Here is a 71,033-nt window from a genome sequence, read left to right as displayed (position 1 = left end):
ACCAAGATAAGGGTGCTGATATGAATCTGTTATCTGTCATCCCAGGCTTAGTGAAAGAGGATCTTCTACCCGAGGCAACCTGGGCTACAAATCAGACTCCTGTCTCAACGCCCAAAACAAAAGAAAAAAACTCACCCATGAAACCCAAGGCCAAGAGACACTGAGGTCTCACCTCCCCGTCCCGTGTTGACCTCGTCCGCTTTGCACTGACCCTTGAACTTTGCCCAGGAGTGTCGTGTGTAGGTCCCTAAGAGGCCCAGCTTCCTTCTCCTGACACCCATCCATAACCACACACAGGACAATTTCCAAATGTGACTGTAGCTCTGTCCCCAAGAGCTGCTTTCTGCCATTGCCCGGAGGAGAGAGATTCCAAGCACTCAAGCTTATTAAGTCAGAAACAAAACCCCCACTGACATAGTATAAAATTATTTCAGAGTGAAAACATTTGAGCCACACTACATGCACAAAGAAACTGAATCAGAGTTTCTCTTATCTGAGGAAAGCAGCCACCATAAACCTGAGGGGAGGTTGTTTCTATCAGAGAAATTTTCTTCTAGGGTACCCTAGAGAGTGCTGTGTTGGGGGTGTGGCTTAATGGTAGCTGGTCTAGTAAGCGCAGGGTCCTGGGTTTGGTCTCTAAGCATGCGGAAGGGGCCTTGGGAGTCGTCAACAGCTACTAATAAACTTTCATGGCCAGCTGTGTGGAGCGCTGGTCTGCTGAGGTGGTGACCTAAGCTGGAAGTGTGCTTCTCACCTGCTGTCCACACGTGCAGGAGGCAAAGAGAGAGCTTAGCCCCAGGACAATGGCAGCCTGTGACCTGATGTTTACATTCACCCTAGAGTGAATAGAGGAACCAAGGTGGAATCAACAGCCATCTGCTACTCTTCTAGAAACCTCTCTATCACCCACACCCCGCCTTCTCTCTCCCCTGCCTCCTCTCTGGTGCCCTAAGGGCCTAAGTGACCACCATCAACTGGCCACCCAGCAGATGTTTCCCTAAGACCAACTGTCACAGCTCTGTTCTCCTCCCCCAGCCATCTCTCTGTTTCCCCAGTATCTCACCAATCTGCTCTGCTGGGCTGACGCTTCAGTTTCGCTGACATCCCACCCCCACCCCATCCCTCCGGAGCCATATTGTGATGGAAATGAAGGACAGGATACTGGACTGAACGGCAAAGATTTATGGTTTACAGAGGGGCTCCATAAAATCCCTGACAACCGGTTATTTATGAGAAAACTGGCTGCAATGGGAGCTAACAGGCCAATGTCTGGCGAGGCTGGCCTTTCAGGAGGGCTGACAGGAACAAGCAAGGTGAGCAGGCGAGCTGCCCTGCTGTGGGCCAAAGCAGGTTTCAAGAGTCAGGCATACATACCCGCAGGCCAGAGAGCAATGGCCGAGAAAACCTTTGTGCTGGGTAAGCCAGAGACCGGAAAACCAGCTGGGCATAGTGTCACAGACCTGTAAAGCTAACAACCCGGAGTCAGAAGCAGAAGTGGGAATCCAATAGCTTGGATTTTATAGAAAAGTCTAGGCCAGCCTAGGCAACAAAGGAGATCCTGACTCAAAAACAAAAATATAAAGAACAAAACAAAACAGAGCAGATGTGGGTTTTCTAGACCTGTATTCCCAGCCCTCAGAATGGAGAGGCAGAAGTGTTGGAAGTTGGAGGCCACCCTGGGCTGCATAGTGAGTTCTAGGCCAGCCTGAATCACAGAGAGAGGCCCTGTCTCAAAAAATAGGTTGATCCATTGCACTCCAAACGGATAAGCCTGTGGTTCCCCCAAATGTGGGAAATTCCACTGCAGGTAGTGGGGGAGGGCATGGCATGAGTAAAGTAAAAATACATTAGTGAATAAATAAATAAATAACAGGGAAAGGGAAATGAAACGAAAGAAGAGGAGGGAGTCAGGGGGAGGAAGGAGACAAGGAAAGGAGGCTGGAGATGTAGCTCAATTGGTAGAGTGCTTGTCTAGCAAGCATGAAATCCTGGGTTCGATTCCCCAGCACCTCTTAACAGGGTGTTGTGGTGCACACCTATAATCGCAGTGCTCAGTAAGTAGAGGCAGAGGACTCAGAAAGTCAAAGTCATCCTCAGCTATATCGTTAGTTCAAGACCGACCTGCCTGGAGACTAAGACCCTGCCTCGAAAGAAAGAGAGAGAGAGAGATAAACAAAGAACTCACTCACTCATTTAGTAAGGGGCTCTGCAGGCCTAGGTGTGAGAGGTTGAAGCAGAGTGTTGAGGATCTTCTCAGCTGTCAAAATATTTGGACTGGGACCCCACCTGAGAACTCCAAATAAGCGATGAGTGTACATGGGTGTGTGTGTGAGAGAGAACAAGGTCCCGGACCCAGGCTGTTATTTTCACTGTTGCTTTTCTTCCTAAGGCCCCCACCCGACTCAATAAACACAGTGAAGACCCTCAGAAGTTTCATTTGCTCAGCAACTGACATACAGGCTCTTCCCCAGGCTTAGGATCTTTCCAAGTAGTTAATTAGAAAAAAAGATCTTTATTCTGATCCCCAAATCAGAGTCCATCCTGACAGCTCATTCTTCCCGGGATGATCAAAATAAAGCCAAAGATGGATTTGCGGTAGGCCGTGGGGAAGAGGCAAAGGGTGCTGAGGAGGTAAAACTTTGCATACCACAGATGTATTTTTCTTTAAGTCTGTCATTCATGTGGGGATGTTGTAGAAATGTACACACATAACTGGGCTGAGACAATATCTCAGTCCATAAAGTCCCCACCGCACAAACATAAGTTCAGATCCCCCAACACCCATGTCAGAAAGCCAGGCATGGTAGTATGTATGTTCCTATCGTTCTAATACCAGAAAGGTAGAGTCAGGAAGATCGCCGATGCTTGCTTGGATAGCTAGTCTTGTCTGATTGCTGAGTTTCAGATTCAGTAAGAGATGCTACCTCAATGAATAGGGTGGGCTGTGGCGGCGGAGAGCTTTGTTGACATGGGTTTTCTCCTCATACGGAGATGAGCCCAACTTGGTCCTGATCATACACATTAGTTACTTTTCTGTTGTGGTGGTAAAACATCATGATTGGGAAAACTTAAAGGAGAAAGAGTTTATTTGATCTGACAGTTAGAGAGTCCATGCTGGCAGAGTGAAGGCAGTTGGCAGGGCTACTGCAGGAACAGCTAAGAGCTCACATCTTGTTCCAAAAGCAAGAAGCAGAGAGAACAAACCAGAAACGGTGTGAGTCTTTAAACTTTCCAAACCTGCTGTAGGCGGGCTTTTCTTTCCTGCCAGCCAGTTCCCAAATAACCAACATATAAATTATAAATGCTTGGCTGATAGCTCAGGCTTATTACTAACTAGCTCTTACAACTTAACTTAACCCATTCCTATTCATCTATGTATTGCCATGTGACTCATGGCTTTACCTGTCCTCCAGCATATCTTGCTCTCTCTGCATCTCCTGGTGACCTCTCTGACTCTGCCCTTCTTCTTCCCAGTGTCCTTAGTCTGGTTTTTCCACCTAACCTTACTTATCCTGTCCAGCTATTGGCCAGTCAGCTCCTTTATTAAACCAATCACAGCGTAATTTACACAGTGTACAGAAGAATTATCCATAGCAGCCTGCTTCCAGTGACATATTTCCTCCAATATGACCACACTTGCTGAACCTTTCAAATAGTGCTATCAGTTGGGAATCAAGCGTTCAAACGCCTGAGACTATGGGAGCATTCTCATTCAAGCCATCGTATCATGGGAACACTAACGGCTATAAGATAGCCCAATGCTAGCTACCTTTGCTACCTACCAGCATGTGCTGGAATTGTCTTAGACACTGTGTCTATAACCTGGAAACTAGACTGTGTCCCTTTGGAGGTAAATACAGGTTAAAAAATAATAATGAAGTAGAGATGGGCTGAAAAGTTTAAAGCGCTTGCTGTACAAACTTGAAGATCAGAGTTCTGATCCCCAGAAGCCCACTTAAATAATATGTAAGTGTGGATGCTTGTCTGTAATTCCTACCCCAGAGGGTAGAGACAGGGATTACCCGGAACAAACTGACTAGCAAGGTTAACCATATCGGTGAGCTCTGGGTTTGACTGAGAGACCTTGCCTCAGTGAAAAAGGTGGTGAAAGAGCAATCATGGATGATTCTTTTTTCTTTTTTCTTTTTTTTTCAAGACAGAGTTTCTTTGTGTAGTCCTGGCTGTCCTAGAACTCGCTCTGTATACCAGGCTGGCCTCAAACTCAAAACAGAGATCCACTTGCCTCTGCCTCCTGAGTGCTGGGAGTAAAGACATGCACCACCACTGCCCAGCATGATTTTTAAAAGGTGGTGGCAGCGGCAGCAGCGGCGGCGGCGGCGGCGGCGGCGGCGGCGGCGGCGGCGGCGGCGGCGGCGGCGGCGGCGCACGCCTTTAATCCCAGCCTCATGAGGCAGAGCCAGGAGTATCTCTGAGTTCAAGGCCAGCCTGGGCTACAGAGTGAGTTCCAGGACAGGCACCAAAACTACACAGAGAAACCTTGTCTCAAAAAAAAAAAAAAACAAAACAAAAACCAACAACAACAAAAAAAAATGTAGTATTTGTCTTTCTTTTTTATTTTATTTTCATTTTTATGTACATTGGTGTTTTGCCATGAGTTTTGGGTCCCCCAGCTCTGGAGTTATAGACAGTTGTGAACTGCCATGAGGGTGCTGGGAATTGAACCTGGTCCTCTGGAAGAGCAGTCAGTGCTCTCAACCACTGAGCCATCTCTCCAGACTAATGAATGATTCTTGATATCAGATTCGAACCTCCACATGTGTTTGCACACACATCTACACAAGTGCACATACACACACAATTCATATACAGAACCCACACACACACTTTAAAAGAGAGAGGGAGGGGAGAGAGAGAGAGAGAAAGAGAGAGAGACAGAGGGAGGGAGGGAGAGAGAGGGGGAGGGCAAGAAAATAAGGTGGAGTGGAGCTGGAGAGATATCTCAGAGGTAAAGAGTACTGGCTGCTCTTCTAGAGGTCCTGAGTCCTGAGTTCAATTCCCAGCAACTATGTGGTGGCTCACAACCATCTATAATGAGATTTGGTGCCCTCTTCTGACCTGCAGGGATACATACAGGTAGGACACTGTAATAATATGTAATAAATGAATGAATGAATGAATAAATAAATAGAAAAATAAATACATAAGAGATTAAAAAAGTAAGGTGGAGTGTGATGAGGAAGACACCCACCTCTGTATTCCATATGTACATGTACACATTTGGGTGTGCATGCAGATGGCATGCATACCACATGCACATACATAGAGAGAAATGTGTGCAACCACAGAATTAGGATTCTTGCTAAATCGTAAGAGTTCTTAAAGATACATCCCCCACCTCCAATTTATTTTCAGATAAGGAAACAAGGTCTAGAGAATAGGATGACCATCTCTGGCCTTAGACGTATCCCCCCCCCCCCCCCCCCCCGACCATTCCTCCACTTGTTCTCACACGTGATGTCAGTGAAGCAGAAATAGAAACTGCAGTCCCTCCTCTTTCGAGTTCCTGGATTTCACTATGGCTGGGGGTTGCTGACAGACAGAGGCCCTGCGGATGGGTCTGCACGACGCAGCTCCCAAGCCCTTATCCCCTGTCTTCATCTTCATTTACCTGTGGTGACATTTTGTTTGTGATCTAACAAATAAAGCTCCACTGAAGATCAGGGTGTGGAGCTAAGCCACCCGTTAGCCATAGAGGTCAGGCAGTGATGGCGCACACCTTTAATCCCAGCACTCGGGAGGCATAAGCAGACGGATCTCTGTGAGTTCAAGGCCACCCTGGGCTCCACAAGATTGATCCAGTCTAAAAGAGAAAGAGCCAGGCAGTGGTGGCACACACCTTGGGATCTCACGCCTTTAATCCCAGCACTAGGGAGGTGGAGACAGGAAGTGATGTGGCTGGGCAGAGAGAGGAATGTAAGGTGGGAGGAGACAGGAGCTTGGGGGTCCTTTCATACTGAGGATTCGGTAGAGGTAAAAAGTCTTCCTAGTGGCTGGCTGCTCTGCTTCCCTGATCTTTCAGCATGTACCCTGATATCTGGCTCCAAGTTTTATTAACATTTTTTTTTCCTAGAAAAGGCTGTTCATGGCTGTTTTTCAGGCCTCCTTGTCTTGGTGTGAAAGGTTCCCTGAAACAAAGAAATGTGTTCCACAGAATCACCTGCACCACAAGGGAGAGAGTTGGCATATTCCTTTATTTTTTCTTTTGCTTTTTTGAGACAGGGCCTTGCTGTGTAGTCCACAATGGCTTCACACTTGAGACAGACCTTCTAAGCCGCCTAAGTACTGTGATTATAAGCATGAGCTACAAGCCCAGCATCCCCTTTCTTCCCCCAGCACTGGGGACAAAACCCAAGGCCTCAGGAGTGCTAGGAAACCACTGAGCCACATCCCCAGGCCAGATCTATTCCATGAGCCTTCCTATATGGCACAGGCACACACACAACCATCTACCAACACTCCATGGAATAAAACGTCGATATGCAAAGCTGTCTTTTTATATTTTTGTCAAAGTGCTCGGAGCATCCATTTCTCATTAACACTTATGGGAGGGGGTAAGGCAGGGTGTAGGATTTCATATAGCCCAGGCTGGCCTCAAACTTGCTATGTAGCTGAGGGTTACCCTGTACTTTTTATCCTCTTACCTCAAGCTCCCAAATCCTTGGATAGTTGGTGTGACCCATAACATCTCTAGTTTATTTAATGAAAAATTTGACTATCCCAAGTTTCAAAACCACCAGTTTGTAAAGTAGAATGTTTGGCACATGTGTAGGTTAAAAACCAGTGGTATCAGCTGGGCATGGTGGTGCACGCCTTTAGTCCCAGCACTCGGGAGGCAGAGGCAGGTGGATCTCTGTGAGTTCGAGGCCAGCCTGGTCTACAAAGCAAGCAGGACAGCCGGGACAGTTACATAGAGAAACCCTGCCTTAAAAAACAAACAAACAAAACAGTGAGAATCAGCAGTCTCTTTCCTCCCACTGATCATCCAGTCCCCTTCTTTTTCAAACCCGGGCATGGAAATGATCTGTACCCTGTGAAGTCTATGTAATCCCAGAGACAGGAAACTGAATGTAGGGAGAAGAATCCCTCCTCACCCTCTTTTCCCAAGGAATTGAAAGTCCAAAAGCCCGAGTCTTTTCAGATGGGAAGGGCCAGGCGGAGCAGGGCTGGAGTGAGGGTGGAGGAGAAGGTTGTCCATTGGTACAAGACAACTATTATGAGCAAGGATGCTCCTACACTTGCCTCTTGTTCCTCCCCCTTCCAGTCGTCCACATCGGTTCACCCAGACGCAATCACCTGTCTAGCCAAGACAGCGGCCACTGACCTCTGCCTATTTCAATTTAAATTACATAAAAATTTGTTTCCTCTGGGCTAGCATGACGGCTCATCATGTAACAATGCTCGCTGCTAAAGCCTGATGACCTGGTTTTGAACCCCAGAACCCATACAAAGGGAAAGCGAAGAACCAATTCCACAAAGCTCTCCAAGGCTTCTTTAGGAAAACACTAAATAACAGGTAACCCTAGTGAAGCTGGAGGGCCACCATGACTGGGGGCCCCAGGTTGGGGTGGAGGTGGGGGGCATCCTTGAAGGCATCCTGTCACCAAAGATCAAGTTCCCAGAAGAGATCTACCTGTACTCCTTGCCATCAAGAAGTCTGAGATAGCCGGGCGGTGGTGGCGAATGCCTTTAATCCCAGCAGGCCAGCCTGGGCTACAGAGTGAGTTCCAGGAAAGGCTCCAAAGCCACACAGAAACACCCTGTCTAAAAAACAAAAACAAAAACCCGAGATAATTGATTTTTTTTTCCCTGGGTTGCATACCTTAAGGTTGAAGTTTTGAAAAATCATGATAGTAGAAAGCAGACCTGGCTAGTGGACCAGGTTCAAGGTTTTTGTTTTTGTTTTTGTTTTTGTTTTTTTGTCGCTACTACTGGGGACTAAAATAGTCACATTGGTTTAGGCATTAAGTGCTCTAAGGAGGTAGCCATTGGCCAGCCTAGGGCCCATCATCTTGCCAAGCTTTCCACTGTTTTAGTGTGAAGAGGCTGTTAGGAGAACAAGATCGGAAAGTCCTATGCTGTCCCATGTGAGGTGACAGACCACTGCCCAGGCTGCATTGGCACCAGGGCCACCTTTGATGCCATCTCCAAGACCTACAGCTATCTGACCCCTGACCTGTGTAAAGAGAATCTGTTCACTAAGTCTCCCATGATGTGAAAACACACAGGAGAGCCTCCGGGCAGAGGACCCAGGCTCCAGCTGTGACTATCACATAGGGTTTTTATACATGAAAAATAAAAGCGAAGGGCTGGAGGAACGGCTGAGCAGTTAAGGGCAGATATTGCTCTTGCAGAGGACCCAAGTTCAGTTCCTAACACCTACATCAGGTGGCTTACCACTGCCTGTTAGCGCTAGGGCATCTGATGCCTCCTCTGACCTACATACATATATACATATATACAATGTGTGTGTGTGTGTGTGTGTGTGTGTGTGTGTGTGTGTGTGTGTGTGTGTGTAAAATAAATATATATTTTAAATGTAGGGAGCAGAGGAATCCCTAAGTGAGTAAAGCCCTGAGTGAATGTATATTGTTGTCACGGGCATTGCTATAACAAAGATCTTGATGCCTCAGCCCCATGGGAGTGGCAAGACCTCCTCTTGGCCCTTCAGAGGGATGGCAAAGGCTTCCTGGGGGTCCAAGAGAGAAAGATTGATGAAGGTGAACACAAACTAGCAACTACAGCTTCTACCTCTCAGATGTTTACAGACTTAGTCTGCTCACCCACTGATTCCTCCTACATAGACTCGCTAACTCCTGCCTCTGTGCTGAACATAATAAACACTCTGAGGTTCTGGGTTGTTACTGGCGGGACGCCATCAGTGTTCACACAACCCACCTGACCCCAGCTTTTCTGTACACGGCCTGTGCGTCTGTCCTTTCTTCATTGTTTCACTGCCTCTGGTCAGGGTTCCGAGACAGAGTCACGTGGGATATGGCAGAAAAGAAAAAGAGCATGAATTAAGCCTCTTATTTGACTTGTGTGTGAGGGTTTTACTCATGTATATTGTCAGTGCAGTACTTGCATGCTTGGTCACCGAGGAGGCCAAAAGAGGGTGTCAAGGAAGTAAGAAGAAGACACCCACTGGAACTGGAGTTACAGATGGTGGTCAGTTACCATGTGAGTGCTGGGAATCAGACCCAGGTTCTCTGCAAGAACAGCAAGTACTCAAGTGCTCAGCCATCCTCCAGCCTCACGCTTTGTTTTTATTTTTGTTCTGAAGCAAGGTCTCCCTATGTAATTCTGGCCCAGAAATCACTATGTAGTCCAGGCTACCTCAAACTTTCAAAGAGCCTTTTGCCTCTGACTCTGTCTTGAAATTATAGGCATGTATGATCCTGACTGGCAAGTCTTCCTTGCCTTTTTTTTTTTTTTTTTTTTGTCGGGAGTGGGATATTGAAACAGGGACTCTCTACCTAGCCCTGGCTGGCCTCGTACACGCAGACATCTGCCTGCCTCTGCCTCCCAAGTGCTAGGACTAAAGGCGTGCGCCACCATACTCAGCATTTTTCTTTCTTTTTTAAAGACTTTTTATTTAATATATATAGTGTTCTTCCTGCATGTATTCCTGCACACCAGAAGAGGGCGCCAGATCTCATTACAGATGGTTGTGAGCCACCTTGCATTTGCTGAGAATTGAACTCAGGACCTCTGGTAGAGGAGCCAGTGCTCTTAACCTCTGAGACATCTCTCCAGCCCTGCTCCGCACTTTTTTTGGTCTTAATAAATTTGGCAACCTTTTGCCTGACTGTGGGTAGAAAGTCCTTAATTTTCTCAATTTTTCCATTAAAACATTAAAATGTGTTTATTGTTATGATTGTGTGCGTGGGTGTGCATGATGCGGGAAGGGTGTGTGTGTGCATTTGCACGACTGCACACATGCAGATCAGCTACTTTGCAATGTTAGTTTGCTTTCTTCTAACTCTACTTGGGCTCCCGGAGAGAATTCAGGATTGCGCAGCAAGCGATTCTCCTAGGAAGCCATTTTACCAATCTGACTTTCAGATGTTACAGAAGGCATTCAGAGGGTGTGAACGAGAGCACCTTAGATGTTCCTAGAAGGCAGAATTAGAATGTTTCTTCCCCCGTCTGGAATCGAAGACTGCTTCAGAAGCATAAATGTCCTGGTCATGTGTGACCCAGAACATTTTCTTCCAGATTCAAACTGTTGGAACGCCTTTGAGAAGGGACACTTCTAAACTTAACCTCCCATAGGCAGCATGCACCTAGTATCTTCTGGGTAATTAAAAAAAAAAAAGTAGCAGCTATTGTGGTAGTTCACACCTGTAAGACTGCATTTGAGAGGCTGAGGCAGGAGGACTGCCCTGAGTTCAGGGCTATAATGAGATAATGGCACAGTGAGACCCTGTTAAAAAGGTTAAGAAGACTTTAGTCAAGACTGAAAGGGAGAGAGATTCATGCTCAATCTGTAACTACGGTAAAGACTGTGAGAATGCATAACCAACAGGCTGCGTGAAGAAGTCCATGGGTGATAGCACAGACTATCTTAGGACAAGGGGGATCTGGACTACTAGGCTAACCTTAGCTACATATCAAGTTCAAGGCTATCCTAAAAGAAGTCCTGACTCAAAAACACGACAAACGGGTTAACGAGTTGTGGCATGGACCACGTGGCAACCATTGCTGCTTGACGAAGTTCCAGAATTTCAACTTTTCGGATCACAGTTCTCAGCACCCTTTTACTTTCATTTTGAATGATTTTCACTATATGTTGTGCGAGTTTCTTTATGTCTTTTCCTTTGGGAAATTTTGTTCCGGCTTTGAAGGATGAGAATGCATAAAATAGCAGCCTCTTTAAACAAAAGAATTCATTGGGAAAAATTCCTGCCACTGTGGAACCATACAGTGTGATAACTCTGCCTACTGTTAGAATTCCTGGCCACTCCCCCAGCTACATGACCGTGCGTGCGCTGTCCAGTAGCCAGGCGAGATGCTTAGTCATCCCAGGGCCTTACTCCTACGTAATCCGTGTGCTGCATGATCACGTAATCTGTGTGCAGCATGGTCACTCAATCTATGTGCATGCGTGACGTAGCTATGTAAGCCCATATGTACATGTGAGGGGGTGAGGGGACCTATAAAAGTGGGTTCTACCTATTCCTTCCCTCTCTTCTGGCACAGTCATTCCATAGGCCTATGCACACCCGTTCTATTCCCTTCCTTTAATAAACTCTTATAGTAGGTTTTGTTGTGCCTCATGGCTTCTCTTGCATGGTAAATAGTGCCACTTAATAAATAACATTGTGCTGCCCAATTAATAACATTGGTGCCGAGACAAAGCGGGCCCTCCTGGCACTCTGTGCCCAGGACCCTGTACCGAGGTTTGCTCTACCTACAACTGCCCATTTTTCCATTTGCCCAGCCACTGGACCGCTTCACACAACACCGTCTGCTTCGATTGGTGAGCTTTCCCTTTATCAGCCAGCTTAAACAGTTCCCTGGACCAATGGGAATGACCATAGATTGTCCAGTGTCCCTCTGGTGTCCTGGGGATTGGGGGAACCCTCGTTCATAGCCTTCATTGGCTATGGTCGGCCCCCATCACAGGCTTAAATCTCCAGCCATTTACCATGACTACAGTCTAAGATATCGTTCTCACTGTTGGACCCTCGTCCTCAGGCTGCCTACACCCCACCCTCGTTTTCTCGCTTACCGAAGCACTGAATGACTTTGCCAGCCTCTGTCAGATATTCATCCTCAGGCTAGGTACACTCTGGCCCTCATTCTCTGGCTTGATGAAGGATTGAATGACTTGTGCCAATTGCTGATCCTCACTTGATCTCGGGGACGCCTGAGATTGTAGTCTTGGATTATGTTTGTTTTTCTTATTTTTTTTTTTAATTTTATTTTTTTCTCTCTGCCACAGCCATGGGAAATAAGGCTTCCAACCCTATTAGTACCCCCTCTCCTCTGGGATGTCTTCTAAAAACTCTTAATGCCTTACTTAAAAACCTCTAAGCTTGTCTGGCTGTGCACTAAAAAGTGGCCTAAATATCCCTTAGATAACAATAAAAATGGCTACCTAATGGCTCACTGGACCCTGATATTCTATGGGAATTATCTAACTCCTGCCAGCAAACGCGCCAAAGGAAAGTTACCTTACATCCAAGCTTTTTTTTTTTAACCTCAGCTCTAAACCCTCCCCTCTCGATTCCTCTCTCTGCCCACATGCTCCCAGATGTGCAACCCGAACCTGAGGAACCTCTGACTACCGCTCTGGACCCGCCAAGGAACCTCCACTATCCGACCTCCTGCTCCTGCTCCCCGGGCGTCTGCCCCTTGGGCTCCTCCTCTAGCCCCTCCTCCTCTCCGATATCAGGCGACTCGAACCGTCTGACTCCAGCTCCCACCTTCACTCCTCCGGTCACTCGGTCGGTCACTCGTTCTCAGCTGCTAAGGGACCCGACTCCAGCCATGCCAACCCAGCAACCGTTCTCCCTTCGCGAGAGGTGGCTGAGGTGGATGGACTGGTTACAGTTCATGTCCCTTTCTCCCTCACAGAACTTCCTCAGATAGAAAAAAAACTGGGCTCTTATACCTCTAACTCTGCTTTCTTGTTTAATTGGAATGGAATTAAACAATTCCAATGTATTGCCCAATCTTATAGCCTTATCTCTCAAATATATATATATATATGAATATATATTATCTTTTCATATATATATATATATATATATATATATATATATATATATATCCCCGACCAGCCACTCAAAGGCCTCCAGGTCCCTGTCTTAAGTGTGGTAGAGAAAACCACTGGGCTCATGCCTACCCTGCCCCACTCAGGCCACCATCTGGGCCTTGTCCAAAGTGCCACCGAGAGGGACACTGGTCAGCTGAGTGCCCCCATGCACCTTATGGCATGGGGACATCAAACGAGGGAAGACCACCCTCCAGTCGGTCTCCTAGGCTTGGCAATGGATGATTGAAGGGAACCCAGGATAGCCGTTACAGTATCAGGGTGATCCATTTCCTTCCTTTTGGACACTGGAGCCACTTACTCAGTCCTGAGGGAGTTTTGGGGTCCCACCTCTCCTTCTTGTCTCCCTATTGTTGGGGTAGGGGGACAGCCTTACCTGCCTCACCAGACCCCACCACTTAGTTGTATTTCAGGGGTATCTCTCTCACCCACACATTTTTAGTTGTGCCAACCTGTCCTGTGCCCCTAATGGGAAGAGATTTTCTAGCTAAGGTAGGAGCTTTTATTTCATTTGCTCCCCCCCATTTTCCTTACCTCAGACTCGTCAGTAGCTCCTTCCTCCTCCTCCTCCTCCCCCTAGTCACCCAGCCTACTAGTTCCAACATTTTATTTCCCTCGTCACCCTCTCAGGAGGACCCCAAAGTCTGGGACACCCAGAACACTTCTGTTGCTAGGCACCATCCCCCTATTATTATCCAGTTGCAGGACCCTACCAGGTATATTACCCAAGCTCAGTACTCTCTCTCACTCTAGAGCCTTAGAGGACTTAAGCTATCATTTCTGACCTTCTCAGAAAAAAGCTGCTCCACCCAACCTCTTGGCCTTTTTACACCCCCATACTTGCAGTTAAAAAGTCTTATAGCAGAATACTAAACATTATAAAATCATGGCTACCAGCTCAAGATTTTTAATTCCCTGTGGCTGCTTCTTAATATGTTCAAAAATTCTTCCAAGCTCCAGAACCAGCTTGAATCCGCCTGAACAGATCAGATCCACTTCAGATAAGTATAATTCAAACTTTCCTGGTCCCAGGACCCCCACACATCCCAGGACCTCTCAGGGATCTCCCCCCCAAGGTATAATTTTTTCTAAACTTCCTCTTCTGCCTCACCAGCACCTCATCAGACCCAAACAGTCACTGAGCCCAAAGCAGCAGAAGATAATGGATGATTCCCAGAGTAGTGGAGGACAATCAACTACCTCAGGACGTCTGGCTACCCCAAAAGCCCCCTTCCCTACCCCCAAAAGTTAACCGATGCCCACTGAGTCAGCTGGAAGCAGTTGCAGGAGAAACAGCGCCCGTTCCCGTTTACCCGTCATTTTTAATAAAAACAAAGAGTCTGGAATGTTAGAATTCCTAGCCACACCCCCAGCTACACGCTCTGTCCTGTAGCCAGGCAAGATGCTTAGTTATCCTAGGGCCTTCCTCCTGTGTGCTCTGTGCACTGTGTGATCACCTAATCACCTTCACACAGAGTGGTCACCCAATCTATGCCCATGCGTGGTGTAGCTATGTAAGCCCACATGTGCATGTTCAGGGGGGACCCATAAACGCGGGTTCCACCTATTCCTCCCCTCTCTTCCTGCACAATCATTCCATAGGTCTATGCACACCCCTTCTAGTCCCTTCCCTTAATAAACTCTTATAGTGGGTTTTGTTGCACCTCGTGGCTTCTCTCTCATGGTAAACATTGCCGCTTAATAAATAACATTGTGCTGCTTAATAAATAACACCTACTCCCACATAAACTAACACCAAGGTGCTAGAAAATTTATATAGTAACTTATGCTGGATAAATAAGATATATTTGATAATCAAGATTTATAAATTCTAGCTGGGCGTTGGTGGTACATGTCTTTAATCCCAGCACTTGGGAGGCAGAGACAGGAAGATCTCTGTGAGCCTGAGCCACAGAGTGTAGTGGCTCCAAAGCTACAGAGAAACCCTGTCTCAAAAAACAAAGAAACAGCTGGGCAGTGGTGGCACACACCTTTAATCCCAGCACTCGGGAGGCAGAGGAAGGCGGATCTCTGTGAGTTCGAGGCCAGCCTGGGCTACAGAGTGAGTTCCAGGACAGGCACAAAGCCACACAGAGAAACCCTGTCTCAAAAAAACAAAGAAACGAAAAAAATATATAAATTCCTCAGGTCTACTCAGATTCATAGTAATATTTGTCTAGTTTCATCTTTGCTCACTTTAAGTTTTAGCTATTTGGATAAACTAAGCCATATTTTAAAAATCCTGCAATGTTCTATAAAAGTGTTTGGTGTCCCTTCCTTCCCCCCCCCCCGTGCCCCCCCCCCAAGAAAGTCCTTTTCCCAAGGTCAGCCATTCCTTCAGGGACTTGAAGAAAGTTCCTGATTGCTAAAAAGGGAGTCATTCTGATCTCTGGCAAAAGGAATTTGTGGCCCTCCATTACCATATAACTGGTGCCTATTAACTTGTCAAGGTCAATGCTAGCTTCCCCAATCCCTGATCTCAAGATACACCCCAGCTCTCATACCCCACCCCCATTTAATCCTATGTGCAACTATAAATTATCAAAGGTGTATTCTTTAAATAAACTGTCTGGCAGCCATCCCAACTCACCCTCAGATCATGTCAGTCTCCTACTTTGCCCTCACCCACTCCATACATCCTCTTTGGGACCTGAGCCACCCTCCCACCCCACCCTACCCTCAGATCCAACCCCACCCCAAGCCCCCAACCCCATCCCGAAGCCCCCCAACCCCCACCCCACCCTATACCCCTAACCCCATCCCACCCCACCCCCAGCCCCATCCCACCCTACCCTCAGCCCCCACCCTACCCCCAACCACCACCCCACCCCATACCCCTAACCCCATCCCACCCTACCCTCAGCCCCCACCCCACCCCCCACCCCCACCCTCGCCAAAGCTGGTCTCAGGCAGAGTTGGTTCCTTGGTTAAGAGCACTTGTTGCTACTGCAGAGGACCTGGGTTGTATTCGCAGCACCCACATGGTGGCTCACAATCATCCATAACTCCGGTTTCAGAGGATCCAACATCCTCTTCCGATCCCTCTGGGCCCCAGGCTCGAAAGTGGTGGATATACATATTCAGGCAAAACACCCATTCACATAAAATAAACAAAAACAAACAGAAACTTACTTTATGAGTCAAGTCACAAGAGACTCAGAAAGGTTTATAGATTTCCTTTAAGGTCGGGTGTGAGACACAATTTTTTTTTTCTTTTTCTTGAGACAAAGTCTCAGATAGCCTAGGCTGGCCTCAAACTTGCTTTGCAGCCAAATCTGGCCCTGGACGGCTGACCTCCAATGCTGGAATTACAGGTATCTACTACCAAGCCTGATTGTTTGTGTGTGTGTGTGTGTGTGTGTGTGTGTGTGTGTGTGTGTGTGTGTGTATGAAGCAGGATGAAATGGCAGAATCTAATCTGTATCTATAGGACTACCTATCTATCTATCTAATCTTATCTGTATCTATACGTACACATGTATATATATATGCAATCATCTCTATCTATAGCACTAAGTATCTATAGTGCATGAAGTTTTATGTAGAGGCAGGAAAAGTAAGATAAACTCTCAATACCCTTTCAAAGACGCAACTTTAAACAAATTTAAAAAAAATAAAAATAAAAAAGACAGTTTGCTCTAGGATGGATCTAGGATAGCGTCATCCAAGACACTACGAGTCCCGGGCGGCCGGCGGCGGGGCGGGGCTTGTGGCTGTTGTGACGCCGTGGGCGGGGCTTGCCCGTCCCTTTGGCCTCTAGCCCCGCCCACGGGCCTTTGGGTTCCCTGTTGCTGTTGCGCCGCTGCTGGCTGCTGTCCCCGGTGAGTCCCTGCAGTGAAGGGGGGCAGTTAAGCCCTTGGGGTCCCCGAAATTCGGACTTCTGGGCCTTGGGACGGGGCCACAGGCAGGCCACGGCGTGGCGGGCTTCAGCTTCACCTCGGTCCGTCCCGGGGGGCGTGGGTCAGCGAGGGTGGCTCCGGGAGGGCCTGGAGCGCCTACCGCGGCCTGGGAGGCCCGGGACGATTTTCCCAGAGGAGGGCGAGGCTGCCGGAGTTTGGGGTTACAGGGCTGTGGCCCGCGGGAGGACAGTCGCCTCTGACAGGAGCCAGGGTCCCGGCGCAGTGGCCGTGGGTTGTGGCTGGCGGTGGTACCCGGCCCCGCCGCCCCTGGTCGCCGGGGTTCCGAACGCCCAGCTTCTAATGTGTCACCGCTGTCGGCTTTCAGGCCCAGGGCCCCACTGCGTCACCCTGACCGAGTTACTTTCTCTTTAGGTCTGTTTCCCTCTGTGCCAGCAAGTTAGCTCCCTGAAACCTCTTTCCCTCTGTATCCCGTCGTGGCAGCCCCGATGGACAAGGAGATGTCAGTGCCCTGCTGCTTTACAGCTGATCTTCTGCATTACAGCTGATCTGCCCTTGCTTTCTCCCTTTTTTTCCCCCTGTCATTTGAATTCTTTGCCCTAGAAGCAAATCCACAACAAGTGCCTATGGATGGAACTTAGGAGAGTAATTTGGATGTTGTATCATAACTTCCCTTTTACTTTTTTTTTTTCTTTTTGCAAAACCCACATATAACAAAGGACTTCATTCACTAGGTCTTTGTGGCTTATGAACCACACACGATTAGGGATGCCTAGATGGCTTACTTTCCCAAGTGTTGTCGGGAGTTCTGAAACTCTCTACCTTGTAGCAAGCAGGAAAGCAGCCAAACAGGAAACACCTTGAAAGGACAGGGGGTCCCGAGTTACCCAACAGTAACAAGTGACACATTCTTGTACAAACATAGTACAACATTCAGTGCAAAAGTATTGAAAATTCGTGCCCAGTCTCGGCTATAGAGTGAGAGAGACTTCGCCTCAAACAAGAACAAAACCAAAAATGAAACCAAACCGGCTCTACTTACGGATACTTATTTTCTCAGAGAAAGACACGGACGATGAACTTTCTGTTTCCTGCACACAGGATCCTCAATATACCTGAACTGGTCCTTAGAGATTTCTCTAGCCAGATGCATGTGTTGGCCAGAAACCTAAAAAGGGTTTCTATGGCTTACCCTGACTTCAAGGTAATGGCTGAGCGGAGCTGAGATCCCAGGTCTTTTGTGGCCAAGTTCCCATGCTGCCTCCCTGTTCTTCACACACTGCCACCGTGACCTGGCACGACACAACCACCCCTTTCAAGGGGGGAAATGCATGGGGTTGGTGAGGTGGCCCAGCAGTTAAGGGCATTTGCTGCTTTTGCAGAGGATCTGGGTTCAGTTCTAGTGCCCTCCCCGGGCTGCTCACAACCACCTGGAGCTCTGGTTTCTGCCCTCATGTGGTACACATACTCAGGCACACATATGCACATACACAGAGATAAATAAAATGTTTTTTTAAGGATTTTAAAAAAAATTCATAGGCATGGGGATTTTGCTTCCGTCTGTGCTGTACATCATGTCTGTGCAGTGCCTGAGGGGGGTCAGAAGAGGGCTTTAGATCCCCTGGAGTTACAGACTGCGGTGAGCTGCCTTGTCGGTGCCGGGAATTGAACCCAGATCCTTTGTGCAGGAGCAACAGGTGTCCTGAGCTGCCGAGCTGTCGTTTCTCCAGCCCCTAAAATATTTTTGAAACAAAAAGTGGTGGGTAGACGGGGAACTGTCACAGTTTCTTCCAGTTGTGTCCCTCACATCTGAGAACTGTCTTTCTGTGCTTCCCCGGCACTGCTGTGGGGGCGTGATGAGTGACAGAACTTGCTCAGACCAAATGTGACAGCTCTTTCCAACAGTTGATATGTGTCTGAAAGGTTCCTAGTTGCGTAGCTTCGTCTTACGTACTGGAAAATATCCTAGTTATTTATTTGTATTTTGTGTGCATTGGTGTTTTGCCTGCATGTGTGTCTGTGTGAGGGGGTCACATTCCCTGGAGCAGGAGTCACAGACAGCGGTGAGCTGCCTTGTGGATGCTGGGAATGGAACCTGGGTCCTCTGGAAGAGCAGCCAGTGCTCTTAATCGCTGAGCCATCTCTCCAGCCCCTGGAAAACAGCAGACAGCATGCTGGCACAGGCAGCCCCTGTGCCCCATTCCCGCGGGCTGCCTGGGCTCCCTTTCCCCGGGCTGCCTGTGCCCCGTTTCCCCGGGCTGCCTGGCCTCTCTTTCCCCGGGCTGCCTGTGTATGCTTTCTGCTGCTCGAATTTGCTAATCCAGGGTCAGGAGGACTGCCTTCAGATCAGCCCATCTGTTTGGCTGACTGCTAGTTTTAGAAAGGAAAAGAAGTAAGATGAAAGGATTACATTTTTGTTTGTGGCTGCTCTTCCAAAGGACCCTGGTTCAATTCCCAACACCCACATGGCAGCTCACAGTTGTCTATAACTCCAGTTCCAGGGGATCCAGCACCCTCACACCAATGCACATAAAATAAAAATAAATAATTTTAAAAAATAAGTATTTGCATTTCTCTCTTGGTTTTGGAAGCATTCAATTTCTTCCTCTGAACTAACCTAGAGAAGCAACCTATAGTCAAGTCAGTATCTCGCTCGCTCGCGTGCTCTCTTCTCTCTCTTTCAAACACACACACACACTTTCTTCTTGTCTGTCTCTGTGTGTGTTTATTTTTAAGATCTATTTTCAAGATTTATTTATTTTTATTTTATGTGTATGGGTGTTTTACTACTGCATGGATGTTTTACTTCTGCATGTGTGTCTATGGTCCATGTGTGTGCAGTACTCTTGGAGGCCAGAAGAGGGCGTCAGACCCACTGGAACTGGAGTTATAGTTCTATTAGCTGCTATGTGGTTACTGGGAACCCAACTCCAGCCCTCTGGAAGAGTATCCAGTGCCAAGCCATCTCTATAGTCCCAAAGGTTTATTTATATAATAATATATATGCACATTATATATTTTATATATGTGTGTATATATATATATATATATATATATATATATATATAGAGAGAGAGAGAGAGAGAGAGAGAGAGAGAGAGAGAGAGAGAGTAGCTATGTGTAGGTGTCCTTGGAGGCCATAAGATCCCTGGAGGTGGAGTTACGGATGGTTGTGAGCTGTTTGATATGTATGCTAGGAATTGAACTCTGGTCCTCTGCAAAACAGTGCTTGCTTAACCATTGAGCCATCTCTCCAGCCCTTGTTTATTTTTGAGCAGGGTCTCCATATGTAGCCTCGGCTGGCCTAGAACTCACTCTAAACCCAGCTGCCTCCTCCTCCTCCTCCTCCCCCCTGAGTTCCGGCATCGTGGGCAAGAGCCACCATGCCCGGTGAGCGTTTGCTTCTCTTGAAACATGTGCCCAGCTGCTATGAGAGGCTCATGTCGAAGTGTTCGGAACTTAACCTTTTTTCTGCTAAAACCTATCGCTGTAGTTTGCAGATTCATCCCAAATGAGAAGTGGAATGGGCTGTTGCTGCTTTGCTTCAGGATAAGAAGACCTATGCTTTGTGAAACAGTTTGGGGAGTAGTATATTAAACTAAAAGGCTCATTAGATGAAAATATGTCAGGTTTTCTTAGGCACTAAGAACCATTTTCTGGGACTCGTTTTGAAATACATTATTATTGCCAGCTCCCCTGAGGGCCCTAATCCTTTTGGAAACTGCTAGAAGGGAAGAAAAAAAAAGAAGTAACAACCATGTCAGACAGTTTATGGAATCTCTACACTATCCCCAGATTAATGGGTTTTGGTAGGTGCTTTGTTTCCTGAGACAGAGTCTCAGAAATCTAGGCTTAGGTACGTGGCTGGGGCTGACCTTGAACTCTGAATCCGCCTGCCTCCATCTCATATGTTAGGATTATTAATGTATGCCAGCCATGTCTAGCTGCTGGATACTTTTGTTTTTAAAATCCCTGTTTGTGGGTCCTGGAGAGATCCCTTGGTGGTTAGGAGTACTTGCTGCTCTTGCAGAGGACCCGGGTTTGATTTGCAGCACCCACGTGGTGGCTCCCAAAAATCTGTAACTCCAATTCTAGGGGATCTGGTGCCTTCTTGGCCTCCACTGGCCCCAGGCCAAGGTGCACATACATGCATGCAGGCACAGTCCATACACATAGAATAACATACACAAGTCTAAAAGAAAAAAATCACTTTCCCCTGTCACTACTTACATGACCAGACTCAGATTTTGGGAAAAGAAAAAGAAATGAGGTAGAATACGGACCTAATATATCCCGTCACTTTTTCATAATTTCTTAGCTCTCTGGATTCTAACTTAATTTAGCGCTCATGTTTCTTCTCTTTTCTTGCCTCTATGAATTACTTGCCAGCATGAGGGCAGATGGTGGATTAGTTCTGAGTGGTTAGGAGAGGAAAGCTGAGGCTAACTCATTCTAGTTTTCCTTTTGTACCCTCCAACCCCGTTTCTAGACAGCATTGGTAGAAAGGTAATTTTGCCGGGCACACTCCTTTAATCCCAGCGCTCAGGAGGCAGAGGTAGGCGGATCTCTGTGAGTTTGAGGCCAGGCTAGTCTACAGAGCGAGTTCCAGGACAGCCAGCATTACACAGAGTAACCCTGTCTTGAAAAACAACAAAAAGTTGGGTTTTTTTTGTTTTTTGTTTTTTTTTTTTAAATTTACTTACATGTGCGCAAGTGTATATGTCTGGGGACAAGTGCTATTATATTCAAGTGGAAGTCAGAGGTCATCTTATAGGAATCAGTTATCTTCTTCCAGGGATCAAACTCGGCTTTGTCAGGTTTGGTGACAAATATCTCTATCCACTGAGCCATCTTGCCAGCCCAGAAGGAAAGGCTTTTAAGGATCACTAATGGTTTGGTTTGGTTCAGACAGGGTCTCACTGTGTAGTCCAAGCTGGCCTCAGAGCTCCCGAGTGATGATCCTGCCTCAGAGCTCCCGAGTACTGGGATTACAGGTCATTATGCTCAGTTTAGGATTACTGATTTTAGCAGTTAGCAGTTTCCCTTCAGGAAAGGGTGAGTGTGGTACTTCCTCACTGAACCCATTAGGATTGGTACGGCATGCGCTGGGTTTCCCTACAGCCCGTTCTTGCCCTCAGTTTGGTAAAGAGGAAGGAGGGGATGCTGCCCCTCTCCAGTCTACCTGCCTCTTCAGCCCGTCTCCAGACTTGGCAGGTAATTTAACTTTGTTCTAAGAACGATTGAAATCTGAGGCCCCGAGGACCATCGGTGTCCTGAGTCCAGAGTCATGCTCGGAGGCCAAGTCTGGAAGCTTCATGTAGTCTTGGTTTTTTAATAAGCAAGAGACCAAGCTGTTGCTTTTTCTAGACGAGGGAAGAGATGGGATTTCTTCTGGCTGTGGACAGGCCTCAGAGCATGGCTCTCTGGTGTCACTTGTGAGTGGGCTGTCCTTTCTCAGTGTTCTTTGTGAGTTAACTTGGTTGGTCTTCAGTGAGAAGGAGAGGCTGTAGCAAGCCACCTGGATTCTTAGCTAGTATTCACAGCTTGCCAGAATTTGTGTGTGTGGAAGTGGGTAATGGGTTCTGTTTGGGTTTTTCAAGGCAGGGTTTCTCTGTGTAGCCCTGGCTGTCCTGGAACTAACTCTGTAGACGAGGCTGGCCTCGAACTCAGAGATCAGCTGCTTCTGCCTCCCAAGTGTGGGATTAAAGGGTACACCACCACCGCCATCCACTGTGATGGGTTCTTACATCAGATTTGTGGGTTCTTTTGGTTTTGTCACCATGCCATTTAAGCAGCCAAGCCAGCTGAACTGGTCATATCAAGAATTGGTATTATTCTTGGATGTTTTTATCTCCTTGACTTTTTTTTTTTTTTTTTTTTTTCTGAGACAAGGTTTCTCTGTGTAACAGCCCTAGCTGTCCTGGAACTTGCTTTGTAGACCAGGCTGGTCTCAAACCACAGAGATCTGCCTGGTGATTTAAAGGCATGTGCCATCATGCCTGGCTGACTTCTTTTTTTAAAGGCAGGGTTTCATGTGGCCCAGGTTGGCCTTGGACTTACTGACTTACTACACACACACACACACACACACACACACACACACACACACACACACACACACACACACGATAACATTAAATCAACAAGAAAAGAACTCAAATCCTACCACCATCCTTAACATCATCACCATCATCTTCATCATTAATATTTTTGGGTGGTGGAGATCTAGCCTGGGTTTGTATGCTAGCTAGGCAAACACTACTGTTGAGTTACATCCCCAATCCATCCCTGCCATTATTTACCTGTAAAGCCCCTTCCCCTTCTTGATGGATGGCGTGCATATATTGTTCATTCATTTATTGGAAGAACACCGAGTGGGCAGTTACTTTAACCTTGTGTTGTGTACAAGTGAGGATGATGTGTCACAAGGAGAACTAAAGATAAGGGACTTCAGGTAATTGAGGGCGGGCCTGCCCTGCTGTTAGTCACAGTCCCCAGTCAAAGGGCAGACAGAATCATTTGATATGCTCAGATAAATTGGTTCTTCGGTCTTAGGACTGAGGAGGCAGGATGGCTTCCCTGTGACTGGAGACTTCTAGGGAGAGAGTCAGCAAGCTGAGAAACCTCGCAGCCCATCCTTCCACAGCATCCCAGCGCAGCCCTCGTCCCCCAGACAGCAGCTTGCTACAAGGGAAATGACGGACTGGAACAGGACCCTTTTCACTCCACTCAGGAACACTACCCTGAGGCATGAGGTTCAAGATGTGGCTAGGCTCTGTCACAAACCAGAAAAATCAGTGAGTTCTTGGCTCTGTAGCTAAATTTCCCAATAAACTGCCTAGTGCTCAAGTCCTCTTGCCTTCTCTGGGGGCGGGGCGGGGGTGGTGGTGCACTGACTTCTGGGAAGTTTGAGCCAGGTATCTGTGGTTCATACCTTTAATTTAAAGCTAGCAGATTTCTGTGAGTTCAAGACTAGCCTGGTCTACATAGTGAAAACCTGTCTCAAAAATGAAAATCAGGCCATCCAAACAAACAAACTAAAACCCCTGACTTTTGAGGAGTTTGAAGAAGAGGCCTAGTTGGAGTCACTTCAAAGTAAGACCAAGGACATAGGTTAAATCTGGAAGAACTGTAATGTTGTGGGGTTTTGTTCTCTCTCTCTCTCTCTCTCTCTCTCTCTCTCTCTCTCTCTCTCTCTCTCTCTCTTCTCTGTATGTGTGTGTGTTCACATGTACATGTAGGTGCCCTCGCCCTCGGAGGCCAGAGGAGGGTAAGGGATTTCCTGGAGCTAGAGTTACAGGCAGTTGTGAGCCACCTGAGGTAGATACTGTGGCCCTGTCTCCAGGTCCTCTGGAAAGCGGGAGTACTCTTAATTGCTGAGCCGTATCTGCACACACTCTTTGTTCCTTTTCCCTGCTTTTACCTTACAAACAGGTTCCCACCATTTATTTTTACTTTTTAATTTACATGTGAACCCAGGGCCTTGCACATACTAAGTAAGCACACTAAACTGCATGTCCGGCCCTCGTTTTCCATTTCTGATTACATTTTGTCTGTATATTATATCTACAATAATCATCTAGAAAACAAAACACAGGTTATTATCCATTTTATAGGAAGGAGTCATACTTCCTCACTCTCTTCCAAATATGAGTTGCATTTTTCTTTCAAAGGTTTATTGTTATTATTTTAAGTCATGTGTAGCTGTGTGTGTCTGCATGTGGGTAAGTGCACATGAGTGCAGGTGCCCTTGGAGGCCAGAGGCATTGGCTATTCTGAAGCTGGAGTGACATATGGCTGTAAGTCTCTTGACATGTGTGCTGGGAGCCAAACTTGGGTCCTCTGAAAGAACAGTAAGTGCTCCTAACTAGAGACACCTCTCCGGCCCTGTGCGCTGCATTTTTCTGCCGCTGGAATTCCCTCAGCACAAACCCATTTCAAAAACCCTCGTCGGTCTTCCTCAAGAGTTACATAAGAGTCTACTCCCTAAAAACGTTTGTGTACCAGTTGTACAAAAAAGTTCTCTTTTTAAAAAGGTATTTTCTATGTCTGACAAATCTTTTTTAAAGATGTATTTATTTATTTTATGTCTATGAATGCTCTATCTGCATGTACAACTTTATGCCAGAAGAGGGCATCAGATCCCACTACAGATGGTTGTGAGCCACCATGTGGGTGCTGGGAATTGAACCCAGGTCCTCTGGAAGAGCAGCCAGTGCTCCTAACAACTGAGCCATCTCTCCAGCCCCTCTGACAAACTTTTTAACATTTTACTTATTTAGTGTGTGTGTGAGAGAGAGAGAGAAAGAGAGAGAGAGAGACAGACAGACAGACAGACAGAGAGACAGACAGAGACAGACAAAACACGCAGGATGTGTGGAGGTCTGAACGGTTTTGCAGTCAGTTCTTACATAACCTCGGTGAGACTGAGTCTGTCTGACTGTTTCTGTCTCCATGCTTTGTAGCCCAGTTCACCAGCCCATGAGTTTCCAGGAAGTTCTCCTGCTCTGCCTCCCGGATGACCTTCAGAGTGCTGGGATCACTGATGGGCACCACTCTGTTAGGTTTCTGTGTGGGGTCAGAGGGTAGACCGTCCTGAGTCTTCACAAGCTGAGTCTTCAGACCTCAGCTCAGGCCGCCATGCTTTCCAGGCCAGCACTTGTACCCATGGAGCCATCGTCCAGCTCTCTCCTCTTTGGACCTCAGAGTATTTAGCACGTCTTATTCTAAATTCACTGGATAGCCACTTGCCATCTGTCCGCCATGTGGGAGTGGGATCCTTTGAGGGCCAGCTCACTGCCAGGAGTAAAATAATGAAATCTCTTCCAGCACGACAGTAACAATTACAAAGGTCTGCTAAGCAGCTTTCTTCAGTCTCTGTGGTGAGTCTGTCCTTCTGTCACTGACTTAAGGTCTGAGCACTTCACATTAAGTCACTTAGGCCTCATAACCAAATGCAGTAGTTATGCTAACAGGTAAGCAATGATCAGATCACAAGGCCCAGTTTATTAAATTGCTCAATTCCATCCTTTAGAAGGTGGGACCAGGGGTATAGCTCAGCAATGGTCTTAGATAGGGTTTCTATTGCTGTGGCAACCAAAAGAAACTTGGGAAGGAAAGGGCATATTCCAGCTTACACGCCATTTTGAGGGCAGTCAGGGCAGGAACTGAAATAGGGCAGGACCTGGAGGCAGGAGCTGATTCAGAGGCCATGGAAGGGTGCTGCTTACTGGCCTGCTCCTCATGACTTGTTCAGCCTGCTTTCTTATAGAACCCAGGACCACAGCCCAGGGTGAGCTCAGCCGTGCTACCCTCCACCCCCAACCACTTGTCAATCAAGAAAATAAACCATACACTTGTTCACAGGCCATTGTGGTGGGGGCATTTTCTCAGGTGCGGTTCCCTCTTCCAGAATGACTCTAGCTTGTATTAGTTGACATGAAAACTAGTCAGCGCAGCAGTAGAGGGTTTGCCCAGAGAGCAAGGGAGGGAAGTGTGTGTGTGTGTGGGGGGGGGGTGTCCAGGGAAGGGAGAGGAAGGGAGAACACTAGAATTTAAAGGACACCAAGCTGATTTCAGAAGACATTTGTCACCACTGAATATCACATAATTTCTTGTCTCTATCTTTGTCCTAAATCAACTCCTAGTATAGCATCTGATATATGGAAGGGCCTAGTTATTGTGGAACTGAATGGGAAGCTGAGATCCAAAGAACTGAACTTTCCTAAAATCATAGGTTTTGCTGGGATGTAAAGTAGAGAACTTTGGACTGAAAACTGGCTTGTTTTCTTAGGAGAAAGAGAAACAAGTAGCTGTAAACAAACAACAGGGCTATGGGGCGGGGGGCAGCGGGGCCTGGGGTGCAGATGTCAAATACGCTCTCGGAAAATGCCCATCGTAGGAAGTTAGGAATGCACACTGTGCAAAGTGAAACAGAAAGCAGGCCGGGTCTCGATTCTTGGCAGGATTTTGCTTTTCCTGATTGCTTGAATAGAAAGTTCTTGGGTGGGAGCCTGGAAGTCCCCCGCAAACCCTTTCTGAATCTTACTCTATTCTGTCTTTTTAAATGTCTTTTTTATTGAGGCAGGTTCTCACGTACCCTATTCCATATCTCCTGACAGGACTCCACCATGGACAAGACAATGGATGAGCCCCCCATATCAGCTGTGTTGCTGGAACACTGCAGTTTCTCTCAGGTCGTGTTTAACAGTGTGGAGAAGTTCTATGTTCCTGGAGGAGATGTCACATGCTACTACACCTTCACCCAGCAGTTCATCCCTCGTCGCAAGGACTGGATTGGCATCTTTAAAGTGAGTGTGAATACCAAGGGATTAGGAACTAGTGGTGGGTCTTAGTTACCTTGATAGTATGTGTGCCCAATCAGAAGTTCCAAACTACAATTCCTAGTGTGCCCTCATCACACACAGTGTGTATGAGCCTCAGTTTTAAATTCCAGCGTGATGCACATCTTTAATCCCAGGACTCAGGAAGCAGAGGCAGGAGGATCTCTGTGCTTGAGGCCAGCCAGGGCTACACAGTGAGAGCCCATCTCAAACAAACAAAAAACAAATTTATTTTCAGTCCTAAACTAAAAGATAAAAAAAAAAATCTCACAGTCCCCAAGTTTTATTATGTGTTCAATGATCAAATCTAAATGCTTTACAAATTATCCTATTTTGAGAGCTAGAGAGATGGCTCAGTGGTTAAGAGCACTCACTGCTCTTCCAGAGGACCCAGATTCAGTTCCCAGCATGCACATGGCAGCTCACAACCATCTGTAAATCCAGTTCCAGAAAATCTGATGCCCTCTTCTGACACCAGGGACACATTTCATACAAAGACGTATGTGCCCACAAAACACTTAACCACATAAAATTAACAAATTAATAAACAAATTTTAAAAAATCGTAATATATATATATATTATCCTATTTTGAAATATGTACATATTGTTTGACTAAGATGGATGACCCCTTATATATTTTTATGGCTTTTTTTATTTGGAGAGTTTGAGACAGGGTCTCATGTCCAAGGCTAGCCTCAAACTCTTTGTATAGCCAAGGATGGCCTTGAACTCCTGATCTTCCTGCTTCTATCACAGTGCTGAGATTTGTACCTGGTTAATTTCAGTGACTTTAATTTTTCTTCCTTCCTTAATACAGTGTTGAATTTGTTTTACTGTGAATATCATAAATCCGGGAAGGATGTTGAGAAGTGGCTGGGGTGACATCCTGCATCCCAAAAGTCTTTTCCTGATAAGTGGGAGCCCTCCCTCGGTGCCCTCAGTAGCATCTAATCATCCTGTCAGTTCAAGGACAGAAACTGCTTTGAAATTAGATTCAACTTCTTCTCTAGTTCGTTCTCCTTCCCATCTCTGCCTTCCTCCTCTCTTCCCTTTCCCTTCCCTTCCTGATGCTCTCCCTCCCCGCCCCTCATCCTGTCCCTTCTCTCCTTTCCTCCCTCCCAGCACACACACCCCACCAAACTGTCCAATCGCCCTGTTTACAGAGACAAGAGATAAAGGTCAGACCTAAGTAGTTCCCATCGCTGGCTCTGATCTCTGATTGGTTGACACTTCAGTATGCCATGTGCACACTTGCCAGTGCTGTGCCGCCCCAAACCAGACGCCGTCCTTTACTGCCTTAATTGTTTGGAGGACCCAGCTTATAGCTGAGGCTTTGGTGTCCAGGTACGGGCAGAAGATGACCTTCAGGACACTGGCAGCCTCTGGGGCGATGAGTCATCAGACTACTATGTGCTGACACAGAGCTGGTGCCCAGAGTGTTTTCATCCTGGAGAGGAGGCCTTAGCTGCTTTCTTCTATCCTGTGTAGCCAAGTCTAGAGATCAGTGCTAAGTTTAGCTTATTATTTGTTTTTATTATTGCTACTGTGTGGTGTGTGTCTATGATGAGCATGTATGGAGGTCAGAGGACAACCCTGTGAAGTTGGTTCTCCCTTCTACTTTTATGAGGGTTCCAAGTATGGAACGCAGGTCATCTAGCTCTCCCAGCTAGGTTTTTACCTGCTGAGCCATCTCCCCAGTCCAAGTTTATCTTAAAGCAAAAACAAAAGCTTAGGGATTTGAGAAATGGCTTAGTAGCAAGTTCAAGGCCAGCCTGGGTTACCAACCCTACCCCCCCCCCAAAAAAAAAAGAGTAAATAAATACATAAGCAAATTTCAAATTATATTCAGGTTGGAACATGACAAGTCTGTATTAGACATCATAGAGGACAAACTTGTAAAGAGAACATAACTACTTTCTAATAGGTTTTCTGCCCCACCTCCCACCCCACCCCCACCCCACCCCCACCCCCGCCCCCATAAGTTTCTCTGCTGACACAGTAAGCCAGTTCAAAGCTGAAATAAAAGTGTAACAACAACAGGTATACTGAGCAAAGTTAACTCCCCGGCGGGCTCTCTGGTCACCAACCTGAGCCAGGGCCGGGAGGTTTTATGGACTGTAGGCAGTGGGTGATGATGTGTGTGTCTGCCACAGCTGGGTTTGTGCTGAGTGCTCCGGTGGGGGCCTGGGCGGCTGCATCAGGAGAGGAAGCTGCGGAGCCACCAAGAACGCAGAACTGGGCTTGGCGCCTTTCCTTTGTTCAGACTCTGAGCAGGCCGGGTTTGGAGAGAGAGAGAGAGAGAGAGAGAGAGAGAGAGAGAGAGAGGGAGGGAGGGGAGGGGAGGGGAGGGGAGGGGAGGGGAGGAGAGGAGAGGAGAGGAGAAGAGAGAGGGAGGGAGAGAGAGAGAGAGAGAGAGAGAGAGAGAGAGAGAGAGAGAGAGAGAGAGAGAGAGAGAGAGAGAGAGAGAGAGAGAGAGAGCGGGCCTTACAGGACCATGCAGGGCCAGCCGGAAGCCCCAAGCAAACACTTTCCAATTTAGAAGGCTTGTTTTTTTCAGTATCCTGTGGAAGGTCTTAAAATTGTTGCATTTATTTATTTATAGGGAGGAGGTGTTACATGTGGCACAGCTTGTGTGTGCTGGTCAGATGATAGCTTACAGGAGTGGTTCTCTCCTCCCACCAAGTAGGAGCCAGGGTGGAGCTCAGGTGGCCAGGCGTGGCAACATGTTCTTCCTCCTCATGTGATTGAGAAGTTTTTAAAACTTTTGTTAGAAGGTAGCAGGGCCAAGGTTTATTTTGTTGTGGGTTTTGTTTTTGTTGTTGTTGTTGTTTGTTTGTTTTTGTTTGTTTGTTTGGTTTGGTTTGTTTGGTTGGTTGGTTTGCTTTTTGGAGACAGGGTTTCTCTGTGTAGCCCTGGCTGCCCTGGAACTCACTCTGTAGACCAGGCTGGTCTCGAACTCACAGAGATCTGCCTGCCTCTGCCTCCCACTGCCCGGCCTCATGTTTCTTTTTTATTATTATTTTTAATTAGTGTGTGTGCATAGTACACTGTAGGTATGTATGCTCTGCCTTGAGAACGTGGTCATCAGGACAATTTTGTGGAGTTGGTTCTCTCTTTCTTTCCCTCTTTCCCTGATCACCAGACTTTCAGGACAGGTTGCTTTTACCTGCTGAACCATATCACTGGCCCTGTTTTTTCCTTTTTTTTTTTTTTTTAGGAGGACTTTGTAGGGACTAGGGCTATGATTGCTTGCTGTACAAGCGTGGGAACCTGAGATTTTGGATTCCCAACAATAATGTAAAAAGCTAGGCACAGTGGCACACAGCTGTAATCCCAGCTGACCAGCCAGTTGAACCAAATTGGTAAGCTCCTGAGTCAGTGTGAGACCCTTTCTCAAAAAAGGAAGGTGGATGGGGTGAGAGATAGCCCAGTGAGCACACAAGACCTGCTCTTGAATCTCAGCCTCTCAGAAAAAGCTCGGTATGTCCGTGCATGTACCCATAATCAGTGTCATGGGGGCCTGCCTAGCTCCAGGTTCAGTGCAGAACACCCAACAACTCTGACCTCTGTGCAGATATGGGAGCATATACAACACACACATTTGTAAATAAAAAGATGAAGGGCAGGGCATTGTAGCACATGCCTTTTTTAAAATGATTTATTTATTTTTATCTGATGTACATTGATTGGTGTTTTGCCTGCCCATATGTCTGTGTGAGAGTGTTGGATCCCATGGAACTTGAGTTACAGACAGTTGTGAGCTGCCAAGTATGTGCTGGGAATTGAACCCAGGTCCTGTAGAAGAGCCACTAGTTCTCTTAACCGCTGAGCCATCTTTCCAGCCCCATAACACATGGGAGACAGGCTGATGGAGTCTCTGTGAGTTCAAGGCCAGCCAGGTCCACAGAGCAAATTCCAGGACAGTCAGAGCTACATAGTGTAGCTGGAGAGCTTCTCTCCGGGTCCCGCCGAGCCCCGGCAGTCTGACAGCCCACTTATAAAATAAACACACAGATGCTTATATTATTTACAAACTGTATGGCTGTGGCAGGCTTCTTGCTAACTGTTCTTATATCTTAAATTAACCCATTTCTATAAATCTATACCTTGCCACGTGGCTCGTGGCTTACTGGCATCTTCACATGCAGCTTGTCATGGCGGCAGCTGGCAGTGTCCCTCCGCCTTCCTGTTCTCTCAGTTCTCCTGTTAGTCCTGCCTATACCACTGGCCAATCAGTGTTTTATTTATTGACCAATCAGAGCACATACAGACCATCCCACAGCAACATAGTGAGATCCTGTATTGAACAAAACAAAAACAAGATAGAGAACGATTGAGGAAGACAGCTGATGTAGACCTCTGGCCTCTGTATGCAAGCATATACACTTGTACACACATGCATGCATGAATACACAGACACACAAGGTTTTGCTATGTAGCTCAGGCTGGCTTCAAACTCATAGTCTTTCAGGTTCCCATGTAGCTGTGATTATGGGCAGGCATCGTTATGACTGTCTCCTCTCAAAACATTTTTTAATCAGTACTGTGTGTGCTCTGTGTCAATTTGGATAATCAAGTTAGTTTGGTTGTTTGATTTGATTTGTCCTGGAACTCACTATGTAGTCCAGGCTGGCCTCAGACTCCTAGCGATCCTCCTGCTTTAGGTTCTCAGGTATCAGAACTAGAGGTATGAGCTACCTCAACTGACTGGTGACTTGGGGATAAATTCTGGCGCTCATGTAATGGGTGTTGAGTTAGTTTAATTCCCTTCTTAACTGGAATTTTGAGTTGTTCCTATACCTCAATTTATCTTCGTTGCTACTTCATAACTATAATTTTGCTATTATGTTTCATACTGTTATGAATCATAATGTAAATATTTTAGAGATAGAGGTTTGCTAAAGGGGTCGAGACTCACAGGTTGAGAACCACTGTATTAGATGTTTTCCCACATAATACCCACAAGCCAAAAAACATGTTCTTATCATAGTGAATTCATTCTATCTTCAGTATAAATAAATTTAAGTGCATTTTAAGAAAACATAGTCCAAATAAGACTTTTTCATGCAGTTCCATCAGTGCTGAATTAGAGCTTGTCATTGCAGGTGGGGTGGAAGACAACCAGGGAGTATTACACCTTCATGTGGGTTGCCTTGCCCAGTGACCTAAACAAGGAATCAACCAGGCAGCTGGAAGTCCAGTTCAAAGGTAGGAAAATACTAGGTCAAAAGTGCTGAGAACTCTGGCCAATGCTAATTAATCCCCTTGAGTTTTCTGGGACAGTTTTTGGTTTTGTTTTAAATGGGATAGCTCTTATTTTGTATTAAAAACCACATTCCACTTTCAGCTTATTATCTGCCCAAGGACGATGAGCATTACCAGTTCTGCTATGTGGATCAAGATGGCGTGGTCCGGGGAGCAAGTATCCCTTTCCAATTCCGTCCAGAAAGTGAGGAGGACATCGTGGTTGTTACCACGAAGGTCTGTAATCATCTCCCTCAAGCCTTTCTGTAGAATAGGAGCTCCAGCTTGGGTGGACTTTGCATCAATGACTCTACAGAATTGCTATGGATAGATATTGTTGGGGAAAATCATATGATACTGCTCTAACCCACTCAGGGATGACTTGGGAATAATTTTAAAAAATCAAAACATGATTTCTCCCTTCTCTGGAACTTCTATAACTATTCAGTCCCCTTAGCTGTTACAGCTTTTATTTATTTATTTATTTGCTTTAGTTTCATTTGCATTGGTATTTTGCCTGCATGTATGCCTGTGTGAGGATGTTAGAGACAGTTGTTAGCTGTCATGGGGGTGCTGGGAATTGAACCTAAGTCCTCGGGCAGAGCAGTAAGTGCTCTTAACCACTGAACTATCTCTCCAGCCCCTCCCCCCTTTTTTAAAGACAGAACCTCAACAACAACAAAAAAGACAGACCCTCACACTATGGCCCAGGCTGGCATAAAATTCAGGGCAGTCCTCCTGCCTCAGCATCTAGAATTCTAAGATTATAGGAATGCGCCACTGTGCCCAGTGTCACTCATAACGTTCTATTATTATTATTATTATTATTATTATTATTATTTCCTGGAGACAGGGTTTCTTTGTGTAGCCCTGGCTGTCCTGGAACTCATTCCTTAGACCAGGCTGGCCTCAAACTCACAGACATCTGCCTGCCCCTGCCTCCTGAGTGCTGGGGTTAAAGGCATGCGCCACCACCTCCCATCCACTCAACTTCTTCTGGCCTTAGGTTTGCTGGTCTTTGTCTCCTGGCAAGAGCAAACCTAATTCTACGATAACACAGGCACGTGATGTTGCCCCTTTCCTCCATTTGGAGGCTGTTCTCCCTGGCGTCCACAGTGTCGCTCCAGTGGGTGGGAATCACTCAGCTGCTCGTCCGAGCTTGTGGGGAGTTCCCGCTGGAAGGACTTGAAGGCAGCTGCTGCGGTGTTGGCTTCTTGCAGGGAAAGGTGGAAGAGATCGAGCAGCACAATGAGGAGCTTCTCCGAGAAAACCAGGAGCTGAGAGACAGCTGTGCCAGCCTCCAGAAGCAGCACTCAGACGCGCAGGCTGAGCTGGAGAGGAAGCAGGTACGGATGCTGGCCAGAGGTGAAGGTGGAGCATGGAAATGAGAATTGATGGCAGTGTCTCTGACCCAGGGCTGTTTCCGCTTGCCTTGGCTTCCTTCCTTTACACCCCACCCTGTTTTTGGTTTTTCAAGACTGGGTTTCTCTGTGAAACAGTCCTGGCTGTCCTGGAACTCACTCTGTAGACCAGGCTGGCCTTGAACTGACAAGGATGCCTCTAGAGTGCTAGGATTAAAGGCGTGCGCCACTACCACCCAGCACTTTTTTTTTAAAGTGGGGTCTTGATATGTAGCCTAGGCTGGCCTTAAACTCAAGAGTCTCCTGCCTCAGCTTCTCAAATGCTGGGATTACAGGCCTGTACCACCACCCTTCTACACCCAGGTTTTGTTTTGTTTTGTTTTGTTTTGTTTTTATGGAGACAGAGTCTCACTATGTGGTTTTGGCTCTTCTGGAACTTGCTATGTAGACCAGGATGGCTTTCACTGTTTGGCCTAATGGCTCAGGCTTCTAGCTATCTAGTTATTACATCTTAAATTAATCCATTTCTATAAATCTATACCTTGCCATGTGGCTCGTGGCTTACCAGCATCTTCACATGCTGCTTGTCATGGTGGTGGCTGGCAGTGTCTCCTCCTGCCTTCCTGTTCTCTCAATTTTCCTCTCTGTTAGTCCTGCCTATACTTCCTGCCTGGCCACTGGCCAATCAGTGTTTTATTTATTGACCAATCAGAGCAATTTGACATACAGACCATCCCACAGCAAAACGTATATTTGGAAAGAATTTAACTCAAATTATTTTAACATTATCTTAAATTAATTTTACCTCTCCTCCCGCATGTCTTGCTCCCTCTGCATCTAACTGGCGAATCTGCCTTTCTTCTTCCCAGACCTCTCTCTGTCCAGTAGTCCCACCTATACCTCCTGCCTACCTATTGGCCATTTAGCTTACTATTAAACCAATCACAGCCACACATCTTCATACAGTGAAGATTCACAACAGTGTCCCAATCCCTCCACTGGAAGTCTTGCTATTCACCATTGCTAGAGTCTTAGCTGGGGTCAACCTTGTAGAATCCTGGGAGTTTCCCTTGCACCAGGTGTCTACTTGACCCAGAAATGCCCCCTTTCCAGTCATCTCTTTCAGTACTCTCCCTCTCCATCCACTCCTCAACCTGACCCCTCATGTTCCCACCCCCACCTGACTCCAATCCACCCTCAAGATCTCTTCTATTTCCTCTTTCCAGGGAGATCCAAGCATCCCCCCTTGAGCCCTCCTTGTTACCTAGTCTCTCTGGTCTGTGGATTATAGCATGGTTATCCATTACTTTACAGCTAATATCCACTTATGAGTGAGTATATACCATGTTTGTCTTTTTAGGTCTTTAGTTACCTTACTCAGGATGATTTTTTTCTAGTTCCATCCATTTGCCTTCAAATTTCATGATGGTATTGTTTTTGACAGCTGAGTAATACTCCACTGTGTAAATGTACCACATTTTCTTTATACATTCTTCAGTTGAGGGACATCTAGGTTGTTTCCAGGGTCTGGCTATTATGAATAATGCTTCTATGAACATAGTTGAGCAAGTATCCTTGTGGTATGATTGAGCATCTTTTGGGTATATGCCCAAGAGTGGTATTGCTGGGTCTTGAGGTAGATTAATTTCCAGTTTTCTGAGAAACCACCATATTGAATTCCAAAGTGGCTGTACAAGTTTGCACTCCCGCCAGCAATGGAGGAGTGTTCCCCTTACTCTACATCATCTCCAGCATAATCTGTCATTTGTGTGTGGAGGGGAGGGGCAGGTTAGCTTTTTGGATTTTTGAGACAGGGTTCCTTTGTGTAGCCTTGGCTATCCTGGAACTAGTTCTGTACACAAGGCTGGCCTCAAATTCATAGAGATCTGCCTGCCTCTGTCTCCTCAGTGCTGAGATTAAAGGTGTGTGCCACTATCACCTAGTCATTTGTGGTTTTTGTTCTTAGCCGTTCTGACTGTGTGATATGGAATCTCAAAGCCGTTTTGATTTGCATTTCCCTGATGGCAAAAGAAGGGTATTGAACATTTTTTTAAGTGTCTCTTGGCCATTTGAGATTCTTCTGTTGAGAATTCTCTGTTTAGATCTGTACGCCATTTTTAAATTGGATTATTTGGTTTTTTGATGTTTAGTTTCTTGGGTTCTTTATATATTTTGGAAACCAGCCCTCTGTCAGATTTGAGATTGATGAAGATCTTTTCCCATTTTGTAGGCTGCCATTTTTTCCTATTGACAGTGTTCTTTGCCTTACAGAATCATTTCAGTTTCAGGAGGTCCCACTTATTAATTGTTGCTTTTAGTGTCTGTGCTACTGGTGTTGTATTTAGGAAGTTGTCTCCTGTGCCAGTGCATTCAAGGCTACTTCCCACTTTCTCTTCTATCAGGTTCAGTGTAACTGGATTTATGCTGAGGTCTTTTATCCACTTGGACTTGAGTTTTGTGCATGGAAATAGATATGGATCTATTTGCAGTCTTCTACATGCTAACATCCAGTTATGCCAGCACCATTTGTTGAAGATGCTTTCTTTTTTTCCATTGTACACTTTTAGCTCTTTGTCAAAAATCAAGTGTCCATAGGTATGGTTATATCTCCGCCTTTGACACCATGCTGTTTTTAATTACTACATGTCTTAGAGTTTCTATTGCTGTGAAGAGACACTATGACCATGGCAGCTCTTATCAAGGAAAAACATTTAACTGGTGTGGCTTAGATTTTCAGAGATTCAGTCTATTACCATCATAGTGTGACATGGTGGGGTGCAGGCGGACATGGTGCTGGAGAAGTAGCTGAGAGTTCTACATCCTTGATCCTCATGCCACAGGAAGTGAACTGAACTAGACCCAACTTGAGCATAGGAGACCTCAAAGCCCACCCCTACATGACACACTTCCTTCAACAGTGCCACACCTACTTCAACAAAGCCACACCTTCTAAAAGTGCCACTCCCTATGAGTTTATGGAAGCCAACTACATTCAAATTATCACACTACAGCTAGCTTTGTAGTAGAGCTTGAGGTCAGGGATGGTGGTACCTCCCTAGGTTCCTTTATTGTACAGGGTTGTTTTAGCTATCCTAGTGTTTTTGTTTTTCCATATGAAGTTAAGTATTGTTCTTTCAAGGTCTGTAAAGAATTGTATTGGGATTTTAATGGGGATTTTGTTAAATATGTAGATTGCTTTTGGCAAGATGTTAATCCTACCAATCCATGAGCATAGGACCGACCTAGACCCTCTGCATATATGTGACAGTTGTGTAGCTTGGTCTACTTGTGGGACTCCTAACAGTGGGAGCAGGGCTGTCCCTAATGCATTCTGGCTTTTGGAAACCTATTCCTCATACTAAGTTGCCTTGCCCAGCCTTAATACAAGTCCCACCACAACTTGATATGCCATGTTTTGTTGATATCCATGGGATGCCACCCCTTTCTGAACAGAAACAGAGGAGTGGATTGGGGGGAGCAGAGGAGAGGAAGGGGAGGGACTGGGAGGAGAGGAGGGAGGGGAAACTGTAGTCGGGTTGTAAAATAAATAAATAAATTTAATTAATAAAAAAGAAAATTAAAAAAATATCTTTTGGTGTGGAATCCCCTTAGTGGTGCCCTTCTCTCTGTGTAGTGCTCTGCCTAACTAGTACAGTATTGGAAAGTGGCTACTAAGTTAAAAGTGCTAATAGAGTAGTACTCTCCTGTTACTGTGATAGAGCACCATGGCCGGGGCAACATGGGAAAGAGAGGCTTTGTTTTGGCTCACAGTTCCAAGGGGTGAGTCCATCATGGTGGGGAGGCGTGGCGGCAAACTGCAGGGATGGTGGCAGGAGCAGGAGGCCCCACTTCGTTTACAAGCATGGGTTGCAGTGAGCACTGGAAGTGGGGCAAGGCTGTACCCTCAAAGCCTGCCCTTGGTGACGGTGACGAGCTCCCTCCAGCAAGGCTGTACACCCAAAGCCTACCCTCAGTGACACACTTCCTCCAGCAAGGCTGTACACCCAAAGCCTACCCTCAGTGACACTCTTCCTCCAGCAAGGCTGTACACCCAAAGCCTACCCTCAGTGACACACTTCCTCCAGCAAGGCTGCACCTTCTCAGAACCTTTCCAAACAGCACCACTAGCTAGGGACCAAGTGTTCAAATGCCTGAGCCTGAGAAGGACATATCTCATGAAACCACCACAGTGCTTACATACTAAAACTTGTCTTAAAAATGATCTGCCTCTTAATCATGTTTCGCTCTCCAGGAGGCACTAGAGGCACTGCAGAGCACCAATAAGAAGTTAGAAGAGGACATGGAAGAGCAGAAGGCCTGTTGGGAGACTGAGATGCTCCGGTGAGTATGCCTGCCCTCTTCTTGCATGGGAGCGATGGCAGTTTGTAGTTAACACTGCTCGTTAAGGTAGGGAGTGACCGAACATCCCTGTCATCCCATTGGTCATCCTCGGCTACACAGGGACTTTGAGGGCAGCACAGGCTACGTGATACCCTATTTCAAACAAAACAAACAAAAAACCCGACTTCCTGTTATGGCATGTATGTAGGTGGTTAACTGTTGTCTTGGGCCAGGCCAGGCCTGAGTCACTTATGTACTGGGGTAATTGATCTGGAATCATAAACAATCATCTCCACTCCCATAGACTGAAAGAACACAACCAGAAGATATCCTCAGAAAACGAGAAGCTGGGGAGCAGAGTAGACCAGCTTCAGGTGAGTGACAGTGTGCTTTTGCCAAAGGGCATTTTCCAGAAAGATGTTGCTCCTTGTAGCGAGTGCCTCGAAGCACAGCAGTGATGTTCAACTTTGGTGCTGTGGCAGAATATCTGATGTAAAAACTTGACAAAGGAAGGATTGATTTGGCTCAGAGTCTAAGAGGTTCCCGTCCACCGTGGTGGAGAGGGTGTGACAGCAAGCAGCTCACACCGCGGCATCCAGGAAGCAGAGAATGCTTGGGCTGGCTTTCTCCTTCCCTTGTGTTCTGCCCGAGCCCCTAGGTACGCCTTTCCCTTTTAGTACCTCCTTAGAAATTCTACAGAAGCCAGATGTGGTGGTGCCACAGCACTAGGGAGGCAGAGGCAGGCAGAGCTCTGTAAATCCAAGTCTAGTCTGGTCTACAGAGCATGTTCCAGGACAGCCAGGGCTACACAGAGAAACCCTGTCTCAAAGGGGAAAAAGAGAGAGAGAGAGAGAGAGAGAGAGAGAGAGAGAGAGAGAGAGAGAGAAGAAAGAAAGAAAGAAAGAAAGAAAGAAAGAAAGAAAGAAAGAAAGAAGAAAGAAAGAAAGAAAGAAAAAGAAAGAAGAAAGAAAGAAAGAAAGAAAGAAAGAAAGAAAGAAAGAAAGAAAGAAAGAAAGAAAGAAAGAAAGAAAGAAAGAAAGAAAGAAAGAAAAAGAAAAGGAATGTCCACAGACACAGAGTACTGCGCTCATCTCAGAGGCATTCTCAGGCGGATGGGATCGACAAGCAAGACTGAACACTACCATTTTCAGAGCATCAGACTTCAAGTTAGGCTATGGGTTTTTCAGTCTTAGATCATGTGGTCCCACATGTGCATATTACAAATAGTAATGGCCTACGAGGAAATTAATAATTTGTGTTTGTGTCTATATCGTGAACTAATCTTAAGGATGATAATCATTTATAACAATGATTTTCATTTATTACAAAATTTTCACAAGCAAAATCTTACTCCAAAGCCTAGGATGTAAAGCAGAACTGCTCTATATTTAGGAAGAAAGACAAGCTTTCGTTTAAAAAAAAAAAACAAAACGAGATTGGTTGACCATTGCTCAGTTGAGTCGGATTCTGGGCCGTGTGGCAGAGCCGGTGAGTGGAGGAACTCCGAGGGGTCTCTGCAGTTGGGAGTTGCTAGGAATCATCTTCGCTCCTGTGCGCGTTAGCTTGTAACATGGCTCCCACTTAGTTTTCCTCTCTCTTACTGTGGAATTCACTCTTTGCTTTAGGCCCAGCTGTCAACTCAAGAGAAAGAAATGGAAGAGCTTGTTCTGAGAGACCAAGACATGACAGAGCAGCTGCAGCGTCTCAAGGATGAAAATAGCCAGCTCGTCCTCAGTCTCACTGAACAGGTAGACCCGTGCAGGAAACCTTCCCACGAAAACACACCTTGTGCTTGCTTTCCTCGCTCTGGGGAAGGGCTCAAGATGCCTTTACCTCTACTGCTGTTTTTTGAGACACCATCTCACCGTGTATCCCTGGCTGGCCTGGAACTCAGTTTCTGCTGCCTCTGCCTCTTGGGCTCTGGATTAAAGGTGTGCGCCACCACACCCACCACACCCAGCTCAAAGAAGCCATCTTGTCTGAGGTTATGTCATGATCTTATTCAACAACTAAAAGACTTCCTCAGCATCCTGCTTGCTCATGAGTTCAGTGTGTGCATGTATGTGTATGTGCACGCGTGCGCCTGTGCGCCTGTGCGTGTGTTCCCAGCGTGGTACTAAAGTCTCTTTCTGTGCAGAAGGAGCAGCAGAAGAAGCTTGAGCAGACAGTGGAAAAGATGAAGCAGAGAGAAACCACGGCCAGGAAGAAGCAGCAGGAGCTGACGGCATGTTGACTGTTTGTGCATGGCTCTGTGGGCGGTGCCTAGGGAGACAGGGGGGGCTGTTTTCAGGAGATGGAAAGACAACCGAGACATTAGGGTAGCATTCACCTATGGGGTTTTACTTTCTATCCAAAAGGACAGAGAATCTGCCATTTGAAAGATGTTTCAGAGAGGTGGATGTGTCTAATATGTGATGAGTGATCAAGGAGTATGGAAAATTAAACATCAGGACACAGTAGTGGACAGATCTTTGGGTTAGGAACTCACTCCAGATTTGTTATGACAAACAAGTGAATAACTATAAAGAGCCACACGAATATACATAGCAATGAAAGCCTAATTAACTAGTAATTTCCTGAAATAACTTGTTGGAAAAGAGGCCTCACGATGCTGACAGGTACTGAAATCTGTGTTTTCTGAATGGATGTCAAAAAACAACATGAGGATTCTGACATCGGAAAGTGTCCAGACTGCCTCATACTGTAGCTGCATCGCTCTGGCCCTCACATTTGGTCAAGTTGTGAGAACTGACTGTGTGTATACTGCTTATTTGCTAGCTCACTCTTACAGTCTCAGCCAGGAGAGGCTGAGGCAGGAGGGCTGGGATTCAGTCATCCTGAGCTGCATAATAAGTTTGAAGCCAGCCTACCTTCCATGAGACCCCGTCTCCAGAACCACGAATGTGAAAGGTGAAGAGCAGGACAGGGTTTGCAAACCGTTCAGCCCTACGACGGGCCTTGAAGAAACTGAATTCGTTACTAACCTTTACAGTTGAGACCGTTTCCCACAAACCCGCATTTCCCACTTGTGAAAAATGGCAGCGTCTGGTACCATTGAGCCCACATTACTGCAGGGTTACAGCCAGGTGGTTGAGGGACTAGATGGGTCACACGTTCTCGGGGACTGAGCCCAGGGCTTGTCTGTGCTAAGCATGTGCTCCCTCTCCCACTGAGTCGCCACCCCAGCTCTCCTCTTCTGTTCCTTCGCTCCATTTCATCCACTTCTCTCCTGACTCCCAGGCATATGTGAGGTTTTTGTTGAGTGTTGAAGGAGGGGAGAAAATAGCTTTAATCTATAATTATATGAAGATCTGAACCTCCTTATGATTAATCTAGCTTTTCTTGGAATTTTTCAAAACCCAAGGACTCCCCCGCTTGGTGCTAGGCATCAGACTCAGGACCTCACACATGCTCTCCAAGCCTTTACCTCTGAACTATATCCCCTTCCTTATAATCTTTATTTCTCACGCAAACGCTCTCTAACTGCAAGGACTGTGTGTCTTGTACTTCAGGAGCCTAAGAACAAAGAGACAACCACGGAGGAGGAGTTAGTGCGAGAGGTTGACCGCCTAAAGGCAAAGGTAGAGGCCGGGAGAGCCTGTTACTTAGAGAAGTACAAAGAGTGTCAGCGACTCCACAAACAGATCAGGCAACTCAGGGCTTCTGCAATGGTAGGTGCCAGTGAAAGGGCCCAGGAGAGCAAGGGACATGAAAGTCAGGTTCTGACCAGCCCAGAGGATACACACCCTTACTAAGGAGCTTTTTCTTCCTAAAAAGAGAGGGTGGCATTAAGAGACCAGAAGCCAACCTGGGCAAGGGGAAAGTCCCTGGGGACTCAGGCCCATTCATGGATCTCAGGGAAAGTTTCTGTAATGATTCAGGAGGTTCGGTGCAGACTCAGAGTCCTTTCTTATTTCTGCCTTTTGAGGAGGTGAAGCAGGACCAGAAGAGCCAACAGGAACCAGTGGGGATGGGGAGCAAGAAGCCTGACATCGGCACTGTCATCGGGTAGCCCCTCGATTACCTCAGGGCCGGCTAGAAGCGCACAGCAGTTTGGGCACCAGCATTCAAATAAAAAATCATGCAACCAAAACCACAACCAGTAGGATTAGCTGAAGTGTGTCTGTGAGACGTGTGCATGTGTACGTGGACAAGCAAGAAATGGGGAGCACTGAACATGAAACTAGCTGAGTCAACAGCATTCTGGGGAGTTCCGAGCCCAGGCTGTGTACCTGGTGGAACCTGGGAGAAAGTCCTTCCAACCCAGATCAAAGTGCCTCAGGCCCATGGAGTAAGGTGTCCACTCAGAACTAACAGGGTCCTGTCATGCTGGGTAGGATTCCAGGGTTCTAGTTGTCTTCACCTCTGAAAAGTCAGTCTTCAAGGGTCTGCCTCGAGCTCGCCTCGCCTCTCTAGTCTCTTACCCTGTCAGTTAAACTGACACACCTGACATTGCCATGCCTGCTCAAGCTTTCCAGCCTTTGGCCAAGTCCCCAGCACGCTCCCACCTCCCAGGGTTCCCTTCTCCCCCGCCTCAGCCCTCCTCCCTTTGGAAGCCAGCTCCTCCGCAATCTACCTTGGGGCTCCGTTTCAGTATAAGATCCTAACTGTAATGTCTTTGTTGACAGGATGAGAACTTTGACCTGTCTAGAAAGCTAAGTGACAACAAGATTGTGTCTGACGTTCTGAAGAGAGAGAAAGAGAGACTAGACAGAGAGAACAATGTAAGTGTGCAAGAAGGAGGAAATCCCAACATCTCAGGGAGGGCTGGCGGGTAATAGCTCATATTTGTGATTCCAGCTGCTGGGAGGGTAAGGCACGATTAGCTCAAGTTTGAGGTCATCCTGGGCTACAGTGTGAGTTCCAAGGTTACATTGTGAGAGAGACCCTGTCTCAAAATATTCAAATAAACCTGGTGGTGCTGGTGGATGCCTTTAAACCCAGCACTCAGGAGGCAGGAGGATCTCTGTGTGTTTGGGGCCAGCCTGACCTACAAATTCTAGGACAGCCAGAGCTGTTACACAGAGAATCCCTCAAAACAAAACAAACAAAAACGAGAGAGAAAGAGAGAGAGAGAGAGAGAGAGAGAGAGAGAGAGAGAGAGAGAGAGAGAGAGAGCAGGTTAGCTCAGAGGTATGATAGTAAAAGTCGGAGGGTGAATAGAAGGGCCCTTTCCCGGTGAAGCAGGTACTCATAAGCAAAGTAGTCTAACTTACCTCAAAATCCTGGGATTTGTTGGTTTTGTTTTTGTTTTTGAGACAGGATCTCTGTAGCCCAGGCTGGCCTCAAATTTGCCATGAACTGAAAATGACCTTGACTTCTTGAACCCATGGCTTCCATCTGCCCTGTGCTGAGATTACAGTCATCCACTACCATGCCTAGTTTATGTGGTGCTAGGATGGAACCCAGGGAGTTTTGTGCATGCCAGGCAAGCACTCTACAGCTTGGTTAAACCAAAACCCTGCTTTTTAAATTATTTTTTGATGTTTGAAAGAGGGTCTCAATATGCAATCCAGCCTGGCCTTGAACTGGAAGCAATCCTCCTGTCTATGCCTCCCAAATACTAGGATTACAAGGCATATAACACCGAGTCCAGCACATAAACACTCTCTCTGTTCTACATAAACTTACTTGGCATGACAGGGGTCATCTCACAAGAAGCAGCCTTGGTGGTCATGGCTATGGTGACCATTCACTTACTCACCAATCCAATATTAACTATCTGTATGTGCTAACACTGAGCTATTGGCTGAGTTATTTATTGGCTAAAGCAAAAAAAAAAAAAAAAAAAAAAATGCTTCTACTTAAAGTCATCTCATGCCCAGCATGCAGGAACAGTTGTCCATTGAGTGTTGTTGCTGCTTCTAGACTGACACCTCTCACTGCTCCATCGCTGCCCTTGCTGGAAACCTTCTGGGCTGTCTGTCCCCAGTGTCAGGAAACTGCAGGAAACTGCAACAACGACAACAAAGGCGTAGGAAGACAGCACAGCAAAATGCACTGCCTTCTTTTTTGTCGTTGTTTGTTTGTTTGTTTTGAGACAGGGTCTCACTGTACCCAGCAAATACTCCTAAAGTACACAGCTCAGAAGCCCTGGCCGTGGGCACTTTATGGCCCCATCTCCGTAAGCAGTCCGTCTAGCACACTGAAACTCCACATACATCAACCAATAAGCCCCTTGAGAATTTCTGAGCTGGCTTTTGTTATTTGGGCTGATGCATTTGGAGATTACAGAAAGCCTTGGGGGTCTGTTTTTGGTCCTCTATTCTCATTCTCTTGGGTTAGATGGGGGTGCGAGGCAGGGTATGGAACACAATCCACCCCACCAAGCAAGAGTCTGCTGTTTGGAAGTCTGGTCCAGAACTGCCTGGAGTGAAAAGCCAGGCATGGAGGTGCATCCTGTACTCTGAGCACTCTGGAGACGGCACAAGCAGGAGAAGCAGGGCTTTGTTTGGATTTATGGGTCATATGAATGTGTGGGTGTGTGCATGTGAGCGCAGGTGCCCTCAGAGGCCAGAGGCCTCAGGTTCTCCTGGAGCTGGAGTTACAGGTGGTTGTGACCTCCCCAGCATGGCTGCCGAGACTCAAAGGGCAGTGCAGGCTTTTAACCGTTAAGGCTTCTGTCCAGCCGTAAGAACCGGGAACTCAGCCAGGGGTGGCAACACAGGCCTCTAATCCCAGTACTCAGGAGGCAGTGACAGGTAGATCCCTGAGTTCAAGGCCAGCCTGATCTACAGAATGAGTTTCAAGACAGCCGGAGTTATGTAGAGAAACAGTCTTGAAAACAAAACAAAAATAAATAAATAAATAAATAAATAAATAAATAAATAAATACAAAATACAAAAATAACTAGGAATGAAAAGTTTCAGCTACCTACATACAAGTTAAGGGCCAGCTTGAGCTACATGAGACCCTGTATCCAACAGAGAGTGGGCCAGTAAGATGCTCATCAGGCAAAGGCATTTGTCGCATAAGCATGATGACCTGGGTCACCCCAAACCCATGCTAAAGTAGAAGAAGAGAAACAACTCCGCAGAACTGTCCTCTAACCTCCAAACTCATGGCCACACTACGGCACGTACATGCCCCACCTCCACCACACACACACACACACACACACACACACACACACACACACACACACTAAAAACTTAGAACATATCAATTCAGTTCAGATGTCTAAACTCAGACATAAGCGTAGTAGTTGTGGGTCAGTGGTCGCATGGTTCGCGGGGAACCTTATGGGCACCTGCCTGCTCCTGCAGCAGTTCTCTGTTGCTGCCTTCCAGCGTGTCTGTAAATCTTTCTGTCCTCAGATCCTGAAGAAGGAGAACAACAGACTGATGAACTACATGGGCCTCCAAGGCGACTCTTTTCCACATCAAATGCATTCTTCAGATCAAGGAGCTGGTAGGCAAAACCCAGGCCTTGTGTATGGAAACCCATATTCTGGTACGACAACTTTCCCACTCTATCTGGAAGGCCCTTGCCAACATCCTTTTCCCCCACTAATGTGTGTGCGCATAGTGTGTGTGTGTGTGTGCTGCTAATTAAAGCTAGCATTGTTAAGACTTGCTGGACAGAAGCTGAGGACCCAATAGAAAGAAAGATGGCAGGAAAAGAGTGTTAATTGAGAAATAAATCTGAATCCAGAAGACACAAATCAGCTCATTTGCCTAGAGGCAGCAGGCACAAATTGAGTCCCATGGCTACCTTCCAAATATAAATCAGAGAAATGTCTTTCTGTAGAAAATGCACACATACAAAGGAGAGGAAGCTAATTAAGTTTTGGAAATGGAAACGCTAGAGGCAGGTTGTGCCTCCCAGAAACCCATAGTTCCGGCAGCCCCCTGATGGCCCAGCCGAGGATAATGAACAAGGGTGTGCTCCACTGAGACCTATGGGCAGGAAATAGGAGGGATGTGAAGTAACTTGTCCCTTCCACGTGGGAGGCTGTCCCTGCTGTCTGCAAAGTTAATGCAAGTCCTCATTTGGTTTTTTACCTGGTTTAAAGCAGTAACATCTTCTTTAAAATCAGAACCAGTTCTTTGCAAGAGGCAAGAACAAGTTTCGTCTTTGTTTTTAAATATTTGAACACGTTTATATTCTCTTCCAGCATGGCAGCCTCATGGGAAAGGAACAGGTGGAAGGCTGAGCCTAGGGAGCTGGCACCGTGGGTAAAGTGCTTGCTACGCAAGCTTGAGGACCCGAGCTCAGGTCCCCGCCCCACATAAAAAGTGACACAGTGGCATGTGCCTCCAATTCAAGCACAAGGAGGATAACAGATCAGAGCACCCCAAAGGTTGCTGGCCAGCCATTGCAGCCAGTCAGTGAGCCCAGGTTCAATGAGATAGAATTGTCTCAAAGAATGAGCTAGAACAGCTGGGGTTGAGCTGAGAGCACTTGCCTAGCACACAGGAAGACCCAAGATTCAGTCCCCAGGACTTGAGGGGGTGGGGCAACCAATAGAGGAAGACTACTGGCATGGACCTTTGCCATCCATGCACGTATGGGCGAGTATTGCACAGAGTGCATGCACGTACACACAAATACAAAGTGGGAGGCCATGCTAGATGCCATAACAGTGAGACTGTGTCAAACAAAAAATAATGATAAGAGTGATGAGGGGCTGAGAATGTAGCTCAGTTCATACAGTGCTTTCCTAGGATGCTCCAAGACCTGGCTTCGATTCCTAGCACCTTAGAAACTGGGCCTAGTGCCGCATGCCTATAATCCTAGGACTAGTATGGTGGAGGCAGAAGGATTGGATATCGAGGGTCGTCCTCAGGTTACATAGTGAGGTCAAGGCTCGCCCGGGCTTTGGGAGACTCCATCTCAAAATAATAACAACATTGAGCTGAACTTGTTGGCTCATGCCTGTCATCCCAACATTGGGAGGCTGAGGCTGGGGGATTGCTGTCAGCCTGAGCCACAGAATGAGATCCTGTCTCAAAATTAAAACAAGAAAAACAAATAAATAAAAATTATAGGAAGATTTTCCCTAACTGACTTTCTGGCTGAGCAATGGGGGGTGGGGACCAATGGAGTCATCTGTATCTTCAAACCAGTCAGCTGGGCTGATGAGACAAACCATGTGGAAGGAGCTCCTTCCACGTGTTGTCACAGTAACGATGATGATGGATATATAAGGCACCTCCAGGTCACTGTTGATGCTTCCCCTTGCCCTGGGCCACTTAGCACCCCAGTGACCACTGAGCTGTCTTCCCCCTGCCCTGGGCCACTTAGGACCCCAGTGACCACTGAGCTGTCTTCCCCCTGCCCTGGGCCACTTAGGACCCCAGTGACCACTGAGCTGTCTTCCCCCTGCCCTGGGCCGCTTAGCACCCAGTGACCACTGAGCTGTCTTCCCCCTGCTCTCCTTGAGGACCTGCCTAGCAATCACCAGAGGCTGGGCTGGAGAGAGGGCTGAGTGAGTAAAGTGCTTTTGTGAGTGTGAGTCCTCACAACCACATAAAAGCTAGGTGCTCTAGCACACCTCTGTAACCCCAGTGCTCCTTCAGTGAGACAGGAGGCAGGACAGGAAAAGCCCCAGAGGCCCATGGCCCAGCTAGCCTGGGCAAACAATAAGGACCCTGCCTCAGACAAAGCAGACTAGGACCTACACCTGAGACTGTTCTTTGACCTTCATGTGTGTCACACACACACACACACACACACACACACACACACACACACACACACACACACACACCACGAGATAAATGCAAAGCAACAGATCTGACAAAACAGGGGCCTGACAGGCACATCCTGCTGCAGACGTTTTTGATGGTGAGTACCCTCCAAAGGTAACAACAGCTGGGCATGGTGGAGTGCTCTTTTAATCCCAGCACTTGGAGGCACACGTAGATCTCTGTGCCTAGTGAAAGAGGGCACAGTGAAGGTCACAGAACACGTCTACTAGACCACAGCTGGTGTTCAGGCATGCTAGGTTTTTCATTGAATAAAATCCTTTTTATTCCCCTCAGGTATCCAAGAAAGTTCTGCTCCCAGCCCGGTAAGTATTTGGTTCATGAGATTGTTGTTCACATATAAAATCCCTGAGAAATCCCCAGTCTTGCTCCAAATCATGGGAGAACCAGGGAGAGATGGGTGCATTTTGATAGCTGCAGGCAGGGGTCAGCTGGCTGGGCCCAGGGCTGGGGTAGCCCGCTGAGGTGAGGAGAAGGAATCGGCTTTCCATCCGCATTGCTCACGGTGGTCTCCTGCAAATTGAGTTGGCAGGTGATGGGGAAGAGATGTGGCCTGGTCAGCTAACCAAACAAAGCCTGCCCAGTACTCCTTCCAGGCAAGAGCAGTGTTGACTGTTTTGGCAATATTAGGCCCTTTCAGTCCCAGGGTGAGAGGAAACCCCAGACATCCTCTCCATATGTGAGTGTGTTCTATTTCCTGAGCACCTTTCTTGTGCTGATTATGCTAGGCACTGAGAATACAGTGGAAAGCCAGATAGAGGGACATGTCTGTGATGCAAAGCTCACGTTGGGACGTGACCTCTCTTCTTCCAGCTTGGCATGAAGAAGTGCCTCATCTGTTCATCAGACTTTGGTGATGGAGTCTGTGATCACATCTTGGAGCAGCAGCAAATGCAGACCCATTTCTTGAATTGTCCAATTTGTGACGAAGCCTTCCCGGCGAGAGAGAAGCAGATCTTTGAAGACCATGTGTTCTGCCACTCTCTCTGAGTGTCCCCGCCTGCATCAGGTCTCACAGTGTAGAACACAGTCTCTACTGTAAGCTCTCCAAGCAGAGAAGCCTGTCTAAATCATTTGGGGTTCACTTAGAGCTGCTGCCCGCAAAGGGTGACTGTGGCCGCTGTAGGGTGGTGTTGACAGGGCTGCGGCTGCCCTGTCCACGTCACATAGCTGCAGCTCCAGCCTGCCACCTGCAGTGCCCTTTGGTCCTCAGACTCCAGTGCAGAACCTGCTGGTCCCAGCAGCCACCTGACACCAAGGCATTGTCTTCCAAGTTGTCCCACTGCGGTCACAGCCAGGCCTTGAGCATTTGTGCCCCATTCTCAGCCCTGACCCCGAGGGTGGGAACAGGATGGAAGTGGAGAATTTCTTTATCTTCCTCAGTCCTTTCTTCAACCAATGGCCTCAGATTACCCCAAAAAGGCACAGCAGAGAACTCAGATTCCAAAGATTTATCAGCTTCCAAAAGGAGCAACCTTTGTTTTTGAAAACAGGGCCTGACTCTAGCCCTGGCTGGCCTGGAACTCTCTATGTAGAAGAGATCTGTGTACGTGTGCCCCCAGAGTGCTGGCATCAAAGGCATGCACCACCATGCCTGGTGAGAAGTGTCTTATTCTTCACCTACAAAAAGCCTTATTTCTAGCAGAGTGTGATGATATGTATCTGTATTCCAGCAGGTGACAGGTTGAGACAGGAGGGTTATGAGTTCAAAGCCTCTTGGACTACATTGTGAGGCTTTCTCTCAGGAAAAATGGGGAGGGGGCAGGGAAAAGGCTTCTTTCTATCTAGATACTTCTGATTGGCACTTTCTGATCATTTCTTTACATACAACATGGATTATTATGTCATATATATGAAGAGATTTTTTTTTCTGGCTGACCTGGAATTCACTGTGGAGCCCAGGCTGGCCTGGAACTCAGCAATCCTGCTGCGTCACCTTAGTGCTGAGCCTACGGGCCTGAGCCACTGCTCCCTGTCCTGAGTCTGTTGGTGACAACTGGGAATGGGTAGGAGGTGTATGGGCTTGCAACTTTCTCAAGAGTTACTTGTTTGTATGAATCTAAGACTAATGAGACAATGTTAATCTCTTCACTGTTGGAAATAAATTACTCTTTTTAAGGACATGTATCTTTTTGTTTTTGTTTTTCAAGATAGGGTTTCTCTGGGTAGTCCTGGCTATCCTAGAACTCACTCTATAGACCAGGCTGGCCTCAAACTCAGAGATCCCCCTGCATCTGCCTCCCGAGTGCTGGGATTAAAGGTGTGCGCCACCACTGCCCGCCCGGCTTGTTTTATTTTTTAAAGGGGGAAGGGCTGGAGAGAGAGCTCCATGATTAAGAGGCACTCCCTGCTCTTTCGAGGACTCGAACTCAGTTCCCAGCCCCTCATAACCATCTTAAACTCCAGCCCCACGGGATCTGGCACCCTCCCCCAGCCTCTGTGGGCTTGTGCACACACAGACACATAAATGAATAAAAACTCTTAAACATTTTTATAAAGATTTTCTATTTTTATTTGATGTGCATTGGTGTTTTGCCATGGGTGTCGGGAACCCTGGAACTAGAGCTACAGACAGTTGTGAGCTGCCGTGTGGGTGCTGGGAATTGAACCTGGGTCCTCTGGAAGAGCAGCCAGTGCTCTTAACCACTGAGCCATCTCTCCAGCCCCCTCTTAGACATTTTTTAAAGGGGACAGTGAGATGCCTCAGTGGGTAAGGACACCGCCAAGCAGGCGACCTGAATTCCACCCCTGGAACCCACATGGTGGGAGGAGAGAACTGACTCCCAAGCTGTTCTCTGACTTCCACATGAACACACACTAAACAAGCAATATGTTAAAACAGAACTTAACAAGAAGAAGACATTCCATTTATGATCTTGTATTTTAAGTTTGAGGATTAGGCAAAAGGGTCTGAGAACGCACACTCACCAATGATAGATACCACCTCCCGGTCAACGGAAGAGTGTCCTGCTTACACTGAGTGAGATGCTCCGCAATGGAGCCTCGGCTTGAGAACTCGGGCCCTGCCTACGCACGGTGACTTTCTATCTGTGCATTTTAAAGCAGTGTGGATTTTGCATGCTTTATGAAGTTCAAAGCCTTCTGTCCAAATCTGCCCATTTGAACTGTTACGAAAGTAATTCTGCTCTCTCTTCTGTGGAGGGCCAAACTGACAGGGCTCCTAGGTATCAAACAGTGGGTCACTATAGCGACTTACAAAAACTTTGAATACAGGATGTCATTCATAAGGTGAAGGAAGCTACAATTCTCTCCTGATGGGGCGGGCTGTCCTCATGTGACTGGAGAACATGTCCAAACCCTTTAAGTTTTTTATTGTGTGACAATTTCATACATGTATACAGTGTATTTTGATTAAATTCCCCCCCCTTCCCTTCCCTCCAATCCTGCCCCGCCCCGACTCCACCCCAGCAACCACCCCCCCCCCAATTTCATGTGCTCTTGTTTTCAACCCTCTGAGCCCATCAGGGCTACTCGTGTGGGTTGGGACCGTCTACCAGCACGACAGCCTCCGCTTCCCTGTGCAGCAGCCATTCTGACATTGTGGGACTTCACTGCCATCGACACTTCACACCGCAGACCCAAATGGAAAGGTAGAATGGTGATTTTTGTGCCAGGCTCTGTTCCCGGCTATCTTCGGCCCCATGTGGTCTGTGGACCATAGATTGGACAAGCCGGCTAGACCGCTACCCTCGGCTGCTTGCCTTGGTTTCCCCATGATAAAATGAAAACGAACCAGTACTGCTCCTTCTGTGTCATCCCGTCACTAGGAGAACTTCCGCACCCGTGAGCCTTTTGTCCCCCCGGAGGACCAGATGCCACGTGAACACCACTCCACAATGGAGACCTGGCAAATGGAAATGCCATTTTTTCCCAACGTGCCTCCCCCACCCCCGTGGATTGCTGTGCCTCCCCGGACGGTTCTCGGAAGAGCTGCAGTTTATTTTGTACTAGTCAGCTCTTAATTAAGCACTTGAGTGGAGAGAGGCAGTGGCGCGCATAATCCAAAATCAGTGGATGCCATTTTCTGGTGAATTACCCACCTCTTTGCTCCTGCTGCCCCGAGGGTTCCCAAGACCATCGGAGGCGGCAGCAGCAGGCGCCTTCCACTGCTGCAGGAAAAACAGTTGAGGTGTTAATGAGCCTTTTTGCTGGGTGTAAAACAAAGCGTCCTTAACCACTGTTCATTATCTCCAGCTGCTCTTACCAAGGCAGAGAAGGGGAAATTATGCCCCAGGCGGCTCTGAGTGGTAAGAGAGACAATCATTCTTAAATAATCCACTGCCCACTTGCCTTCTCCATCCCCTGGGCACCCACGGATTTCATAGTTGTGAGATACTTGCAAAATTATAGGAAGATCTGTAAGCAAATAGCAGCTTTATCCAAACTGGATTTCTGAAGTTTTGTAGTTAAATGTGGCAACAGGTTTTCTTTCTTTCTTTGCTTTTTCTATCGCTGAAATCTCTCTGCCTTAGTGGGATTACTTGATGACTTGGGAAAAGTCACATCCGAGTGGGAAGAGAAAACTAACCTTAGCCTGGAGCACTGCAGAGGCTGAGGCAGGAGGATTGCAGTCTGAGCTACATCATAAGGCCTTATCCCAAAAAAGCAAGGGCTAGGAGTGTAACTGAGTGGTAAGACTGTGTGTATAGCATGTAAGTGAACTTTTTGTTTGATCCCCAGCACCACCAAGAGAAAATAAAAGCGAGTGTGAAATCACAAAAGGTACAGTTAGCAAACGTTCGGTAGCGCAGGTCCTTAGCAATAGCTACAGCTTAGCGTTTTCTTTGTCTTGATAAAAATTGAAATAAAATGTTCAAATTCTGTTGTTCCGTGATTTGGTCTGCAGCGATTCACCAAGGCTGTAGTTTGCACTAAGCTAAGCATATGGCGACTTTGTCTCCTAGCAACAAGTATGGATGAGAAGACTAGCCAGGGCTAAGAGATGAACTGTTAGAATAAAACAGATGGACTTTGGTAAGGATGAAACGCAGAGACTCTCACCTGGTTACCTCCTTGCCTGGGTTACCAGCAACAGTAGTACATAAGCTCAGGAACATGTCCTCCCTAGCTGATCTCACAAATACTCAGATGTTTATGCATTCATGAAATGTATTGTTTATCAAAATGTTTGGAATAAGCAGATCTCTAGAAACCATATTGACTAAAAGAGATCCCCTGGTTCTGGAGAAACGGGAGTGATAGCAGGCGAGGAGTTTGTGGTCGGGGAAGAAAATGGTAAGCCGAGCATGTAGCACACTGCTGTAGTCCCAGCACTTGGGAAGCTGGGACAGGACTGCCAGAGTTTTGAGGCCAGTTTAGGTTAAACAGTGAGCACCAGGCCGGCCAGAGCTACACAGCAAGACCCTGTTGCAGAAACCAGAGGAAGAGGGGAGGAGAGAGGAGCACATTGATTGGGGAAGAGGTTATACAATTCTAAATCAACCAGAAGAAGTACTGGACTCCATTTGGAAGATTTAATTTACGTGTATGAATGCTTTGCTTTTGTGTATATCTGTGCACTACATGCAAACCTGGTCCCCTCGGAGGTCAGAAGAGGGTGTCGGATCCCTGAAACTGAAGTTACAGAGTTATGAGCCACCACGTGAAGCTGGGAGGCAAACGTGGGTCTCTACAAGAGCAGCAAGTGCTCTTAACTGCTGAACCATCTCTCTAGTCCTAAATTACACTTTATTGGTTTGGGTTTTTTTTTTTTTTTTTTTTTTTTTTGGTTTTTTTTTTTTTTTTTTTTTTGTTTTGTTTTGTTTTGTTTTGGTTTTGGTTTTTTGAGACAGGGTTTCTCTGTGTAGCTTTGTGCCTTTCCTGGAACTCACTTGGTAGTCCAGGCTGGCCTCAAACTCACAGAGATCCACCTGGCTCTGCCTCTGCCGAGTGCTGGGATTAAAGGCGTGTGCCACCACCGCCTGGCCTAAATTACACTTTAAACTGATGTGTTTTGCATTGTGTTGATCATATCAAGTCATGTTTTCAAAAGTTAAAAAATAAATAAATAAATAAATAAATAAATAAATAAATAAATAAATAAATAAATAAAAGGCCGGGTGGTGGTGGCGCACACCTTTAATCCCAGCACTCGGGAGGCAGAGCCAGGTGGATCTTTGTGAGTTCGAGGCCAGCCTGGTCTACAGAGTGAGATCCAGGACAGACACCAAAACTACACAGAGAAACCCTGTCTGGAAAAAATGAAAAAAAAAAAAAAAAAAACTTGCTAAGTCTACAGATTGGCTCATGGTGGATGCTTCAGTCCCACCTGGTCCCAAGGTCCAGCAGCTGCTCATAAAATAACACTCAGAGGCTTAATATTAATTGCAAACTGGGGGCCTATGGCTCCGGCACATGATTAAGTAGCTCTTATGACTTAATTCAACCCATTCCTATTATTCTATGTCTTGCCACGTGGCTTCACGGCTCACAGGTTCTTTCACATCCTGCTTCCCCAGGTGACGCCTGGCAGCAGTTCCCCAGTCTCCTCTCTTCTCCTGTCTCTCCAGTGGGAATGGACCACCTAACCTTATTCTGCCTTGCCATTGGCCAAACAGCTTTATGTATCAACCAACCAGAGCAACACATATTCACAGTGTACAGAGAGACATCCCACAGCAGAGAACACTGGGCTCAGGAACTTGGGTAAATTTTGTTTCTCTCGGTGCTAAATTGAGTGCTTCCCATACCTTGGGCTGGTGACAGCAGCCTTAGCTGGGGAGAAATCTAGATGGAGGGGGTCAACGCAGTCAGTGGTGGCCACCATCTGGCCAGCAGCATGAGTGGTTTCTGGGGGGGAATTTCTATTCTGTGGAGATGGATTTACCCAATAAAATTGGGGGAGAGTCCACTGCCTGCAAATCCCAGGTAATCACATTAAGAGATCCAGTCTGCTCCGCCTAATGTTATTGCTTTCTCCCTGTAGAAAGAAAGGATATGACCCCCCCCCAGGGGACTAAGTACGTTGTCTACCCAGTCAATCAACAGTTATTGAGCACCCACAGTGTGCACAGCTAGTATCAGGCCAGGATTTAAAAAGATAAAACAAGTCCTTGCCCTCAGGGAGCCACAAAATTAATGAAGACATTCTCTGTGCCCTCTAGTAACTCATACTGCCAAGGGAGAAACTCAGCTTGGGGGGAGGGGTGTCCCCAAATCTAATGGGGGAAGGAGACAGCCACCCAGAAGAGGAATTTCAGAGCACAAAGAGAAAAGAGGTCCTGGAGGAGAAAGGGGCTGAGGAGTCAGCACGCTAACACAGGAGTGGATGTGTGTGAGTGGCTGTTGGCTTGTTTCTTGAAATGGTCTAGCTGTAAGATAGACTGGAAACAATGCAGCCCTGCAGGCTGGCCTGGAAGTCAACAGCAATCCTCCTGCCTCAGCTTCCCAAATGCTGGGGTTACAAGCATGACTTCCATGCCCAGCTAACACAGGTATTTCCCAAACCTAAAGTGGTGATGCCTTGGCACAGAAATGTTCTTTCGAGAAGAGATGGCCAAGAGTCAGGGAGCCCTGGGTAGCTGAGGTACAGGCAGTTGGGAGCTGCCCGGTGTGGGTTCTGGGAACAGACCCTGATATTCCGGAAGAGCAGCAAACTCTTAACTGCCGAGCCCTCGCTCCAGCCCAGCTGTCGCCATTTTGTGGTTGTTTTTCCAGGCAGGCTCTCATTATACAGCCCGGCCTGGCCTGGCCTCGTGACCGTGGACTATGAACTTGTCTCGGCCTTCTGAGTGTTGATCACAGACTTGTGGCACCACACCTAGAAAAGGAACATTTGAATTATTTCTGTGCTACTGGGGTTTGAACCCAGGGCCTTGGGCATTCTGGGCAAGAGCATCACCTCTGCTGTCAAAGAGCACCAGGAGGTTGAGGATCTCAGGAAAATCATTTGTGCTGGATCTCCTTCGGCGGCGTCTCTTAAATCCACTGACGAGTGTCCTTCCGGGGGAGAGCGCACACACCAGCCGGGATGGCACTGAGAGCCAGGAAGCGGAGTCTGGAGTGAGGGGGAAGGGTGCTGTCTTAGCCACCGCTCTGTTGCTCTAGTGAAACACCATGAGCAAGGCAAGCGTTTCATTAGAGGCTTGCTCACAGCTGGGGTCAGTCCGTGATCACCATGGCTGGGAGCATGGTGGCAGGCAGGGAGAAGATCTGGGGTGCGGTGGCTTCCAGCCTGAAAGTGAACCTGGGAAGAGCCTAGGGGTGGGGTGGCCTGCAGCCTGGGGAGTTTGCTCCTCGCAGAAGCAGCTGCTGCACCAGTTTGATCAGTGCAAACACCAGGTACATTTCACTGGGTCAGTATTTTACACCCGGTCTAGGGTCTGGTAGTGTACATCTGTTCCCTGGGATGTCCTCTGATTTAAAACTACCACATGCAGGCTCCCAGGGCTTTCTCTGCCCTGGTGCATCTTGCTTATTAGCCTCCTTTTTAAACCCTCTTAGCATCTGCCCATGCCAATAATCCCTCTAAAATTTCAGTTGGTTGCACCCTCCACTTAGAAGTCCCTTCTGAGGCTCCTGAGTTCCCGGGGACCTGGTGAACAAGTTGACTTCTGCTCAATTCAGTGACCTTATCTAGTCTTCAACCGTCATCCCCGCCCTCCCCCTCTGTGCCCATGTAGCTCAGGATAGCCATGAACTCCCTCTGTAGCCAAGGGTGGCTTTGAACTCCTGATCCTTCTGCTTCTACCTCCAAAATTCCAAGAGTACAGGATTGTGCCACCATGCTTGACTTGTGCTTTCTAGTTGCATGTCAGTTCTCTCTCGTGGACTCAAAATACATTCTAGTAGCCGGGTGGTGGTGGTGCACGTCTGTAATCCCAGCACTCCGGAGGCAGAAGCAGGTGGATCTCTGTGAGTTCGAGGCCAGCCTGGTCTACAGAGTGAGATCCAGGACAGCCAGGGCTACTGTTGGGATTCTGCTGCGCTCCAGCTGCACGACCGCTCATGCACAGTTCAGGAGCTAGGCAAGGGGTCTTGCGTCATCAGTGTGTGCTGGTGAATACGTGAGCACCACATGGTCACGCAATCAGCGCATGCGTGGTATAGCTCTGCAAGCCTACCTGCGCATGTTCACGGGAACCCTTAAAAGACTGGACACAGACCCCTCCCCTCCCTCTCTGTTCTGTTCTCCACCCACCCCCCAACCATCTTTCTCTCTCTCTCTCTCTGCTCTCTGCACATGTATCTCCCCTAGGCCTGGTTCTTCTGCCCCCTGCCCCCCAATAAAGCTCTGATACTGGGTTTTGTCGTGGCTCGTGACCTTTTTGCACGGTAACCAGCGCCAGTAACCAGCACCACAACCTTGTCTCAAAAACCAACAAAATACATTCTACACCAGCATCCTGTTTGGCACCTGTGCTGACTCCTGCTTCCTGCTGTCAGTCTGTGCAGCTCTGAAGCCACACATTGGTTAAACATCATCTCAAAACAGATGAGGAGGCCGGGCGGCGGCGGCGGCGGCGGCGGCGGCGCACGCCTTTAATTCCAGCACTTAAGAGGCAGAGGAGGGCAGATCTCTGTGAGTTCGAGGCCAGCCTGGTCTACAGAGCGAGATCCAGGACAGGCTCCAAAACTACAAAGAGAAACCCTGTCTTGAAAAAACAAAAACAAAAAGACAAACAAACAAAAAAAGAAGAAGAAGAAGAAGATGAGGAAAAAGCTCAGCTTGGCAGAGCACATCTGTGATCCCAGCTAAGTTAGGAGAGTTGTAAGTTCAAGAACAGGCCAGTCTATAGCAAGACCCCTCACAAATTTAAAAAGAATAAAACCAGCCAGGCAGTGATGGCACACACCTTTGATCTCAGCTCTCAGGAGACAGAGGAAGGCTCCAGGGGATCTGATACCTTCTCCTGGCCTCTACAGACACCTATACACATGTGGCAGACATAACATAGACACATAAATAAAAATGTATTTTATTTTATTTTATTATGTGTATATGTATATGTGCTTGTGAGTGCAGGTGCCCATGGAGGCCAGAAGAGGGCACTGGACTCCCTAGAGCGGGACTGACAGTTTGTGAGTGGCCAGCCAGCATGGGTGCTGGGAATCAACTCCAGGACCCTGCAAGAGCAGTCCATGCACTAACCACTGAACAACCTCCACAGCCCTAGAAAATCTTTAAAAGGTAATAAAATATACAGCAGGTAAGCAGATAGCCTTCCCACGATTGACACTTTTGCTCTTCACAATTAGTTAGACAAGGAAATCGTTTTGTGTGTGTGTCTGTGTGTCTGTGTTAAGGTTTTTGTTTTGCTTCACTCTTTTTTTTTTTTTTGATTTTCAAATCAGGGTTTCTCTGGGTAACAGCTGGGGCTAGGAGTGTAACTGTAGAGACAGGGTCTCACACTATAGCCCAGACTGGCTTGGAACTCACTGTGTAGCCCAGGCTATCCTGGAACGCATGGCTCTCCTCTCACCTGAGACTGTAGGTGTGAGACCCCATGCCCGGCTATTTATTTATTTACCGGCATATGCCTGTTTTGATCCTCTACCCGTCTCTCAGGAGAGAGACACCACCCCTGCACTTTGTCCCTGCTCCTCCGTCCAGACCTCTGTGCACTGGACTCGGCGTGGATCATCTAAATGTACTGCCTGTTGAACACTTATCACAAGCGCGATAAACGAGGGAGGCGGGGCTCGGGGCGAGGCCCGGCTGTGGGGTGTGAGGGTTCATCACCGCGCCATCTAGGGAAAGGGTGGGACCCAGGTGTGGAAGAAGCGGGGAAGGAGGTGTGGAGCCTAACTTCCTCCCACTCAGCCTTACTCTATCGTCTCTCCAATAAAGTTCATAGTCCAGGAAATTCCCTTCAAGTGGCATCTGCTCTTAAACTTCCCCGAAGATAAGAACTGTTGGCTAGCGCCTCTCATCTCCTGCCACCTCCCTCAGGCTGATGTTCTGTAACTCTTTCTTTGCCAGTGGCCGGGCCATCCAGCTGACTTCTAAACTTAAGGTTTTACTTTAGGGCTGGAAAGACAGCCCAGCCATTAGAGGCTATGACTTACAGCAGAACATCAAGATTTTATTTTATTCTTATACGTATATGCGGGGGGGGGGGGGGGGGGGGGGGCGGGGGACTGCGCGTGTGAGCGCAGGAGCACTTGGAAGCCAGAAGAGGGCGTCAGGTCCCCGGCGTCTGGGGTTACAGGCAGTGTGAGCCAACTGTTATACATGTTGTGGACTAAACCCATCCTCTTGAAGGACTGGAAACACTCTTAACCTGTGAGCTCCAGGTTAACTCTCTCCAGCTCTGTCCAGCTTACTTTTGAACCCTGGTACAGCTTCCTAAAGAGTGCTGGAGAGGTCAGATCTCAGTCCCTCCCCTATACCTGGGAAGCCAGCCCTGCTGTCTCACTGGGAACTGTACCTCTCTCTCTCCTTCTCTTCCTCCCTCAACTCCTTTCCACCCCTTCCTTCTGGAAAGTTTCATAGTTCCGCTCCCACTCAGCCAAAAAAGGGAAGTAGTTTGGAGACAGGAATTGGCTAGGGCTGGGTCTGGAGGCACCTTTACAATAGAAATTCACTAGTGTATAGATATAAGTATCTAAACAGTGGTTTGATACCATGTCCCTTAAAAAAAAAAAAAGTCGAAGGGTCTATGACCTCTCCAGCCACCGGTTCTTGGCCAAGTTTTCAGTACCCGACATTCATTCCCTCCTGTGGCGTGGGCTTTAAGTCCAGTCAGAAGGTGCTGGCTACCCCCATTACACCTGTCCCACCAACCCATATCTGCCACTGGTGATGGTCACTTAAACCAGCCAGGCTGACCACTACTGTAGATCCCAGGGTTCCCAGCTCGGTAAGACTGTTGATATCTTTTTCCCTCAGTAGCCCACAAAGTACCTTCGGTCACTACGAAGGCTGCCAGATGTGAGGATGCTTCCAAGTCAGAACCAGCTTGATTCTGCCTGTCCTGTGGTCAGTATCTGGAGTCTTCAGCAATAGGGTCTTCTCAGAGTTCCTAAGTACTACTAAATATATATACATATATACATGAATGAGAGCTCTACATATATATGTGTGTGTGTGTATGTGTGTACATGTATATGTATGTATGTATGTGTGTATATGTACATATATACATGAAAGGGTGAGGGAGGTGACTCCTCAGTTAAGAGTATATATTTGCTGATTTAATGATCTTAAGGAGGACGCAAGTTTGATTCCCAGCAACCACGTTGAGCATCTCATGACTGTCTGTAACCTCAGAGTTTCAGGAGGCACCAACACCTCTGACCTCTGTGGGTATCTGTATACACATACACACACACACACACACACACACACACACACACAGAGAGAGAGAGAGAGAGAGAGAGAGAGAGAGAGAGAGAGAGAGAGAGAGAGAGAGAAATCTGAAAATGAGACAGAGGAGCGGGGAGTGGGTGGATATGGTCTAACTACATTGTATTCATGTATGAACTTAACAAAGAATGAATAAAAACTAAAACAAAACAAAAAAGATGATCTCTGTGGGTTGGAGGCCAGCCTGGTCTACAAAGCTAGTTCCGGGATAGCTAGGGCTACACAAAGAAATCCTGTCTCAAAAAACAAAAACAAAAACAAAAAAAAAAAGAACAACAAAAGCCCACCAGAAATTCACTCAAGTGCAGGAAATGTCTCCTGTACGTAGGTATGGGTGTTTGTCCGCACACCACATGCGTGCCTTGTGCCCAAGGAGGCAAGGAGAGGGCATTGGATCCCATGGAACTAGAGTTACAGCAGTTGTGAGCCACCATGTGGGTGCTGGGGACTGAACCCGGGTCCTCTGGAAGAGCAGCCAGTGCTCCTAACCCCTGAGCCTTCTCTTCTTCAGGCCCCAATACATATTTTTTAGTAAAATAAAAAAATACATAGTCCCCTATTCAGCCACATGAATTACGATGTGTACAGTGTTTATAATGGGCGCTGGGCGTGTAGTTCAATGGGCAAAGTGAGCAGCATGCTGGCTTCAATCCTCACACAGCATAAATGGAATTTAGGACGGTGTGGGGGGCCGGCAAGATGGCTCAGACAGTAAAGGTGCTTGCTGCCAACACTGAGGACCTGAGTTCTACTCCCGGAACAGACATTTGCTACATGTTGTCTTCTGACCTCCACACAGACACACAGACATATGCACAGACATAGACAGACACAATAAATAAAGTTCAAAATGTTTAGAATAATGTTTATGATGTTTGGTCCTTTTTTTTTTTTTTTTCATGAATCCCAGGCCAGCCTTGTACTTACTATGTAGCCAAGGATAACCTTGAACTCCTGATCCTCCTGCCTCCACCCCTACAGTACTGGGATTACAGGAGTGTGCCACTCTGCCCAGTTTATGTGTGACCCTTTGTTTCTTCTCATTTTCTTTCTTTTTTGATCTTTTTCTGCAGGGGGTGGGGGTGGAGGTGTCGACTGAGATGCCCCTGCTTCAGCACCACACACCCCCATGCTGAGACTGCAAGTGTGCCCATCACGCCAGCCTCTGGCATGGATCTTGTAAGTACTCAGTAAACTCAGCTGGGCAGGAGGCTTAGGAAGAGGGATAGTGTGGAGATGGCAGTCTGGCTGTGAAGTCAGCCTCGAATCCTGACTTCCACTCAATAACTTACCTAGACCCTGGACTTACGTGTCCTTCTCTGGAAGTAAGCCCGTAACCCCTAATGCCCTGAGGGTCCCTGCGAGGACGAAGGGAGAGAACACAGACCAAGGGCTTGACATGGGGTCTGGCTCACAGTGGGCACCTTAGTGCCACCGTGGGAACGTCAGTCATTTCATGTGCAAGACAGGGGCAATAGCCGGGCGGGGGTGGCTCAACGCCTTTAATCCCAGCACTCGGGAGGCAGAGGCAGGCGGATCTCTGTGAGTTCGAAGCCAGCCTGGTCTACAGAGGGAGTTCCAGGACAGCCAGGGCTGTTACACAAGGAAACCCTGTCTCAAAAAACCAAAGAAAAGAAAGCCACTCAGTGGTTGAGTGTTTTCCTAGCATTCATAAGACCCTGGGTTCATCCAGCATGTCAAAAAAGAAAAAAAGAAAAGAAAAAAAAGAAAGAAAGAGAAAAGAAAAAAAAGAAAGAAAGAGAAAAGAAAAAAAAGAAAGAAAGAAAAAAGGAGAAAGCATTTTAGTTTTCAGTTTTGTGGACAGGGAGGCCTAACACTCAGCATCTAGGTTCTAGATGACATGCCGTTATCTCATGTGGAAGACGGAAGGACAAGATGAGCATGGAGGAGCTGGACAGTGTGCTGAGGAACTGGAGGGCACAGCGGGGCACAGCGGGGCACAGCGGGGCACAGGAGTTCTCTCATCTGTTCTCATCTGTTCTCCATCCTACCTCCTGAGCCGGGAGTCCCAGAGGACAGAGCCTCTTTCCACTCAGTACCTCCTGGTGTCGGAACCTGTGTGAGTTAACTGTCCTCTTCTCTCCTTAGCCCGAGATCGCGGCTGAGAAGGGGCCTACGGTACTGAACGCTGGAGCCTTAGCTGCCGTCCTCCTGGGAGGAGGGAGATGGACTCAAGCCTCCAGCTCTGTCCTGAGCTCCTAAGCCCTCTGGTGGAGAGTCTGCAGTTTAACTAAATTCTGCCCCATTCTGGGCACCCCAGCATGGCTTGACACCTCAAAATAATTAATACACACTCATATCCCACATGGAATATGGCTTATATACAAGCTTTATATAAATTGAGTTGCAACTGACTGGATAATATATTAAATTTACTTATTTAATCTTTGTTTAATTCCATAATGTGGCTTTCTTTTTTATTTTGAAACAATAATTTTTTTCAAGGTTTCTATCATGGACAGAATGGGTCAATAGTACTACCATTACTAGAGCAGCTGGGTTAGGCAGCTCTCCCAGAATCTGCCAGATGTAAAGCCCAAGCAGGCTGTACCCACTCCATTCACTTACCCACTCATCCATCCACCAATTCATCCATGCATCCATCGGTCCGTAGGGGCTGTGGTAGAAAAGGCTAAGTGCGGTATGAGACTGCCCTCTAGAGGTTGCTCCAGGGAGGTGCAGGGGGGAGTTGAGAGCCTCCTTTGTTCCTCACTCACCTTAATTAACACGTAAGGTTAAACTCACTAGGACACACAAGTAGGCACAGCAGTACAGTTCGTTGCAGTGACTGATGGGATACATCTGTGCACCAAACCCGCCGGGAGCACCAAGGAACCCCGAACGTCTCAGGTAACAGGTGTAGGCACGGCAGGGCAAGCAGGGTTCAAACCGGGCCTGGAAGGGTGTCCATGACATTGCCGGGCATCTCTGTAGAGACAAGCTATTCTGGGTGAGAGGAACAGCTCTGTAGAAGGGCAGATTTGCAGGGGTCTGTGGGGAGGATAGACATAAAAGGTATATGGGGGTGGGGCAAGTGATGAGGAAACCCACCCAACAAAACTTCTCTTACCCCCAAGGGTGAAGCCAGTAGGCTGACTCCAAAGCTGTAGGATCTTAATTCTTGGAAGGAGTGCACTGATTTGTTCACTCGGTGGGTATTCGCTGAGTGAGCACCTTGCCTGTGCCAGAAGCTATTTTAGGCACGGTGTGCACACCGGGCAACCATGCCACACTTGAGAAGCTTAAAACGTAAGCCTGCACCAGAGGACGAACAGCAAACACTGCAAGGGATCTTGTCTGGTCGCTGTGAAGGGAGCGGAGCCAAAAGCCGCAGGCAGTGGTTCTGAGTGAAGGAAGAAAGCGCACTGGGGGAGGGGTGGGTGGTCGTCACCCTGTCTACGGCTCTTGGCTGTGTGCGGAGGGGAGGGGGAAACCCGCTTAGTGCCAGGGGAAAGGCTCGGTGGTTGAGAGCACTGGTTCCTCTTCCAAAGGAACCCCTGCAACTCCCAGCACCCACATGGCAGCTCTAACCTGCTGTCACTCGGGTCCCAGAGGACCCAGTGCTCTTCCATGGCCTCCTCAGACACCAGGCATGCATGTGCTACACAGACATTTATGCAGGCAAAACACTCATACATGTAAAAATTACACGTAAAGCCAGGCGTGGTGGCACACATCTTTAATCCCAGCACTTGGGAGGCAGAGGCAGGCGGATCTCTGTGAGTCTGAGGCCAGCCTGGTCTACAGAGCGAGTTCCAGGACAGCTGGGGATACACAGAGAAACCCTGTCTCGAAAAACAAAGATTACACACAAAAGTAAGTTAATTTAAAGGAATTTTTTAGATTTATTTATTTTATACATATGCGTATTTTAGTTTTACGTATATCTGTGCACCACACATGTGCCTGGTGCCCTCAGAGGCCAGAAGAGGGCATCAGATACCCTGGAATTGAAAGTGCAAATGTAGTGAACCACAGTGTGGGTGCGGAGTCCTTTGAAAGAGCAGCCAATGTTCTTAACCACTGAGCCATCTCTCCAGCGTCTCTTTTTCCTCTGAGATAAGGTCTCTAGCCCAAGCTGGCCTCAAAATCACTAAGCAGCCAAGGATGACCTTGAACTTCTGATTTTCCTGCTTCCACTGCTCCACTGAATTCTAGGTGCATATCACCACACACAGTACTTGTGCTGAGGATCAAACTTGAGACTTCATGAATGCCCAGTAACCATTCTACCAATTGAACTACATCCCCAGCCAAAACTAACTTACCCTTTACGATAGATAGATAGATAGATAGATAGATAGATAGATAGATAGATAGATAGATAGATGCAAAGTAAAAAGATTAGGGATATCAGGGGTTGGGCGATTGCCATATTAATGGGGACGCCAGGCAAGCTTCGGGTAAGACCTTAGGAAATTACTGAGGAGTCACAAGGTTGCAAACGGGAAGGGATTGGGAACCGGAGCAGAACACCCAGTGGGAGGAAATGTCAGCAGGCAGGGGGTGCGAACTTTGATTTTGACTGACTAACAATTACTTTAGCAATAGAATTTAAGAATAGATTTTGAAGCCAAGGGTAGTAGTACACACTTACAATTTTTCTTGGGTGGTAGCAGCAGAAAGATCAGGAGTTCAAGGTCAGCCTCGTCAAAATACTAAGTTCAAGACTTGGCCAGTCAGATGGTTCCGTGGGTCTGCCTGTGGATCGGGCAAAGATGGCAGCAGGTGTTTCTGCAGGCGTGGTGGAGCTTGACCTCCCACCAGCCCCCAATAACGACACAGAGACTTCTTTTTTTTTTTTTTTTTTTTTTTTGGTTTTTCGAGACAGGGTTTCTCTGTGTAGCTTTGCGCCTTTCCTGGAGCTCACTTGGTAGCCCAGGCTGGCCTCGAACTCACAGAGATCCGCCTGGCTCTGCCTCCCGAGTGCTGGGATTAAAGGCGTGCGCCACCAACGCCCGGCGACACAGAGACTTCTTATTAATTATGAAAGCTTGGCCATAGCTAGGGCTTGTTCCCAACTAGCTCTTGCAACTTAAATTAACCTGCTTTTACTAACCTGCGTTCTGCCACGTGGCTAGTTACCTCTCTTCAGTACCATAAGTCTGATTTCCTCCACATCTGCCTAGTGATCCCCTGCCTCTTTCCCAAAGTTCCTATCTGCCCCCAGAAGTCCCGCCTATCCTCTCCTGCCTAGCTATTGGTTGTTCAGCTCTCTATTAAACCAATCAGAAGGTGCCTTAGACAGGCAAGTAAGGACAGAGATGCCTCTTCACAGAGTGTACAAAAAGGTTATTCCAACATCTATTGTGTGATATTTTGATAGCCCTCTGACACTCCTGAGACTGCTTAATACAGTTATTTCTTGAATCAGCAGGTGGAGCCTGTAACTAGCTGACCAGAATTGGCCATAGAGAAGCCAGCAGTTTGGATAGAGAAGACGCACGGGAAGGAAAGGGCAGGGACTAGATTTTGAGCTCTCTTGGTTCTGGGATGATGGAAGAGATGTGTCTCTTTTTTTTTTTTTTTTTTTTTTTTTTTTTTTTTTTTTTTTTTTTTTGGTTTTTCGAGACAGGGTTTCTCTGTGTAGCTTTGCGCCTTTCCTGGAACTCACTTGGTAGCCCAGGCTGGCCTCGAACTCACAGAGATCCGCCTGGCTCTGCCTCCCGAGTGCTGGGATTAAAGGCGTGCGCCACCACCGCCCGGCAGAGATGTGTCTCTTGTAGTGTCTCTGGCCAAAAGACAAGGTCAGCTAGTTGCTCTACAGCCTCTCTGAGCTAGCAGGTTTTCACCCCAGCCTCTGACTTCTGAGTCTTATTGGTAAATAGAACAATAGAGACTTAATTTAAACCTACATATTGTAGCTGCAGCCGAGCTGGGGCTGTGGGACCAGAAGCCCTGCCAGGCTGTGGTCTGAGTGGCTGGCAGGGCACTGACTGAGGGGCTGTGGGATGGCAGATGATAATTAAAATATCAGTAGATTAATGTGCAGCTGTTAAGTGAACAGAAAAACTATATATGGCATCCACCGTGGAGGCTGGAATATCCACATAAGGCCTGAGAAAGCGGTTTCTCGGGCAGGCAGAGCTCTTTTTAAGAGGCCCTGCTGTGCAGCAGAGCTCTGGAGCAGCTGGTGTGCTAGGTAAAGATGCCTGCTGCATCCTGGACACAGCAGCTTCCCAGAGCTGGAGCAGTGCATGAGCCAGCATGAGACGAGGCTCTCAGGGAACCAAGGGGGTGAGGAACCAGCCACCAGAGCTGAGAGGCGGCTAGGTTGGCACCTATTTAAGGTTTATCTGGCAGTCAGAGAACGCTGCAGGGGGTCAGTAAAGTGGTCTAGAGGAAGGAAACCTTTACATAGGTACAGTAAAAAATGGGTATAGACAGTCGTAGAAAAATTAGTTTAGAAATAATGAAGAAAAGTCTTTAAAGAGAGAGTAAAGAAACATTTTTTAAAGCCACCTAAAGATGGGAAATACACAGCATGTCTGGATCCTGTATGGTGCTTTGCTGACTTTGAATTTTTTAAAATATTTATTATGTATACAATGTTCTGGCATGTATGCCTGCACACCAGAAGAGGGCACCAAATCTCATAGATGGTTGTGAGCCACCATGTGGTTGCTGGGAATTGAACTCAGGACCTCTGGAAGAACAGCCAGTGCTCTTAACCCCTCACCCATCTCTCCAGCCCATAACCTGTGTTTTCTAATCATCCTAAACAGTTTGTAATAGTAGCTTTCAAGGACTAGAACTTTACATTATGTTTTCAAATGAGTTGCATAGGTACAATACCTCAAACAAGAGTAGAAACATACAGTATGTTGTAACAAAAATAACCTTAAATTTGTATTAATACACAAAAATTCATACTAATGTAAAATATTTGAGACTAGTAGTTGCTTTTTAGTTTAAAAGTATATTCAGGGCCAGGTGGCGGTGGTGCATGCCTTTAATCCCAGCACTCAGGAGGCAGAGCTAGGCAGATCTCTGTGAGTTCGAGGCCAGCCTGGTCTACAGAGCGAGATCCAGGACAGGCATCAAAACTACATAGAGAAACTCTGTCTCAAAAAAAAACCAAAAAAAAAAAAAAGTATATTCAGGGCTGGAGAGATAGCTCAGAGGTTAAGAGCACTGGCTGCTCTTCCAGAGGTCCTGAGTTCAATTCCCAGCAACCACATGGTAGCTCAAACCATTTGTAATGAGATCTGGTACCCTCTTCTGGCCTGCAGGCATACATGCAGGCTGAACATTGTGTACATAATAAATAAATAAATAAATATTTAAAAAATAAAAATTAAAAATAAAAAGATTCGGCCGGGCAGTGGTGGCGCACGCCTTTAATCCCAGCACTCGGGAGGCAGAGCCAGGCGGATCTCTGTGAGTTCGAGGCCAGCCTGGTCTCCAAAGCGAGTTCCAGGAAAGGTGCAAAGCTACACAGAGAAACCCTGTCTCGAAAAAAAACAAACAAACAAAAAAAGATTCAATAATCTATCCTTTTATTCTATTATTCCTATATCACCCTCCATTTTTCTTTTTATTCCTTATCCTCATTTTTCCCCCAACACTAGATAGGAGAGGAAGAACAGAGGAAAGAAAAAGAGAGAAAGAGAGCCCTGACTCTAACCTCCTTTGTTTCGTTTCCTCCCTGACGTGACCAATAACAACATGTAACCAACCCCCTAAATTACAACCAACATCCTTAAGCCCCCCAACAACCAAAAAACACCCATATCCCAGGAATATAGGCGTCATGTGCTTAAATTTGCTTTTTGTTGGCTGGGAGTGATGGCATTTTTAGGGGACCCTGAGAAGATTGGGACAGTGGTCAAGTCCTGGGGGAGATAGCTGTAACATTTGTTGTCCAGTCTCTGTGTGATGGGAAAGTACAGGGCTTATCTGAAGTCCTGGCTGGAGTAGTCTGAGGCTGGACCATCTTAGCTAGCCACTTTGAAGTTGTCCTAGATGCAGATTTTTTTTTTTTTTTTTTGTGGAGGGGTCTCAAGACAGGGTTTCTCTGTGTAGCTTTGGAGCCTGTCCTAGAACTCGCTCTGTGGACCAGGTTTGCCTTAAACTCACATACATCCACCTGCCTTTGTCTTCTGAGTGCTGGGAATAAAGGTGTCTGCCACTGTGCCTGGCCTAGATGCAGATTTTTGAGGAAAGGACAACAGAGGCATTCTGAGAGGCTGGATCACCTAGGCTGCTTGTCTTGTCTTCATTGGTGTCTGGTCCTTTTTTTCTGAAAAAAAATACATTAACACAAGTATGGAATGTGCAGTGTGCACAAGTCAGCTAAAGATGATTCTCTGCTCTATGTTTGAGCAAGGAAAAGGCATCTGCCAACTTTATAAGTCTCTTTAGGCTGCATACAAAACTGTCATGAGGACTCTGTAGCCAACAAGGATTATCATGTCTCATCCGTTCTCAGAGCTGATCCCATGCAGAGAGATCAGCATATACATCACCTGTCTTGTAGTTTTTCTTAGTTTCTTTCTTGATGTCTATAGCAAAGATTTTCAGGTCTCCCCTGGTCAAATCTGATCTCTATTGATTTTGAAGGAATCCATAGCTTTTTGTTTCCTATGAAAACAAAGGCATAACCTCTCCCCCAATGCAACACATTTCCTGATCTCCATTCTGAAGTTAAGACATCCTTAAAATATATAGACTGGTTTAATTCAGCAGTTTTTCCCCCACAATCCAATGTCTCTCAGCAGCTGTTGTATTTTTTGTAGGTTTTTGTTGTTGTTGTTGTTCATTAGCATTTAAAATGTTTTTTTCATTTTTCTTTATTAAGAAATTTTCTACTCACTCTACATACCACCCACAGATCCCACCTTCTCCCTCCTCCCATCCCCTCCTCTCTCCCAAGCCACCCCACATCCCCACATCTCCCAAATCAAGGTCTCCCATGGGGAGTCAGCAGAGCCCAGCACACTGAGCCTAGGCAGGTCCAAGCCCCTTCCCACTGCACCAAGGCTACGCAAGGCATCACACCACAGGCTACCCAAGGCATCACACCACAGGCACTGGGTTCCAGAAGCCTGCCCACGCACCAGGGACGGATCCCGATCCCCCTGCCTGGGTGCCCCCCAAACAATTCGAGCCAAACAACTGTCTTCTGCATCCAGAGGGCCTAGTCCAGTCCCATGGGGGCTCCACAGCCACTAGTCTATAGTTCATGGGCTTCCACTAGTGTGGCCAGTCATCTCTGCACGTCTTCCCATCATGATCTCGACGTCTCCCACCTGGCGGGCTCTGTCTCAGGGAACAGATGCAGTCTCGGAGCAACATTTAAAATTTTAAAGTTAGGCCGGGTATTGGTGGCGCATGCCTTTAATCCCAGCACTCAGGAGGCAGAGGCAGGAGGATCTCTGTGAGTTTGAGGCCAACCTGGTCTACAAAGCGAGTTCCAGGAAAGGCGCAAAGCTACACAGAGAAACCCTATCTCAAAAAAAAAAAAAAAAAAAGAATGGGTACTTCCCATCCTTACATGGCTTATTCTTTTTTGTTTGTTTGTTTTTTTTGTTTTTTTGTTTGTTTGTTTGTTTGTTTGTTTGTTTTTGGTTTTTGGTTTTTGGTTTTTTGAGACAGGGTTTCTCTGTGTAGCCTTTCCTAGAACTCACTTTGGAGACCAGGCTGGCCTCGAACTCACAGAGATCCGCCTGCCTCTGCCTCCCGAGTGCTGGGATTAAAGGCGTGCGCCACCACCGCCCGGCTGGCTTATTCTTTTCATATTACTTTACTCTCTCTTTAAAGACTTTATTATTTTCAAACTTTTTTTTATGGCTGCCTATACTCATTTTCTTCTCTTTCTTTGGCACCTAAGCACATTTTCAAGCACACTGTACCCGTTCAGAGGTTTTCTCGGTCGGGCCCTGCTTTCTGCATGCCTGCAGCCTTTCTGGGACTGTGTGAGCCGAAGCCAACAGGTGCACGCAGCAAGCACTCACGAGCTTGCCAGAGAAACGGTCCTATCTGCGCATCTGCAGGTTCCGTTTGAGGCTCTGCTTAGCCCTTGGTGCTGGCGACTGGCTCCACCTACCTGGGGTCCTCGAGAGCTGAGCCATACGCCATGGGCACCAGGCTGGCCTACCTGCCCCAGCTCTGGGAAGTGGCTAAGCCTGTGCTGCAGCAGCATTTCCAACCAGTCTCGGACCGAGAAGAAGCATGCCAGCTGTTCACAGGCCCTGCTCAAGTGCTCAGCTACTCAGCAGGGCCTCTTCAAAGAGCTGGGCCTCTTCAAAGAGCCACGTCTCCGTATGTACGCCCAGCACCAGGCCTGTCTGAGAGACTGATTCCTAGGAAGCCACATCTGGCTCCATGTCTGGAACTTTTCTCAGTTTTCTCAGGCCCCATGCTTAGATATATGTGCCTCCACATTGGACACCAAATGTAGCTGGACTTTCTTTAGACCACCAGCTCCGGAATAATGACACGGAGACATTTTATTAATTATGAAAGCTTGGTCTTAGCTTAGGCTTGTTCCCAACTAGCTCTTAAAACTTAAATTAACCTGTTTATATTAATCTGTAATCTGCCACATGGCTCATTACCACTCCTCAGTACCGTACTTCCTCCACATCTGGCTGGCAAATTTCCTGCATCTCCAATTCTTTCCCAGAGTTTCTGTCTCTCTATGGAAGTCCTGCCTATCCTCTCCTATCTAGCTATTGGCCATTCAGCTCTCAATTAAACCAATAAGAAGGCGTCTTAGACAGGCAAGGAAGGATGGAGACAGCTCTTCACACAGTGTACAGCAGGGTGGTTTTTAAGGAGAAAAGGGGAAAGTCTGTGCTAGGGTGAGCTGGTCAGTCCTGATTGGACATGTTAGCCAGTGTAGCCCAATAATAAAATTTGATTGCTGGACCTTGATGAACAGTCTCATAGGCATAAGGAAGTGGCCAAATAAGGGAATGGACCTTGGGGGCTAGCTTTAGGAAGGTAAACTAACGGTTTAGCAAGGGAGAGGAAAGGGGAGAGAGTAAGACCTGCCAGGCCATGTTTGCAATGCCTGGGCCTG

The 71,033-nt window shown here is 47.2% G+C and overlaps 1 protein-coding gene across 6 annotated transcripts; it reads left to right on the top strand.

Moving 5' to 3' along the window:
• The first annotated feature begins 14,691 nt into the window (after positions 1 to 14,691).
• On the top strand, positions 14,692 to 49,779 carry Calcoco2 (calcium binding and coiled-coil domain 2). 6 transcript variants are annotated; one of them, XM_076543213.1, is made up of 14 exons: positions 14,692 to 15,404; positions 25,812 to 26,966; positions 32,107 to 32,209; positions 32,349 to 32,482; positions 33,466 to 33,591; positions 37,859 to 37,947; positions 38,252 to 38,321; positions 39,573 to 39,695; positions 40,085 to 40,171; positions 41,460 to 41,618; positions 42,576 to 42,671; positions 45,265 to 45,400; positions 47,935 to 47,963; positions 48,472 to 49,779. In XM_076543213.1, exons 2-14 carry the CDS (start codon positions 26,787 to 26,789, stop codon positions 48,646 to 48,648), a joined length of 1,509 nt encoding a protein of 502 aa, XP_076399328.1. In that variant the 5' UTR covers positions 14,692 to 15,404; positions 25,812 to 26,786; the 3' UTR covers positions 48,649 to 49,779. The 6 variants fall into 6 exon arrangements, 5 of the variants coding, with proteins under 5 accessions (XP_076399328.1, XP_042138616.1, XP_015863308.1 ...); XR_013041877.1 differs by lacking the exon at positions 14,692 to 15,404 and adding an exon at positions 16,503 to 16,620 and having other exon boundaries at positions 26,778 to 26,966; positions 41,876 to 42,671; positions 45,265 to 45,358; XM_042282682.2 differs by lacking the exon at positions 14,692 to 15,404 and adding an exon at positions 16,503 to 16,620 and having other exon boundaries at positions 26,778 to 26,966; positions 45,265 to 45,358.
• The last annotated feature ends 21,254 nt before the right edge of the window (positions 49,780 to 71,033 follow it).

Source organism: Peromyscus maniculatus, chromosome 8 (genome assembly GCF_049852395.1).
Source record: "Peromyscus maniculatus bairdii isolate BWxNUB_F1_BW_parent chromosome 8, HU_Pman_BW_mat_3.1, whole genome shotgun sequence".
Lineage (NCBI taxonomy): Eukaryota > Metazoa > Chordata > Mammalia > Rodentia > Cricetidae > Peromyscus > Peromyscus maniculatus.
The sequence above is the reverse complement of the archived record's forward strand: the minus strand, read 5'-3'. Positions and strand labels throughout refer to the sequence as shown.

Excerpts from the sequence above, each read along its gene's own strand:
- Calcoco2 (XM_076543213.1), top strand. The coding sequence starts at position 26,787 with ATGGACAAGACAATGGATGAGCCCCCCATATCAGCTGTGTTGCTGGAA. Across the intron at positions 26,967-32,106 it reads ACTGGATTGGCATCTTTAAA|GTGGGGTGGAAGACAACCAG; the intron begins GTGAGTGTGAAT and ends TTGTCATTGCAG. Across the intron at positions 41,619-42,575 it reads AACTCAGGGCTTCTGCAATG|GATGAGAACTTTGACCTGTC; the intron begins GTAGGTGCCAGT and ends CTTTGTTGACAG.